Source organism: Eleutherodactylus coqui, chromosome 6, assembly GCF_035609145.1.
Source record: "Eleutherodactylus coqui strain aEleCoq1 chromosome 6, aEleCoq1.hap1, whole genome shotgun sequence".
Taxonomy (NCBI): Eukaryota; Metazoa; Chordata; class Amphibia; order Anura; family Eleutherodactylidae; genus Eleutherodactylus; species Eleutherodactylus coqui.
This window is the reverse complement of record NC_089842.1, coordinates 22,742,042-22,814,130: the sequence shown is the minus strand read 5'-3', so window position 1 is coordinate 22,814,130 and position 72,089 is coordinate 22,742,042. Positions and strand designations below refer to the sequence as shown.

The window sequence follows — 72,089 nt, the reverse complement described above, 5'->3', positions numbered from 1 at the left end:
TGAGTTGCAGGAATGAGCATGGGGGAGTGGGGGGGGGGGGAGAGACAGATCTCCCCCCCTCGTTTCTCCCCGCTCCCCCCAGCGCACCGCCGGCCCCCGAATCTTTTGAGACGAACGGGCATGTACTCGAAAATGGAAATACTCGCTCGAGTAATTTGCCTTAGCGAGTACGCTCGCTCATCTCTATTCTGCACTCAATACCCCAAAATGACGAAAGTGAAAACAGAATGTTAGAAATCTTTGTAACTTTGTAAACTAACATTTTGCATTGACATAAGTATTCACATCCTTTGGTATGACACCTGAAATTTAGCTCTGGGGGCCTCCCTTTTTTTTTTATCATCTCTGCACATTTTAAAAGTCACACCTCTGTTTATATAAGGTCTCACAGCTCACAATGCATATCAGAGCCAAAACCAAGCCATGTGGAGGAAAGAGACAGGATTGTGTGGAGGCGCAGATCTGCAGAAGGCTACAAAAACATTTCTGCTGCACTGCCTTCAGAATTCTTACATGGAAGAAGTTTGGAACAACCAAGACTCTTCCTAGAGCTTCCAACCCATCAAACTAAGTACTAAGGGGAGATGGTCACTCTGGCTGACCCACCAAACTAACCTTTGTGTGCAGATGGGAGAAACTTCCAGAAGGTCAACCATCACTGCAGCCTCCACCAATCTGGACTTTATGGCAGAGCAGCCAGAAAGAAGCCACCCCTCAGTAAGACATATAAAAGCTGCCTGGAGTTTGCCAAAAAGCACCTAAAGGACCCTCAGACTGTGAGAAACAAGATTCTCTGGACTACTGAAACCAAGATGGAACTTTTTGGCCTCAATTCTAAGAGTTATTTCTGAAAGTGTCTGAAGACTTTTTGAAAGCACTGTATATAAAGGATGGAGCATATCACATGAACGTTAACTGGTTGTACATTGTATTAAGTTGCCATTAGCAATTTACACTTCTCATTGGAGCTGTTGATACTCTGAATCTGTCCTCACTGAGCACCACCTAGTGGCAGCAGCAAGACACCAGAATTTTATAATTTTTTTTATTAGATCCTGTATGAAATCAAAGACTTATAAGGGGCAAAGATACACTGGCCTATCATACAGTATTACATCTAAGGCCCAATGTCCACGGGCCAAATAGGACTAGTGAAACCGTGCCAGTCTCCCGCACGCGTGATCCGCGCCAATAGGAAATCATTGGACACCCGCAGGTAATTAAATACCTGCGGATGTCATTTTTTTCCTGGCACCCGGATCGCACATGTGGGAAAGCACACGCAGCATACTCCATTTTGTGCAGTTTTCCCACCCGGACGACTCCCGTGGCTTCTATTGAAGCCTACCGAAGCCGTCCAGTCCTGCGGCACAGACGCATCTCTCACTGCGTTCGTGTCACGGGATGGCGGGAAAGCAGGAGTTAACGGTGCATGCGTGCTGTGCACACGCACCGTGAGTGTTATCTATTTCTTGGCCTCATGTCTGAGAGTCAGGAGGGACCCACTGCACGGGGAATTCATGCGGGCCCGCATGCACATGCTCATCTTAGATACATCCAATCAGCAGACAGTATCAGACATGCTAAGGTTAGATACCCAGCTCAGAATAATCAAGAAAAGAGAAAAACTGGCCCGGGCACATAACCATTCATATATGTCCCATTTATACCAAATAATTTCTATAAAAACAAAATATATATTTCGAAACAAAATAAAGAAAAAAACACATTAGTAGCATAACATACTTAAATGCATATGCATACCCTATACTTGTAGGCATACCCTGTACCCACACCCTGGTCCACTGCCAACATCTACCAAACATAGTTGCAAAACATACAAGGAAAAAAATAAATGCATATTTTTACAAATATTCTGGCCCCCACCTTCCAGAGTCTAATGACAAACTCCCTTTAGTACATACACCCACCATTAACACATAATGACATAATACCAAACACCCACATAAACACGTAATACAGAATAAACATAATACACAATAAGACATAATACATTACCTCCACAGCCTGGTATGGGTCCCGTAAGCCATTGACCAGGGGCGTAACTATAGAGGATGCCATAAGGCCTCTCTTCTCCATATAGGAAGCCCAATACTATGAATAAAGCATTATAGTTGGGGGCCCCGTTCCAGATTTTGCATTGGGGCCCAGGAGCTTCAAGTTACGCCTCTGCCATCGACTCAACTTTTAACCTAAAAACAAAACAAGAAGCTAAGGTGAAAGAACGCAGACCCCCACCAGGAGAGCGTTTTCCAGGCAAAGGAATCCCAAAACAAAAAAACCCTTCGAAAGAAGGCTGCTCTAGGCTCACCCAAACTTTCAAACTCCAGAGAACGCACCTTCATCAGGTCACTGAGAATTGACTTACCTCATACTTCAGAAGGATTTAATGCTGCATCAATGCTAAGGACCGTGCATTTCACATGTAACACCTAACCAATATACTTACTAAAAATATAATGCAGTGCTCTCAACCAACCATGTCTCTCTGAATGTGACAGTATAGGTAAGGTCAGCTAGCCAAGGCCAATCGATGGAAGCCCCTACCCTCTTGTATAACTCTACATTAAAAAGAAAATGAAGGACGAAAAACTCCATGCTCTCCAGAGTATTGCCATATGCCTCCCGGGGACATCCACTTTTCTCGGTGTTCCTGTACTTCAAGTTGTCCCCTACACATAGCTTACATTGGAAGCAGCACCAGATCAAGTCTCAGAACTTCAAGGAAATTCTTACAGAATTTAAAATAAAAGAACTCTATCCTCAAGTCCTGACCTGGGCAGCTTCTGAGGGCCAATAGACTTTGAAAGAGAGTCTTTAAAATCCTCTGGCCAAGCACATGCTTAGCCAGCACCCTGACTTCCCACATAGTCAGCCCTCATTAGCATAAAACCTTCAGAAACGGTGCAACATAACTCGGAAGGTGTCCATGTACAAGAATTCTTCCCATGCCCTCCTGCCTCCCATTCCTGGAAGAAAGGTTGAAACCATCCCTTACAGGAGGATACCCACAGAGGAGCCCTCTCTTCACAAAGAATACCATTGGGTTGACCATACCCAACCCACCTAGTCTCCTCGTATGGTAAGTAACCTCCCTTTTTTCGTTCAAAAGTATTTTATTTGCATAGTTTCAGTTATACAAACATACATTTGTCAATTGCATAATAAGTTGGAATGATACGTACAGTAGTTGTATTGACATATGTAAATAAATTCTTTTCACTTTTGAGAATTCTGCTATGCGTCTTTTTCCTTTTTTGGGGGGCAGATGTATACTGTCTATATCTAACTAAACTTGTACTACAACACAAACATAACTGACAGACAAGGGGATTCGGGGGGGGGGGGGGTAGGAGAGAGGGTAGGGTCGGGGGCCTTATGACCAATGAATCTTTGGCGTCAATTTGAACACTGTTTAAGGCGGCAGGGCCCAGCTCTGAGCCGCCCCATGCCCCACTCCCAAGGGCTTACTGGGGGAGCTCCAGAGCCCTCTATAGGTGCCCCGTGGCCACCCAGGCTTTAAATCTTTCAGAAGCTCTGAAGGTAGACCACGCCTGCCAGGTATGATGGAATGTTACCTGGGAGTCGCTCTCCTCCGCTCCCATCTCGTCGAATCACGTGAGATCATTTACTTCTTCTACCCACATCCCTTGGGTTGTAGTTTTCCAGAGTCTAGGAATGACTCTTCTGGTTGCTAGCAAAAAGAATCTCAAAACATTTTGCTTGATATTTTTGATAGAACCCGGGAGGACTGAGAGGAGGGCCATCTCCTGAGTGAGCCTTAGCTGTGATTTGTAGATGTGGTTATATAAATCGATAATTTCCCCCCACAAGGCAGCCACTCCCGGACAGTTCCACCATATGTGGGACATGCTCCCAATGTCAGTATTGCATCGCCAGCATGTTGGTGGTGTCTGTGGGAAAATTTTGTGTAGGTGATCAGGAGTTCTATACCACCTGGCCAAAATTTTGAAATTTAGGTCCTGAGCCTTACCGGCCGAAGACATTTTGTGACATAGTGTCCAGGCTCTCTCCCAGTCCTCTTTCGGTAGACTGTGACCCAGTTCTTTTTCCCAGGCTTCTATGTATGTGGGGCTTTGGTCCTCTGCCTCCCGATTCAGCATCAATTTGTATATAGTTGAAATCGTGTGTCTCTGTGTGTTTGAGGACATGACCATTTGTTCAAAGGGCGTAAGAGCCCTTGTTAGGTTCACCCGAGGAGCCAGGGACCCCACAAACCCCCTCAACTGAAAATATTGTAGCCAGTATCCGGGACCAAACCCTCCATCACCTATTATTTCAGTGAATGGTTTCAAACTCGTGTTGGACATGACGTCTCTGATTCGTGGTATGGGTGTAGTCTGTAACCCTAATATGGACGTTCCCCAGTAACCTCCCTTTTGACTGACTTAAATCTATTCTTCCATAAGAGCTGGAAGAACAGGCTGTAAACCCGCAACCAAAGAGGTTTCAGCAAAATGCATACACTTTTCAGGTATATTAACAAAGGGAGCAGGTAGGTTTTGATTAAGCAAACCATTTCTCTCAGGGTCTCCCTTTCTATTGGTCAACCTTGAGCGACATTCTTCAATCTGCCTTCCCATTTTTTTTCAAGATAATTCCCTTGATCAAATTTAATGCCTGAAATCTTAACGGAATCTTGGGGTTCTGCGAGAGCATCTAGAAAATTAAAATCAGGATCTGCCTCTCCCAGCTAGAGACTCTCACACTTTTCCCAATTGATGTTTAACCCAGAGACCCCCAAGCAGCAGTCAACTTCCGACACAGCACCCACCTCAGCTCCTCTCCAGTGGAGACAAAGATAGTAACATTATCAGCATATGACACTGTCCTCAAGGCCCAACCAGATTCATACTTCTCCTTGCCAACGTTTTCCTGTCTGCCCTTCTGAGGAAGAGATCAACAGTGAACACGAAAAGCAAGGGGCTCAGAGAGCATCCCTGGTGGACACAAGACCAGACCCCAAAAGGATGGCCAACCCAACTGTTCACAAACTAATTTACAAACCCCACTGGAAGACTGTATCTCAAAAGGATAGAACAAAGATACCAGGGAAAGTAAAAACCCCTTTCAGTAAACCACCCAGCCCTTCTCCACAGCCTCCTGGACACTCAGCATAGTGCTAAACATGCTTCAACTGGGAACTGAGCAGTGTTGAGCCCCAGAAAAGAGATGGGGGGCAAATTTCACCAACCTAGTTAAAAGCACTTTCGTCAGAATCTCTTTGCCCACATTGAGGAGCACTATGGAATGACAATTCTCAATGTTAAATGTGTCTTTATCCTTTGCCAGAATAATTAGGCTGACCTCCTCATTATCTTGGCAGAATGCCTGAGGATAGACATTCATTAAAAATCTCAGTCAAGATGGGAACCAAAACTTCCTTAAGGCTTTATAAAATTCAGATGTTAAGCCATCCAGACCTGGCGACTTTTTGGACTTAAGCCCATTAATCACCAGTCCAGCTTTCTCTTCCTCTTTTGTCAAAACATCAAAAGAGAGATCTACTTCTGGTTCAAGAATAGTTTGCAGCAGGAAAGCGGAGATTCTGTCCCGATTACATTCCCTTCTACACAGAAGATGCGAGTAGAAGAATCTGACGATCTCCAGGATTCCTGATCTGGATGTTTTAGGGATCCTGAATTTAGAACTCACTGACTTCTGGCAGTTCCTGTAGGAGTCTGGCAAGTGGTACTTCCCAAAAACACTATGAAAAACCAAAGATGTGTGTCTATCATACTGACATCCCTTCAGCAAGGATTTTACACTGGAGACCTCCTCACAGCTACCCTCAGTTGAGACCAAGTGCTTGAGTTTCCTCCTCAGGCTCCGATACATACGCTTTCTGTTCAGGCTTCAGAGGTTGGAAAGCTGTCAGAAGAACCTTCTTACCTGATGTTCGAATATCTCCTATCACTCTGACTTACTGCTGTATAGGCCCAGTAGTGGTTCCCGGCTCTGAAACAAATCCTCAAAGGATCATCTTATTCTACGCTTCATCCAAGAGAGACAGATTCAGCTTGCATAAATCTTTTGCCCATCCGAGAGGACTCTGTGACATTCAGAGAAAAAAGAATCAAAGAATCAAACAGTAATCGTAGAACTTCACCTCCACCACCAATAACGGTGAGGAGACAGTTTCCTCCTTTAAATAAAACCTATCTATCCTAAACCTACAATTATTACCTTTGAAGTAAGTGAATCCTGTGTGCCCCGGGGTGTGCCAAGCATGGATATCCACAAAGCATGTCTCCCTAACTGTACTATGCTATCATAATCCAGCCGGTCACTAGAATCTCCTTCATCACAAAGCTTTGTGACATTATTAAAGTCTCCTCCAAAGACCACTTTACAGCTTGTAAAAAGCTAAAGCTCAATTCTCATAAAGAGGTCTTTGTGCCCCCACTTTGACTGGGGTCCATAGATAATGATAATATGCAACTCTTGACCTCCCATGAGAATATCCAAGATCAAGCACCTTCCCATTTCCAGCTGGATAATCCATCTGCATTAAAAAGAACCGCCACCCCGCTGTACAGTTTGGCTGCAAGAGACCAATAGGAGGGTCCACATCTCCACTCATGCTTAGCTTTGTACATGGCCGACAAATCCTAGTATTTTCTAAAATAAAAAGTAAGCTTCAACTCGGCTGAGAAAATTCAGTCCCACTCACTCTGGTATCTTCACCAGAGTGAGTGGGACTGAGTAATATCCATCTAGAGAGTAAGAACCCCTGTTATTCCCTTTTGTTCTTACCTTACACTTTTTCTTCTGTTTTTGCCATTTCTCACCTTCCTCATCCACACTGTCTTCATGGAAGGATTGAGCCAAACTGGCAGTCCCCTCCTCTCTCTCCATCCTTCTGGATTCTCATCCACATCACTGTCCCTGAGGGTCTCAGCAGCAGGTGCATTTCCTTGCCGGTGGCAATCCTGGATTCTCATGATTTACCCCTCTCCCATCAGTTCGACACCCCTCCTGCTTGGGCTGGTCAGGCACTCTACTGAGACCCCATAGCCCTTCCTCCTCTTCATCCCCACCAGCCTCCCATCCCGACAGATGGGCCTGCTGATCCCCTAACTGCACCCGACCAGTTATCACAAGAGAAAGGACAGCGACTGAATGGGTACCCTAAAGCAGGGGTCCCCAACTCCAGTCCTCAGGGACCACGAACAGGTCATGTTTTCAGGATATCCTATAGTAAGAACACCTGTGGCAATGTCTGAGGACTGACAATAATTACATCACCTGTGCAATACTGAGGACATCCTGAAAACATGACCAGTTGGTGGTCCCTGAGGACTGGAGTTGGGGAACACTGCCCTAAAGGATCACACAGGTTACACCGAATGTCTTCACAGAAGAAGGGTGGATGATCTCTCCTCCCACACAGCAGTACTTTACATTGTGCATTAAAATGCGTGGGGTCACCACACCTAAGGCAAACCTTTATCTGCCCCTGGTAGAAAATCAGAATCCTGTCCCTTCCTAGGAACGCAGAAAATGAAGTGCGGATAACAGAATTACCTAAACATTTGCCATGAAAGCGCAGACCCCTGACCAGCTACCACGTGTGTCCCTGTTTTTCTGGGGAGGATGGAGAATATCCCCATACCTACTCATCCATGTCATGATGTCAAGGATTCGTTGTTAGTCAAAATGGTCACTCTCTTAGTAGTGGGAAATTGCTTCAACCACAAAGATGCCACTTACCATGAATTCCATGTTGAGGAGAAGCTCCACCACCCTAGCGAAGTTAGGGCACACATCACTAACCCCTATCAGAGACAGATCACATTCCTCCTAAAGCCCCCTTGTCCGGCTGTAGGAAGTGACTATACTTCTTCTCCTCACCTTTGCTCTTGGAAAGCCCTTCTGCCAAACCTAGCTATCCACAAAGATAGGTCACATCCTTCACCTTCTATAGTGACAGACCTCTCACCTCTCTTTAAGGTGGACAGGAGTTCCAGGTGACCTGAGTTCTCTGAAGCCAGGAGGCAAAAGTCCCCCCTCCTCCATCCCCTGGCTGCAACACTCACATAGCTCCTAGGAGCCATCACAGCTGGGTGGAAGGGGGTGGGTGGGGGAGGGCTGGGATGAGCGGGGGGGCAGATGCACCATGACCCTCTCTCCTCCCCAAATCACAGACACTCTAGAATCAGACACAACTCCAATAGACACACCTGTATCAGACATAACTACACCAGATGCTCCCTCTTTATCCCTTTCATTTTTCTCTATGTTATCTGTACCATTTTTACCCTTATTCTCACCTTTCTCTGTGACCAGACCAGTAACAGCAGGTAAGAGGCGCTTGGTGGCCCGTAGGGCCCCTGGTACCTCCTCTCATGCCTGCAGGGGAGCAACCCTGGATTGGTTTCTTAAAAAAAAGTCTCCATGTCACCAGCTTCCCCCTTTAGTAACATGGAAAAACAGAATTCCGGCCATACACATGGAATGTCATTCAGCCCTGCCCCACCACCATACCCAATGTAATCCTGCCAAAAGAATTCCAGCTGGAAATTTGAAAACTTTAATGGAAAAATTGAACTTCCAGCTGCACCCACAGGACAACTTTTAACCCCACTCCCCATCACCATATTAACAACTCCACATAAGTGACCTGGCAGTGGAGCTACCCGGCACCAGATAACCCCCTTCTTTGAGCCGACTCTGGATGACTCCACATCTTTTCCTCCACCTTCCTGGAATGCTTGGTACTATTTGATGTTGAGCAATGATAGTAACTTGCCTTGTTGGAAGGATAAGGACTGCTGAATTTCCACTGCCTGGAGATCTATGACAGAGACCTGCTCCATGTTGGGCACTAGGTCCTTGATATCATTACACACCTTAACCAGATTCCTGCTGAGACCTTTCAAACCAGTCATTGTTCCCCAACTTTTCCATAAAGGGACCTGCACCCTTAAAGATGTCTCTCTACTTGTAATTCTTGGATGGCCTGGTTGTATTGGGCCCTCCTTGAACCACTTGAGTTGTTGGCCAGTAACCTGGCTGTCTGTAACTCCTGGAGCCTTTTGATGGTGCTACTAGCGCCATGATACTTCTGGGTTCTTGCAGCTATCCTGAAGGCAAAGCTACTTACATTTTCCAGTCCTCAATGGTAGGATTGAAGCCTCCTCCAGAAGCACCTGGCCTGGCTCCAGGAGGGCCTTTGCTGGAATTCCTTGCAGTCAAAGTCCTGGAGTGCTGCCATCCTTCATCCTGGTTAACCTGGTGGCCAACTTGGGTGGTCTCCAGGAGGGGTGCAAGAGACACATCGCTACGCCTCTGGTTTGATCTCCTCAATCACTCCTGGGTGGGCGGCTGCTATACATCCCCCTCCTCTGCCAGCCTCCCTCTAGCTTTATCCCAGGACTTCACCCTTCCCTGGGTAAGAGAGAAAGCAAAAGCCCCAGGCCCTGGAAGTAATAAAGGGAGGCTTGGAGCTGCAATCACCTGCACACAAGCTGAACCACACCAGCAGGAAATCAGTTGGTGGATACTGCAGCTCAGCAGACAGAATCACAGATGATAGGGTTAGATATACAGTTCAGCATATAGAATCAGTCATGATAGGCTCAGATGTACAGGCCTAGCAGACACCATCACACAATAGGATTAGATACAGTGGCTCAGCCCACAGTATTACAGATGATAGGATTAGATACTGTGGCTCATCAGACAGCATCACACATGATAAGATTAGATGCAGTTGCAACACCCCAGAGGGATGACCCCAGACACTTGACTACTGTGCAGAGCTGGGAGGGATAAGTGTTGGCTTGTCACGGCGGCACTTACCAGGCTCTGGTCCCAGCGGGATGACACGTAGCCAAGGCCAGAGCAGGACTGCAGGCCACCTTCGACACCCCTAGGATAGGGAATGCCAATTAACGGGATGATGGGGGTAGCAGTACTTATCAATCGTGACAGTACCATTCCCACACACTGGTATGCTATGTGGCGGAGAAAAGAACACAGATTTGTGTATAGTACCTCGGGTCCCCAGGAATGGTTAGGGCCCGGTATAACTTTTACTGAATGAATAAACTTTACAAAACAGGTATTCAAAGTAATGCAGGTACAATTCTCTTAAAGTGTCAGAAGGTTAGAGCTCAGAGGTCAGGGAGGATATACAGGATGAAAACCGGTCCTACAGTCCATGTTATCTGTACGGTACCACTCCTGGACTGGGAGCACTCCAGAGGAGGAAGGAGGAGAAGGGGTCACTCTGCAGACACTCTTGCAGACAATTATTTAAAGGAAGGCTAACACAATAACACCCTGCACAGCGGGCGCGTGGGTGTAACTCAGTAGCGTACCTCTGTGCGGTGATCAGGACTTTGGATGGCCGCCCACGAAAAGCCTGTAGTGTGAACTGATACCTGTGTGATGGGTTCCTCTATTCAGAACTATTGTAAGGTGCTCTCTCTCTCTGATGGTGGGACTCGCTCCATTCACATTCACACTCCAAACGCTACGGGATATCTCTCCTCTTCCTCCATCTTCACCTACATGGAAGCTGAAGGCGCGTCCATGTGGCTCTGTGTTAGCACTATCTCTCCTCCTGAAGATGGACTCAGACCAGCTCCTTTTCTGCTCTCAATCACTCCTAATTATACCTTCACTCATACCACATGACATGACAGACTGCTACATTTACACCCAGGCAATGATTTTATTAAGGTTAACCTCTCAAGCACCGCAGCTGTGCAACACACACTGGATATGACATGACAGTTTTGCACAGTGCATCCACATAAGACAAACATGTATGACATTTATGAAGGGGACCAGGATGGTGTTCTGGGCCACTACACAGTGGCTCAGCGACAATATCACACATAATAGACTTATACATACCCATTCAGTAGAAACATAATAGACTTTTGTATCAAATGTTACTTAATATCTTAGATATTATACTTTTGTTGAATGTGACCCATGAAGACGACCACCCAGTTCAGTCCCCCCTCCCCGCCGTCGCTGAGGTGCGTACAGTCATATTTGCTCATTCTATTCAGCTTTCTCCACATGACACTGAATTTGGTAACAATCCTACAAGAAAGCTTCCAGCGTGTCCCACTTCAGGGGGTCGGGCGGCAGGAATCTTTGGGGTGATTACAGAGAGTGAGTGTTGGAATTCTTCAGCGTTCAGAGAACAAATGGGTCATTTACGAATCGCTGGGAAGCGGCTGAAAAACACATTAAGGCTGCAGAACAACTGCCAGAAATCTATTGTTTTTCTTTTTTGATATTTTTTTTATTCTATGTTTTGCAGCTGAAGATCATTTGGAATTAAAGCTTCGCCTCAGCACAGCAGGGCACAAGAAATAGCTGGGAGAGGAATAATCCACCCAGATCCATGTCCTGATCCTGAGTTACAACCTGTATTTTACTGCTGGTGGAATCACCGTGTACATATATTACTTATCCTCTACTAATCTTGAGTTTATACTTCAGAGCTGCACTCACTATTCTGCTGGTGGAGTTACTGTGTACATATATTACTTATCCTGTACTAATTGTAAGTTTATACTTCAGAGCTGCACTCACTATTCTGCTGGTGGAGTCACTGCATACAATACACTTTACACTACATTACTTATGCTGTACTGATTGTAAGTTTGTACTTCAGAGATGCACTCACTATTTTGCTGGTGGAGTTACTGTGTACATACATTACTTATCCTGTACTGATCCTGAGTTACATCTTGTATTATACTCCAGAGCTGCACTCACTATTCTGCTGGTGGAGTCACTGTGTACATATATTACTTATCCTGTACTGATCCTGAGTTACATCCTGTATTATACTCCAGAGCTGTACTCACTGTTCTGCTGGTGGAGTCACTGTGTACATACATTACTTATCGTGTACTGATCCTGAGTTACATCTTGTATTATACTCCAGAGCTGCACTCACTATTTTGCTGGTGGAGTCACTGTGTACATACATTACTTATCCTGTACTGATCCTGAGTTACATCCTGTATTATACCCCAGAGCTGCACTCACTATTCTGCTGGTGGAATCACTGTGTACATACATTACTTATCCTGTACTGATCCTGAGTTACATCTTGTATTATACTCCAGAGCTGCACTCACTATTCTGCTAGTAGAGTAACTGTATACATGTATTATGTATCCTGTACTGATCCTGAATATAGCAGTATAAACATACTGCTTTATACTTCAGAGCTGCACTCACTATTTTAGAGATTCAGAGCTAAAATGTTTTCAATAGCTGAATCTTGCAATAAAACACTCTTAGATCCCATCTTGCTATCCAGACATCTGGAAATCATCACTTAGTTCTCACACCTTCAAGACCACATCTATGTACTGAACCTTCCCCACTCCTGCTTCACTTCCTAACTATGCTCTACTAATTTTCAAAGAACGAAAAGAGGAACAATCCAGGTGGCACATGTGTTGCACCATGGAGAATTTTTAATCCATGCCTTAGACCCCGCCCAGTCACTTTTCTGCCACCACATATTGTAGTGGTACTGTCCCTTATGTAACACACAGTAGTGCTTACCCCTTAGTGCCCCACATGGCAATACTGTCCCTTTGTGCCCTACAGACTTTGGTAGTGCCGTCTTTGTGTGATAGACTCTAATAGTGTAAATAATGATTAATATGCCCCCTTCACAGTTGTGATCTTCCCATACAGTGAAGATGCCCTCTTAGTGCCCCAAGTGATGCCTCTACACAGTAAATATTCTCCTTTAGTGCCCCCACACATAAATGTCTTAGTACCCCCAAAGATGCTCCCCACAATAAATATTTCCCTTAGTGCCCGTAGTGATGCTTCCATAGTGCCCCACACAGATGACTCCTTAAAAACCACATTGAAGGCACTTTAGTGCCTCCCAGAGATGCCACTCATAATATTCCCCATTAATGCCCCACATAATGATTAATATTCCCCCTTCACAGTTGTGATCTTCCCAATCAGTGAAGATGCCACTCACAATATTCCCCTTTAGTGCCCCCACATACAGATACCCAATCAGTGAAGATGCCCTCTTAGTGCCCCAAGTGATGACTCTGCACAGTAAATATTCTCCTTTAGTGCCCCAACACATAAATGCTGTCTTAGTACCTACAAAGGTGTCCCTCATGATAAACATTTCCCTTAGTGCCCCTAGTGATGCTTCCTTAGTGCCCCCACACTCGGATGCCTCCTTAAAACTCCCATTGATGCTCCCTTAGGGCTCCCAGAGATGCCACTCACAATTTTCCCCATAAGCACCCCCAAATAGATACCTTCGCAGTGCCCCCAGAAACCCACAATAAAGATGCACCTTAGTACCCCTAGAAATGCCCCTCACAACAAATATTTCCACTTAGGACTCCTAAACACAGATGCCTCCATAGGTGTGCTCTGTAATGCCCCCACAGTAAATATTCTCCAATAGTGCCCACAAAGATGCCCCTCACAATAGATATTCTCATTTAGTGCCTACACATTCATACACCTCCTTAATGGCCCAAGTAATGTCTCCAAAGTACATATTTCACCTTAGTGCCCCTCACAATATTCTCCCATTGTCTTAGTACCCACAAACACAGGTGCCTTTATTGTGATGCCCACCACAATAAAGATTCTCCCTTAATGTCACCAGATAGTAATAGTACTGTCCTTTATGTAACACACAGTAGTAGTGCCCCCTTAGTGCCCCACACAGAAATAGTGTTCTTTTGTGCCTCACATTCTTTCATAGTGCCCCCTCCACAGTAGTGATGTTCCCATACAGTAAGCATGCCCTCTTAGTGCCCCCAAGTGATGTTCCCACACAGAAAATATTCTCTTAGGTGCCCGCACACACAGATGACTCATTAGAGCCTCCAGTGATGCTCCCTTGGTGTCCCCACAGATGCCTGCAGAATAAAGATGTTGCCTTAATGCCCCTAGTAATGCCCAAACACTGCAGACTCCCCCTTAGTGGCGAACACAAGAAAAGTGCCCGAGTGCCTGCACCTTAAATAAAAATACACACCTGTCCCCGTTTCCACCGAGGCGATTGCTCTGCGGGTCTCATCCGGTCTCTGCGGTCTAAGGTTTGGCGCAGACAGGTGTGATGATCTCACTGCAGCGCCCTGCCTTCCCCAAATCACCTGTGGGGTGATTGGCTCCCCGCTTCATCATTGTATTCAACTGTATCTGCATCTTACCAATACAGACACAGCTGAAATCAGGAAATGGTGCGTCCGAAATCCCAGACTGTCCTGCGAGATCTGGAGCGGTTGGAAAACACGTAATTAGGAAAAATGGCTCTTCAGTCGTCCATCAGAGCTCGGTTCTCACTCAACATCCCCAGAAAGAGATAGAACTAGGAAACAGCTGAGGGCTGACATTTACCAGGGATTTGGGGGGATTTCTTTCTATTGGCGGGGTGTACGTAATCGCGCACAATCTGCCATTGTTTGGAGCGTTAGGCTGCATGGAGCATGTGATCGCTGAGTGCTTCGTCCCACTGCAGAACCCAACAGAAACACATCCGAGGAATTCAAGAGAGCGGAATATAGAGAGAGATAAACAGAGCGGCACGGGGGCTGCGAGCCGCAGATAACGCCAAAAAGGGCAAAACTGAGACAGACAGACACCAAAGAGACAGACAGACAGCAGTGAGAGGGGCCTGAACCACACATAAGGAAAGAGGGGCAGGGAGAGGATGTAGGGGGGCCGGGGGAGGAGGCAGAGGGGAGGGGGGGAAACTTTGGAAAGTGTAAACAGAACCACTTCTGTGTCTCACAGGGCAGAGTGAGCTCAGGGCAGACAGTCACCCACTGACACCCACCCCGAGCCAGGAGACCCCCGGTGTTAGACGCCTTGGTGAGAAGCTTTCTGTGCAGAAATCCTATATCCACCCACTTGTTTAGTTGGGTTGAAACTTTGTTTTAAAGTCTTTGTTTGTTTTTACTTTTTTTGTGTCAGTTTTCGTTTTTTTGTGTTTGTTTTGAACCTGAAACTTTGTAACGATGAAGAGCAGTAAGTCTACAGCAGCGATGCTGGGAGTTGTAGTTCTGCAGCAGTTGTTGACTGTAGGGTGCAGGATACGGTTCAGCCTTTAAAGGGTTAAATAAGAGATGTTTGCGGGGGTGCTGTCACTATGGAAATGCCATATCATGTTGTGTTATATAAACAGTAGCATTGTGTTGGTCATGTACAGATGTAGCAGAGCTGGATTTGTTTATTTAGCTCTTTCCGAGTCGGGGTGCATTCACACGGCTGATTTTGCAACATGATTTCTGTGTGTTGCGAAATGTACAGAAATCGCACGGGAAAAGAATCCATTGTGTTTAATGGGTGCAATTAAATGTGCAATTTTTTCTCTCGCAATGCTGCGAAAAGAATGGATGCAAGAGAAAAGCGGGAGCATTTCCCCTTTTTGGGTGATTCTGGATAAGAATCGCCCATTCTTCCCGATGGGAGCTAAAGAAAACAAAATGGTAAGGTGGTGCGATTCATTTTTGCTCCCATAAGGCATAATGAGCGGTTATTATACAGTATTATGCAGTAATATAAGTGCAAGATACTCACTAAACGCATCGCAGCTGCATAACAATCGCGAATTGGCGAATGCGATATTGCACTTGTCCATGCAAATGCACCCCCAAGATTGAAGTATTGCCATAATGACATACTCAGCTCTGCTGCATCTGTCATATACTAAATAATAAAGAAGCATTTTGGAGGAAATAAAGTTCAGTTTCGGAAAGTAATTCCCTCATTAAGGGCGAGCACCCACTGGCGTTTGCGTTTTCCGCGGGAAAAAAACGCAGCGTTTTCGCCGCGTTCCCCGCGTTTTTTCCGCCCGTTTTCCGCGGCGTTTTCGCGGCGTTTTCGCGGCTTTTCCATTAATTTCCATGGAGAAAAATAAGGACACATATGCAACTGACAGCTCCTATGTTAAAAACGCAAACGCAATGCAAAAAAAACGCCAGTGGACAGGAACACATGTTATCTCTATGCCTGTGCAGGAAAAACGCAAAACGCAAAACGCAAAACGCAGGTAAAAAAACGCCAGTGGGTGCTCGCCCTAACTTCTGTAATCAGAACTGCCACTTTGGAGGTAATGAAAAATATGAGATTTAATCGTGGATCCGCAGTGATAAGTATATACCGTGTTTTCCCGAAAATAGGACAGTGTCTTATATTAATTTTTGTTCAAAAATGTTAAACTTTTTTACGTGTATAGCTGCCTGGACACTATTTAAATTGACTTTTTTAATTAACTGTTAGCAGGGCTTAATTTTGGAGTAGGGCTTATATTTCAAGCATCCTCAAAAAGCTTGAAAAATCATTTTGCATCCTCAAAAATTCTGGAAATTCATGCTATGTCTTATTCTCAGGGAAATGGGGTAGTATGTGTCCAAGGAGTGCAGATTCTTCTCTTGGTCTGAGGTAGAGAACTTGCAGCATGTTGTATCTTTAGGCGATTCTTCTTGAAGAGTGATTGTTCTCAGTGAGAGAAACCAAGTAATCCTGTAGATATGATACCTTTTAATGGCTAACAAAAATACGTGATGTTATAGTGAGCTTTCGGATCGTCTATGGATTCTTCCTCAGGCCAAAATGGAACTGGTTTGGATGGGGTACATATATAATATACAAATGCAGAGAGGACACCCTCCTTGATTGAAATACAAATGTTCACACACAGAAATTTGAGACAGTTTTGCACTCAAAACTTAAAACAGATAAACTAAGCTGAGACATAAATACTTAATCAGTCCACTGAGCTCAGGAATGTGACAGTTTTAAGAATCTTAAAGAATTCTTTAAGAAACACCCATTATTTCCAATGGGTACCTGCAAACAAATCGCATTGCACTTGTGCAATGCGTCTTTTTTAGACTTACTGAAACTAAATGCGATTTTAACACGTCTGAAAGTGGCGAGTGCAGCACAAAACACTTCGCAATTGCAGGCAAAAATCACAGGTTTACAAGTGCCATATCGCTACAATATCGCACTTGCCCATGCTCATGGGTGAGAATTACACGAGATCATGCATTGTAGTAACCCTTTATTTTCAAGAGGTTAATGCGATTTTTTTTTTTTGCTTGCACGGAAAAGTCGCAGCATGCTTAACTTTCGCTCAAGAATTGGACTTGTAACGTGCAGAGTCCCACACATCGCGCAGACGGTGTATCTGTGTGCTGTGCAATGTTAGCTGCACCCGAGAATCTTGGGCGCAACTTGTGCCACCTGTGTAAATATGGTCTTAGTATGATGCACCAGTCATGTTAATGATTGCTACATATGTAGCCATAGGCGGTGCAGGGGTATCCATTGCACCCCGGCTCTGGTGCCTGAAGGGACCCCAAGGTCCCTCTGCAGAGTAAGAAGACACCAGTACTATAAAAGATGCATGCTGGATGGGGGGTTCTGTTCCGGATTGTACCCAGGTGTTGAGCACTCATATGAAGCGCAGGTATTGGCTCCAGCTTATATTAATAGGTCCGGACTGTTACATGTGGTTGCTGGCGGCTGCTAAGGAATTTTTCCAGTGCCAAGCACTAAACGCTATAACTTCGTCTACTCATAATTTCCATATGTGTGCAGCGGGTGGGGGAAGGGGTGCACGTCATTTCAGGACGTTTTGCCATTGCACTCCAATGCCCAGTACTCTACAGATGTAGCAGAGCTGAGTTTGTCATTCTTTGCTGCAGTCGGTTTATCTGCAGTCCCCCACTGATAACACATAGTGATAGATTGCTGAATCTTGCTGATGCCCTGGATGAATCTGACAGTCAGCAACAAGTGACTGTAACCATTCCAGAAGGGTGGGCCCCATTTGGACCTTGTTGTGGGGCCCCTCATCCCTTTGGATGAATTGGAAGAACGTTTCATGTTATCATACATATATTATTGTTACTGATTGATAGAGAAGGCATCTATTCACATTAGGCCAGAGGAGCTAACTGTGCAGGGTACATATGAAGATGTGCAACCACTGCATCTTTCACGATGCAACACAGCAGAGCATATACTGAAGTATGCAGGTACTGCTCCAACAGAGGGCAGCAGTGAGATGTGAGGCTGTGGCATTGCTGTGCTCATAGCTACGCAGGGGGGGTATTGAATGACTGTTCAAGAAATAATCTACCACATTGGCCAACAGAATATAAAGCAATGCTTATACTCCAGTCACATCCAAAGCTACCTTCAAAATAATGCATACATACAGCTTGTAGGGCGGACGCAGGTGGATGTAGCGATTGCCCCCCTTAGGACTGCCTGGCCAGATGATCCTCTACTTCTGTGCGGCAGCGTTCTGTGGAGCTACTCCTCCTGGTTCTGCCTCCTCCCCTCTGACCTTCTGAGGCACCGCTGTCAGCTCATCTGCGCCCCCACACCATAATCGCTTAGTTCTGCGTCTGAATTTATGTAATGAGCTTTGTTCTGGTATTGTATCTATGCACTCAGGTTGATTCATGTTGTATTTATGCTATGAGTTTGGTTCTAGTACCATGTTATAAGCATGATTCTGGTATTGTAACTACGTACTGAGGCTGCTCATGGTGCTGTATTTATGTTATGATCTTGGTTCTGGTACCATATTTAGGCTATGAACTTGGTTCTGATAGTGTGTTTTTGTACTGAGCTTTGTTCTAGTGCCACATTTAAATTATAAGGTTGGTTCTTGTGCTATGAGCTTGGTTCTGTCACTGTAGTTATATTATGAGCTTGGCTCTGATGCTGTATTTATGTTATGGGCTTGCTTCTGGTTTTGTATTTGCGCTAAGCTTGGTACTGGTACAACATCTATTGACACATATTTTGGTGTGGATATGCCCATCAATGCAATATATATAGTTTATTTCCACACAGGGTGCTATCTAACCTAGGGCTGCCGGTCCACGGCCGGGACAGTATATCCCTAGCGGGGAGGAGGGGGGAGGACTACAAGGTCTCTGCAATGAGCCTATCTAAATGATAGGCTCATTGCGGAGAATTGTGCCAAATCGCGTCATGCCGTGATTTGAATTACGCGAACGGAGAATCGCTATGATTCTCCGTTTGTGGATGTTGGGCGGCGCTTTCCATAGTTAGCCTATGGGAAGCATGTCATGTGGATCTCGCAATGACAACTCGCCCGTGGACAGCCAGCCTAAGGCTGATACTGAATGTTGGTTACAGTTAGCTCTCAAGCTGCAAGATATCATATCCCAAGGAGTCAGAAGACAAGGGGTGAGGGGGAGGGGGGGGGGGGGGGGGGGGGGGCACCACGGAGGCCGCCAGAAGCTTCCTAATGTCTAGTAGGGACTGAGTTAATGAGTTTAATGGGTCACATTAACTAGTGGTTTGCTAGAGAGACATAAAGTGGAGCTCTGTGATGACCTACTGGAGAGCTAGGGGCCACAAGTGGTAAACGCACGGGGCCCTCCGCTGTCAGCATCCATCTCTGCCTCTGTATTCCCTGATTCAGTGTATGCCCTGCAGGGTGGAATTTTGGGAACAGTAGCGTTTACACGGAGTATGTCACAGTGTGGCAGAATTATGAATACAGCTCTGGAGGTGACTGGAGTAGAAAACCTGATATAACTCAAGTCAGTCCAAGAAGTAACAGATTTCTATAGCTTTGGGGTGTCTGGAGATGAAGCAGTCACCACCCTGAGCCTCTCTGCCCAGAATGATTTTTGGGGCGTCTCAATGGACTGGACGATCCCCTCAGATCCCACTTGTCAGATTTTGTGTGGCCGATGTTTCTCAGCAGATGAACTGCAGTGTTTTCTTTGGTGTGAAGGGGAAAGAGAGAGAACTGCAGCTCTGGAGGAGATAGGAAGGGCAAACATTCTGTACAAGGGCTGAGATGATATAAATATACAAGCCGTCCGCTGCCAACATCTATATATAAGCATGACAAGCTGCCCGCTGATGGGGGCGGCACAGAGGGGCACACGGCAGTTAGGCTGTATTTACATGGAGGATTTTCTCATGTGCGAGTTTTGTGCATTGCAAAGCGCACAAAACTCGCACGGTAATAGAAGCCAATAACTGCGATGGGTGTGTTCACATGTGCGATGCTGCAGGGTAGAAGAACTGCATCTTGTCCTACTTTTGGGCGATTTCATCTATTATTTTCTATGGGACCACAAAAAAAATTGCATCACATTCGGTTTCCTGTGATGTGCGATGCCATGATAAGTACTGGGACAACATGCAAACTGTTTCTCTCAAAACGCATCATACTTGCAGAATAAATGCAGGTTTATAAGTGCGATATATAAGTGTGATATCATGTAAGTGTGATATCATGTAAGTGTGATGTCATATAAGTGTGACATCGTATAAGTGTGACATCGTATAAGTGTGATATCATGTAAGTGTGATATCATATAAGTGTGATATCGTATAAGTGTGATATATAAGTCTGATATCATATAAGTGTGATATCGTATAAGTGTGATATCGTATAAGTGTGATATCGTATAAGTGTGATATCATTTAAGTGTGATATCGTATAAGTGTGATATCGTATAAGTGTGATATCGTATAAGTGTGATATCGTATAAGTGTGATATCATTTAAGTGTGATATCATTTAAGTGTGATATCGTATAAGTGTGATATCGTATAAGTGTGATATATAAGTGTGATATCATATAAGTGTGATATCGTATAAGTGTGATATCGTATAAGTGTGATATCGTATAAGTGCGATATATAAGTGTGATATCGTATAAGTGCGATATTGTATAAGTGTGATATTGTATAAGTGCGATATCCTATAAGTGCGATATCGGTCCGAGTTTCTTGCCCGCGTAAATACAGCCTGGTATTTCAAAGTTGTAAAGCGGCAGCGAGGTGCAAACGGTAAAATGAGTACTTACCTCGAGATCTCCAGCGCTCCATATGAAGAACTCGATGTAAGTGCTCATTTTTTTTGTTTGCACCTCTGCTCTACAACTGTGACATCTTGGGACTGTATGTACATGGATCCATCCGTGGAGCGGGCATATACCAGATGTGTGGTGCTGCTGTGACACACTTGGTGATTGCTATACACAGCCTGGCAGTGATGGTGTATCTAATCCTATTGCTGTGTGATACTGTCTGCTGAGACTGTTTACTTAAACTGAACTTGTAATCTGATCTGCTGTATCAACGCCTAGCATGTGTGATACTGTGTGCTACACTGCTGTATCTAATCCCATCATGTGTGATACGCCATCTGTGCAGCTAATCCTGAGGTTGTGTGATACTGTCTGCTACACTGCTGTATCTAATCCCATCATGTGTGATACGTCATCTGTGCAGCTAATCCTGTGGCTGTATGATACTGTGTGCTACACTGCTGTATCTAATCCCATCATGTGTGATACATCATCTGTGCAGCTAATCCTGTGGCTGTATGATACTGTGTGTTACACTGCTGTATCTAATCCCACCATGTGTGATACATCACCTGTGCAGCTAATCCTGTGGCTGTATGATACGGTCTGCTATGCTGCTGTATCTAATCCTATCCTGTGTGATACGTCATCTGTGCAGCTAATTCTGAGGTTGTATGATACTGCCTACTACACTGCTGTATCTAATTCCATCACGTGTGATACGTCATCTGCGCAGCTAATCCTGAGGTTGTGTGATACTGCCTACTACACTGCTGTATCTAATCCCACCATGTGTGATACGTCATCTGTGCAGCTAATCCTGAGGTTGTGTGATACTGCCTGCTATTTCTCTCAGCCTCGTGATCTGATCTGCTGCACCAGAATCTACAATTCACTTATGTGTCATATTGCCTACTAAATTAGAGTATCCAATCCAGTCATGTGCGATACTGTCTGCTAAATTATAGTACCTAGTAATCCTATCCTGTGTGATACTGGCTGCTGAGCTGTGTATCTAATCATGTGTGATAGTGGCTGCTGAGCTGTGTATCTAATCATGTGTGATACTGGCTGCTGAGCTGTGTATCTAATCATGTGTGATACTGTCTGCTGAGCTGTGTATCTAATCATGTGTGGTACTGTCTGCTGAGCTGTGTATCTAATCATGTGTGATACTGGCTGCTGAGCTGTGTATCTAATCATGTGTGATACTGTCTGTTGAGCTGTGTATCTAATCATGTGTGATACTGGCTGCTGAGCTGTGTATCTAATCATGTGTGATACTGGCTGCTGAGCTGTGTATCTAATCATGTGTGATACTGGTTGCTGAGCTGTGTATCTAATCATGTGTGATACTGGCTGCTGAGCTGTGTATCTAATCATGTGTGATAGTGGCTGCTGAGCTGTGTATCTAATCATGTGTGATACTGGCTGCTGAGCTGTGTATCTAATCATGTGTGATACTGGCTGCTGAGCTGTGTATCTAATCATGTGTGATACTGGCTGCTGAGCTGTGTATCTAATCATGTGTGATACTGGCTGCTGAGCTGTGTATCTAATCATGTGTGATACTGGCTGCTGAGCTGTGTATCTAATCATGTGTGATAGTGGCTGCTGAGCTGTGTATCTAATCATGTGTGATACTGGCTGCTGAGCTGTGTATCTAATCATGTGTGATAGTGGCTGCTGAGCTGTGTATCTAATCATGTGTGATAGTGGCTGCTGAGCTGTGTATCTAATCATGTGTGATACTGGCTGCTGAGCTGTGTATCTTTATCCATCATAGGTGATGCTGCGTGATGGGTCACTGTACCTAATGCTATAATTGTTGATACTGTATCTAATCATGGCACGTGTGATACTGTCTTCTAGGTTGCAGTATCTAATCCTATCCAGGGGGACTCTGTGCTGAGCCAGTGTATCTAATCCTATTAGTTTTGGTACTGTCTGCTAAACTACCATCTCTAATCCTATCCTGTATGTTACTGCTGTCTGCTGAGCCAGTGTATCTAAGCCAAACGTGGGATAGGATCTTCTAAACCAGAGTATAAAATTCAAGTGATACCTTTACTAAACTATAGTATCTAATCCAATCATTCATAATACTGTTAGTTGAGCTAGGTATCTAATCCTGTCATGTGTGATACTGAATCCCTAGCTGGGTATCTAATTCTGCCATGTGTGGTACTATCTGATAAGCCACTGTATCTCAGCTGATCATATGTGATACTGTCTCCTGAGCTGTGTATCTAATCCTCTTATGTGTGATACTGTATGCCTAGCTGGGTATCTAATCCTGCCATGTGTGGTACTATCTGATAAGCCACTGTATCTCAGCTGATCACATGTGATACTGTCTCCTGAGCTGTGTATCTAATCCTCTCATGTGTGATACTGCATGCCTAGCTGGGTATCTAATCCTGCCATGTGTGGTACTATCTGATAAGCCACTGTATCTCAGCTGATCATATGTGATACTGTCTCCTGAGCTGTGTATCTAATCCTCTCATGTGTCTGAGGGTCCTCGGTATCTAAGCCCAGTGATACAGTCTCAGAGCCTCATATTCCCTGAAATATGACTATTTCAAACCAAGACGTTGAGTATCAGTTTATGAAAAGTCAAACGTCACCAAACTCTGCTTGCTGTCAGTAAATGGAAACCCTGAGGTCTGTTCACATGCCGGAATGGTAGCGGAATTTTCCGCAGCAAATTCTGCTTCTAAAAACCGTGTCACAATGTTCTGCTTTCTGCCCCGGTCTTTGGCGCTGATCTGGGGGCGGAATTCCAATGCGAAGACGAGAATTTCTGTGTCATTTCTTGATGCAGAAACGCAATTTTCCATGTCGGAGTTCTGCACACGATTTTGCCCATTGCCAAGGCAAATTCCACGTGTGGATCCGCGCCAAGCTGCAGATGTTGCAGAATGCGGAATACGACACGGAAGATTCCACCGCTGTTCCATCGTATGAACATACCTTACATGTGAATCCTGTCTTAGGGCACGCTCCCGCATAGCAGAATAGGTGAGGATTTCGACACGGATGTTAATGCAGATCTGCAGCAGCTTCACACCTTCAGATGAAAAGGCGACATCAGCTGCGAATCCGCTGATACGGAAATTGATGCAGATTTTTGTGTGGATTTCCAGCACAAGTCCCTGAAGGTTTGTTACAATGTGTTACAATTAGTACAAGTAACATTATCAGTCGGCAGCCAAGACTTACTAAGGAATATTATACTGGAAACAATTGTAACAAACCTTCAGCTGTGAGAAACATCAGGTCTTCAGCTTCTGTGTGGAAACAAGAGTCTTCATATTCAATGACTGCAAGCAGAGATCCTGACATGGTGGAGAATGAACATACAGAAGGGACAGATGTGCCAAAGGTTGACCTTACGCATTCTTTAGCAGCAGAGAGACGGGAAGGTGAACATCTCTTAACCCTTTGCAATCCAATTTTGGATTCAGGGTTTCCTAGGAGGCTTTCTCTTTCTGCCATTATACAATGGCACCATCTGCTGGCTAGAGCCAGTACTGCGGTGTGGGACATGCTGAAGAGGCCCCTGACAACAGAGCGGCCAGTAATATACCAAAAGAATTCCCTGCCGGACGTCTTCTGACATTGGAGCTGCACAGCCATCAATCAGAATGTCTTCGGACGTCAGACAGTGGATTGGAAAGGGTTAAATCTGGGGCATCTTTCTATGCCCATGCACCAGAAATGCAAATCTACGTAAGCTATGACTTGGCACAGAATGGCGCTACAATTTACACCAGTTTTTGGCATGCACACCCCTCTGATAGGCCCCACCTATTTTCCTTGCCACTTTATAAAATCAGTAACAAAAGCGCAAAAAAAGTCATAAAGTTATAAATTATTTCGCAATCAGGGCGCTCGGCTTACACTCATTCCCCCCAGTGGATGTAGGAAGGTTGCACAACTCTTCACTGTACAGCGACGAGGCTGTATTGTCAGACAGGACGGTGACTGCGGTGTTTGAGGACAACTTGGTGAACCTTTAACTTTAGACAAAGACAAATAAACGGACGGCCGGGGGTTTTGGCAAATTACAAGAGACATTTCTACAGCACAGAGATCACACAATGTATCCCCAGAGAAGCTTAGAGTAAAACCGCAGGCGGCCGGAGAGTAAACATCAGACACTTCACTACTACAAGAGGCACTGCTATTAGTGGAGGTCAGCGGCCTGCGGGTGTCACAGCATGCTGGGAGATGTAGTATCAGGGTAACTTATTCTTCACATTTATTGTATAATTATGTGCTGCTATCATATCCATCAGGGGAAATTCACTCATGAAGAGGTAAAAAAGCTAAAAACACAAAGGTGGGCTTTCATAGAATGGTAGAGTTGGAAGGGACCTCCTGGATCATCGAGTCCAACCCCCTGCTCAGTGCAGGATCATCCTAGACAGATGTTTGTCCAGCCTTTGTTTGAACACTTCAATTGAAGGAGAACTCACCCCCTTCCGTGGTAACCTGTTCCACTCATTGATCACCCTCACTGTCTAATATCTAATTTGTGTCTCCCATTGCTTCTAGTCTTTCCTTGTGCAGATGAGAATAGGGCTGATCCCTCTGCACTGTGACAGCCCTTCAGATATTTGTAGACAGCTATTAAGTCCCCTCTCAGACATCTTTTTTGCAAGCTCCTTTAACATGATTTGCAGAGCACTCACCATTCTGCTAACTGTTCACTAAACTTGCTCCAGTTTGTCTATGTCTTTTTTAAAGTGGGGTGCCCAGAACTGCACACAGTATTCCAGATGAGGTCTGACTAAGGAAGAGTAGAGGGGGATAATGACCTCACGTGATCTAGACTCTATGCTTCTCTTAATACATCCCAGAATTGTGTTTGCCTTTTTGGCTGCTGCATCACATTGTTGACTCATGTTCAGTCTATGATCTATTAGTATACCCAAGTCTTTTTCACATGTGCTGCTGCTTAGCTCAATTCCTCCCATTCTGTATGTGCTTTCTTCATTTTTCTTGCCCAGATGTAGGACTTTGCATTTCTCCTTGTTAAATACCATTCTGTTAGTCGCCGCTCACTGTTCAAGCTTTTCTAGATCTTTTTGAATACTCTCTCTCTCTTCCCTAGTGTTAGCTAATCTTTCTAGCTTTGTGTCATAAGCAAATTTGATCAGTTTCCTATCAATTCCCTCCTCCAGATCATTTATAAAAATGTTAAACAACACTGGGCCGAGGACAGAGCCTTGTGGTACCCCACTTGATACATTCTTCCACTTGGATGTGCAGCCATTTATGACCACTCTTTGAGTGCGATCACTCAGCCAGTTGTGAATTCATCTAACAGTTGCCTTGTCAATCCCATGTTTGGATTTTCCTGATCAACCCAGTTAGTGATACTATCATAGAAGGAAATTAGATTTGTCTTGCATGACTTGCTTGTTACAAACCCATGCTGGCTCTGGTTAATTACTCCATTTTCATCCAAGTACTTGCATACATGCTGTTTAATAATTTGCTCAAAGATCTTTTATAGAAGTCAGGCTCACAGACCTGTAGTTTCCTGGATCCACCTTCTTCCTTTTTTTGAAGATACGGATAACATTTGCCCTTTTCAAATCTTCTGGGACTTCTCCTGTTCTCCAGGAATTTTCAAAGATTATGGCAGTTGGTTCAGTAATTACCTCCGCTGCTTCCTTTAGTATCCTGGGATGTAATTCATCTGGACCTTGAGACTTGAATTCATTTAAGTTAGCTAAGTGTTCCGTCACCATCTCTCTGCTCATAGATAGCCTGGATTCTTTTATTCGCCCAATAGCACAGGGAAGATTAGATGATGTTCTATCTACTTTCTGAGAGAAAACAGATACAAAATGGGAATTTAGAAGTTCGGCCTTCTCAACATCATTCTGAACCAATTCACCATTTTCATCTTGTAAGCATCCAATAGCATCTTTGACTTTTGCTTTGCTTGAATTCATTCAAAATCTGTGGCATCAAAATACACAGTACACCCCTAGATACATTCGTTAAGGAGTCTAGTTTTTAAAATGGAGTCATTTGTGGGGGTTCTCCATGGTTTTGGCCGCTCAAGAACTCTCCAAGTGGGCAATGGGGCCCAAAAGGACTTCAGGCAAAATCTATGTTCTGAAAGCCACCGATTACTCCTTTCATTTTGGGCCCCGTGGTGTTCAGAGACATAAGATTAGGGCCACAATGGGTATGTCTCTGAAAACGGGACAAACAGGGGTATCTATTTTGGGGTGTAAATCCTCATTGTCATGTAAACTATAGGAAAAAAAATATGTCTTAAAAATGACATATTTGCAAAAATATGAAATTTTACCTTTTCTCCTCTAAATTGAATTAATTCCTAAAAAAAACTGTGGGGTCAAAATACTCATGACACCCCTCAGTCAATACATTAAGGGGTGTAGTTTTTAAAATAGCGTCATTTGTAGGGGTATCTATCATTCTGACACCTATCAGCCTTTGCTATCTTGGCTTGGTGTAGGAAAACAAAGTGTTCTTCAAAATGCTGAAAAGTAATGTTAAATTTGTACGTCTCCTAAATGGTTAAAAAAACACGAAAGTTTTTCAAATGTGCATCCAGAATAAAGTAAACTGGAAATATATATCTTAGCAAAGATTTGTACAGTATGTTTGCACATATTTGTGTAATTACAGTTGAAAATGTGAAAAAATGACAATTTTTTCAAAATTTTCCCAATATTGGCACTTTTAATAAATATTCATAAATACTATCAGTCTATTTTTTCCACCTATATGAAGTACAACATGTGGCGAAAAAACAATGTCAGAAGCACTTGGATATGCAAAGCCTTTACTGAGTTATTCTATGTTAAAGTGACACATGTCAGATTTTCAAAATTTGGCTTCGTCACTAAGGCGCAAACAGGCTTGGTCACTAAGGGGTTAAAGCATAGATATTACAATCCCATTAGTGATTGACCCATTACTGACCACTCTCTTCTTGTCCTTCCACAGCCTGATCATGGAGGTTTCGCTCTTCGTCTTCTGCTGCTCAGTTGTGATCTCCCTGGCGGTTGGTAAGTGTTCCCCATTGTGTATAATGCCATATGTGGCATGTGACTGGCATTAGTACTGTAGGGTGGTTTTATACACAACAGCTTTCATACTTTGTGGCAGTTTTTCATGCAGTGTATTGAGCCAAAACCAAAAGTGGATCCGGCAGGAAGGGGAAGTCATCGTCCTTCCTGTATAGTTCCCCTTCTTGGTGGATCATCTTCTGGCTCTGGTTCAAAAATGTGAATCATAAACTGCATTGGCGTTACTCCAGAGCGCAGCGAGTGTGATACCGCTCTAACTGCACAATATGTGCCCGCTCTCAGGTGAAGAACGTGGAATCATCGCTTAATGAAAAGCTTGGCATCTTTCCATTTGATTTCATTGCAATACCTTAGGCCGCACATAGCAGGGACAGATTCCGCATGGGAACCCCGCAGTGGAATCCGGCCCTGGGAGTAGCGGCGTCCACACATACCTGCACTTTCGTTACGGTCTTTATTGCCATACGAGATACAGTTTTTTTTTTCTAACTCCTGCTCTTCTCGTGTTATCGCCTAGCGATGACACGGAATCTGCGATCTTTCCGCCATGTGATTGCGGAAGGGCCGCGGATTGGACAGTTTCCATTGACTACAATATAAGCAGTCAGTGCAGAATCCGCACAAAAATGCAACATGCTGCTATTTTTCCTCCACTTGCGGACCGCAATTGGTTTCTACAAGTGTGCAGGAAGAATCCATTTTCCCCCGGCATGCCATGGGCGCTGTTTGCTGCGGATCCGCGGTGTGGACGCCCGCCGCAGATTCCACAGTAAATATCCGTCCGTGGGCAGGAGTCCTTATGGTTGGTTTCAGATCTGCGTCGCGGGTTCTGCTTTTCTGATTCGTTCAGGAAAGAGGAGTCCCCGCTGCCAAATGGCTCCTTCTCAGGACTTGGCGACCGAATGGCTCCGTCTCAGGACCTGCTCGGGTATCTCTACAGTCCCACTGATAGTCATTGGAGCGCTAGTGCATTTGTGCGACCAGTGCGTCATGCAATAACCCCACAATGAAGGGAATGGGGAATCAGGACCCCTGTTCTTGAGATTGGCAAGGGTGTCAGTGGTGAGACCCCCACTGATCAGCAAATTATCCCCTATCCTATGGATATCATGTGGGTTTGGGATAACTTGCAGTTGGGGTACAACCCCTTTAATAATTCTGACCTGTAAGGGCTCCCACCCACTAGCGTTTTTTTACTGCGAAATTCACAGCGGTTTTTTTTTTTTCTGCAGGGGTCTTTGGGCTATGGGAGTTGTAAAGCTAAAATCGCGATTGCGCAAAATCGCGATTTCGCGGTAAATCGCGATTTTAGCTTTACAAGTCCCATAGACCCCCTGTAGAAAAAAAAAACGTGCGAATTTCGCAGTGAAAAAAAACGCTAGTGGGTGGGAGCCCTAAGTCAGGAAATTTAATTTATGGGTTAAACTTACCAAAACCACCAATCTGTCTAATTTAGCTGCAGTGCCTTGAGTAGAACGCACCAAATTTATTAAGTAGTGCGTGTCTATGAATAAATTTGGCGCATCTCTGGCCTGCGTGTGCACTAGGAAAGCAGATCATCACCAGCTATGCCGACTGCACACAGCCGGATTTGGATTGTGGAATCCGTGATTGTTACTCGCGCAGATGATCTGTGGTATTCCGTATCCATTAGCAAGTATAGAACATTCGCATATCCACTCACACGAGCGGACAGAAGTTGCGATTTCCATTTGTTGAAAAAAAAATCGCAGCATGTTCCATATTTGCGCGGATTTCATGTGGATGGCTCTTATTAAATGTAAGCCAATATAATGGAAAGGTCATGGATTCCGCGTCATCACCTTGCGATGGCGCAGGAAAAGCTAGAATTTGTTACAAAAAAATTTGTTACGAGGCGTCCGGACCATCCGCAGTACCGAGAAATCTTTTTTCTGCCTTCAGGCCTCGCCCACATTTGGCAACATTTTTGTGAACTTTTGGAACATGCAATGATTTGCTACAATTCTTGATTTATTTTACACCAAAACCTGGCCCAACATTGATACATTACCCCAAAGTATATTTACATTCTGTGGAACTTTTTCTTTAAGCTGCCCATGGGGACAATCATTCTGGTCATCGGCACACATACAGGGAACGTCCCTGCAGGTTCTTACTTGGGAGACCCAATATGTGCATTATATGTGCATTAGAAGGGGCTTCCTCATTAGACAATACTTTTAGGTCGGTTTCTCACAGCCAAGAAAATCGCGCAAGATTTATGCATTGTGCGTCGCGAGTGTTTCTCAGTGAAAACAATGGGAAACTCTTGCCGATCCTCCAACGCAGCTGAAAGCACCGGAGAATCGCAACTTCACAGAAGTGATGGGTGGCAATTTTGCCTGAAAGCCGCCTCGTATCGCCTGGGAAATGTACAATTTTTTCGCCTCATATCGGGCTTGACCGAGTGTAGGTAGCCTTAGGCACTGATACATCGCCTGCTCCCTTATCACTAGCTGGTATTTGCCATTCGGGGCCCCAGAAAGCTGTGTGATAACTGGGAGACATAATGGTAGCCATATTGGTGTCACCCAGCTTTCCCAGAAACATTTTAGTCTAAGAAACATAACTGAATAGATCGGGGACACAGCGGCAGAAGATCTCACATTTATTGGAGATGTTAAGGATAATAAAGGAAAATGCATGCCCCCTCATAGTGCTGTGGTTAGGGGATATAGTGAGTGGGGTCAGATACAGATTGAGCATAATCAGATATATAGCAAGTGGAATTGGGAAAACAGAGAGTGGTATCAGCCACAGCAATCAGGATCTGATATATAATGACTGGCATGTGCTACAGAAGCATCAGATGCACAAAGCCAGTCAGACAAAAAGATTGACCAGGATCAGACACGCAGGGAGGGTGGGAACAGATACAAAGCGGGTGGGATCACATACAAAGTGAGTGTGATCAGACACAGAGCAAGTGGGATCAGATACACAGGGAGGGCGAGATCACATACAAAGCAGGTGGGATCAGACACAGAGCAAGTGGTGGGATCAGACACAGAGCAAGTGGTGGGATCAGACACACAGCATGAGAGGGATCAGACACATAGTGTGGGTGGGATCAGACACAGAGCAAGTGGTGGGATCAGATACACAGCATGAGAGGGATCAGACACATAGTGTGGGTGGGATCAGACACAGAGCAAGTGGTGGGATCTGACACACAGCATGGGAGGGATCAGACTTACAGTGCAGGCGGGATCAGACACACAGCATAGGCAGAATCATACAGGGTGGGTGGGATCAGACACAGAGAAAGTAGTATGAGAAACACAGCTTTGCTGGGATCAGACACAAAGAGCAAGCAAGGTCAGACACAGCATGGGAGGGATCAGACAAACAGCTTGGGTGGAATCAGACACACAGGGCAGGTGGGATCAAACACACAGGGTAGGAGGAATCAGACACACTGGGTGGGTGGAATCAGACACAGGGTGGGTGGGTGGAATCAGACACAGCATGGGAGGGATCAGACAAACAGCTTGGGTGGAATCAGATACACTGGGTGGGTGGGATCAAACACACAGGGTGGGAGGGATCGAACACACAGCATGGGAGGAATCAGACACACAGTGTTGGTGCAATTAGACACACAGCGTGGGTGGGATAAAAAACACAGAGCGGGTGGGATCAGACACACAGTGTGGGTGAGAACAGAAACACAGGGCGGGTGGGATCAGACACACAGTATGGCAGGGATCAGACACACAGTGTGGGTGAGATCAGAAACACAGGGCAGGTGGGATCAGGCACAAAGAGCAAACAGGATCAGACAGTAATATAATTTGTGAGACTGAAAAAAGACATCTCCAGTTCAGCCTGTTACCCTGCATTGTTGAGATATACTGTATAGTAACCAATAATAGACATAAAGTAAATGGGATTGTTGCAACCTATTGGTCGCGACAGCATCGTGACATGGTGGCCTAGACACAGGCCAAGACCTGTCGCCTTGTTGTGCAGGAGAAGGGTTAATGCACCATGTGCAGAGACTGCTGGGTGATGTCTCCCTTTGCTGCATGGATGCATGCTGAATTAGTAATGCCTGGGAGTAGGGTGGAGGTGTGGTTGTCTAATTGCTCTGCAATTAGTCTTCAAGTGTGGAGTAGCTTTATATTGTCACCCCTTCGTGTGCTCAGTGCTGCTTATTCATCTCCATAGAGGAGTAGTGGAGAGCGGTTTTACTGATCAGCATGGCGTGGTGCTCACTGTTCTACAGTGCATAGTAGTATTCAACTGCAGTGGTTGTGAACATCACCCTGTGTCCGTGCTGAGCGTGGTGCTTGTGTGCCGCACGGACGTGACAGGGATCAGGTCTATAGTAATCGGGATGAGATTCAGAATCTGCTGCTCGCTGCCCTATTCTATTTCTCTAATAATAAAATCTCATTTTCTAATTATTTTATCAGGAACCGAGGATACAGATAAACAACATGACCCGTTCTACTACGGTAAGACTCCATTATCTATACCCCCTATATGTGTCTTATTCATTTGCTATATTACATACTGCAGACATACAAGGAAATGGTACAAGTTGTAATTAGAATCTCCACCAACAGGGAGCAGTATAAGAGAAATGATCCGTATTTAATAACAATAATCCAGGTATTCTTCATATATGGATGTTGGGGATATAAGAGGGCGGCTGTGAAATCACCAAGTGTCTGACATTGTGGTAATGTGATGAAGCTTACCTCCACCTGGGCTGATATAACTGAAGTCATAGTCAAGCCTTGAGCTGCCACGTCTGATGACACAGTAGCCTTGGGGAAGATGACAGCAGAGGACCCAGGGATTGTTAGGATGGACGAAGGCGCTCGACCAGTAATGGGCAATACAGTTTAATCCCGAAATACCAGTAGCAGCACCAGCAGAAGTCTCAATACAAACCAAAGGGGCAACTACGTGGTAGAGTCCCGGCCCTTCATTCTAGCTTGTGTAACATAATCCATGTCCTGTCCACCATCATCTTAGAGGCATTTCAGAAAGTTAACACAGGCTTGAAGAAAGACCCCTAAGGGTATTGAATGAACAGTAGAAGGGACGCAGAGTTCAAATGTGTAATTTGTACGTTACACCACGTCCTCCGGCCATTGCGCACGCTGAAGCATAACAAAACGAGTCCTCCCTATTATGCGCGCGTTCCGTGCAGCGAATGGACAGATTTTGGTCGCACACCGAGGAACAGGAGGAAGCGCAAGGATGCAAATTACAGCTTTGAACTCCTGGAGTCCTTTATACTATTTATTCTTTACTTTAGGTGATGGGGGTGATCAGAGGCGACAGATTCCCTTTAAAGGGATTATACCACAATTACGAGCTGTCCGTTGTCCACAGAATAGGGGGTTAGTTGTTGATCCCTGGGGGGGGTCTCATTGCCGATCTCGAGAACGGGCCATCCGTGTCTCACTATGCCTATCACTGCGGAGGTGGCTTCACCACCCACAGGAGACACTTGGTTAGCCATGTGCTGGATCCACTGCTTCCGGTATATTCCTTGTTCGACCTGTACAGCGGAAATTATACTGCTGCCATAATCCGTCTGGGGAATGCTTTAAATAGATATAATTTTTTGTGCCTGTTTAAAGACTGATTATAGCTGGATATTTGTAGGATAAAGACACCAAGTTCATATCATTCTTCTCATGAATCATTCTCTCCCCCATGAGGCCTGGGAGTCTGAGAGAGTTTAATTCACGTCTGTAAAATCAGTGAGAGAAAAGTTCTGCCAGAGGCTTTTATTCCAGAAATGTAAAAATACATCTCGGAAAATACAACACAAGATCTGCAGTCCCCAACCGCCCAACCTCATTCTGTAAGAGCAAATCCACTTAGTACATGACTGCTCACTTTAACCCAAAGCCACCCATTATGTGCAAGAATATATCTGCTACAAGACTTTCCTATGCAGAAGAATATATTTAGTATAACACTGTCCCCTATGAACAAAATATAACTACATAATAATGCCTCCTATGTAGAAGAATATACCTACTATAATACTGCCTCCTATGTAGAAGAATATAACTACTATAATACTGCCTCCTTTGTAGAAGAATATAACTGCTATAATACTGCCCCCTATATACAAGAATATAACTACTATAATACTGCCCCCTATGTACAAGAATATAACTACTATAATACTGCCCCCTATGTACAAGAATATAACTACTATAATACTGCCCCTACGTACATGAATATAACTACTATAATACTGTTCCTATGTACAAGAATATAACTACTATAATACTGCTTACTATGTACAAGAATATAACTACTATAATACTGCCCCCTATGTACAAGAATATAACTACTATAATACTGCCCCCTATGTACAAGAATATAACTACTATAATACTGCTCCCTATGTACAAGAATATAACTACTATAACACTACCTCCTATATACAAGAATATAACAACTATAATACTGCCCCCTATGTACAAGAATATAACTACTATAATACTGCCTGCTATGTACAAGAATATAACTACTATAATACTGCCCTCTATGTACAAGAATATAACTACTATAATACTGCCCTCTATGTACAAGAATATAACTACTATAATACTGCCTCCTATGTACAAGTATATAACTACTATAATACTGCCTGCTATGTACAAGAATATAACTACTATAATACTGCCCTCTATGTACAAGAATATAACTACTATAATACTGCCCTCTATGTACAAGTATATAACTACTATAATACTGCCCCCTATGTACAAGAATATAACAACTATAATACTGCCCCCTATGTACAAGAATATAACTACTATAATACTGCCCCCTATGTACAAGAATATAACTACTATAATACTGCCCCCTATGTACAAGAATATAACTACTATAATACTGCCTGCTATGTACAAGAATATAACTACTATAATACTGCCCTCTATGTACAAGAATATAACTACTATAATACTGCCTGCTATGTACAAGAATATAACTACTATAATACTGCCCTCTATGTACAAGAATATAACTACTATAATACTGCCCTCTATGTACAAGAATATAACTACTATAATACTGCCTCCTATGTACAAGTATATAACTACTATAATACTGCCTGCTATGTACAAGAATATAACTACTATAATACTGCCCTCTATGTACAAGAATATAACTACTATAATACTGCCCTCTATGTACAAGTATATAACTACTATAATACTGCCCCCTATGTACAAGAATATAACAACTATAATACTGCCCCCTATGTACAAGAATATAACTACTATAATACTGCCCCCTATGTACAAGAATATAACTATTATAATACTGCTCCCTATGTACAAGAATATAACTACTATAATACTGCCCCCAATGTACAAGTATATAACTACTATAATACTGCTCCCTATGTACAATAATATAACTACTATAATACTGCTCCGTGTACAAGAATATAACTACTATAATACTGCCCCCTATGTACAAGAATATAACTACTATAATACTGCCCCTATGTACAAGAATATGACTACTATATAACTGCCTCCTATGTACCAGAATATAACTGCTATAATACTGCCCCCTATGTACAGGAATATAACTACTATAATACTGCCCCTATGTACAAGAATATAACTACTATAATACTGCCCCCTATGTACAAGAATATAACTACTATAATACTGCCCCCTATGTACAAGAATATAACTAGTATAATACTGTCATCTGTGTACAAGAATATAACTACTATAATACTTCCTCCTATGTACAAGAATATAACTACTATAATACTGCCCCCTATGTACAAGATTATAACTACTATAATACTGCCTCCTATGTACAAGAATATAACTACTATAATACTGCCTCCTATGTACAGGAATATAACTACTATAATACTGCTCCCTATGTGCAAGAATATAACTACTATAATACTGCCTCCTATGTACCAGAATATACCTACTATAGTACTGCCCCCTATGTACAAGAACATAATCGCTATAATACTGACGCCTATGTATAAGAATATAACTTCAACAATATTGTTCCTATTTACAAGAATATAACTACTATAATACTGCCCCCTATGTACAAGAATATAACTACTATAATACTGCCCCCTATGTACAAGAATATAACTACTATAATACTGCCCCCTATGTACAAGAATATAACTACTATAATACTGCCCCCTATGTACAAGAATATAACTACTATAATACTGCTCCCTATGTACAAGAATATAACTACTATAATACTGACCCCCGTGTACAAGATTATAACTACTATAATACTGCTCCCTATGTACAAGAATATAACTACTATAATACTGCCCCCTATGTACAAGACTATAACTACTATAATACTGCCCCCTATGTACAAGAATATATCTACTATAATACTGCCCCCTATGTACAAGAATATAACTACTATAATACTGTCCCCTATGTACAAGAATATATCTACTATAATACTGCCCCCTATGTACAAGAACATAACCACTATAATACTGTCGCCTATGTACAAGAATATAACTTCAACAATATTGTTCCTATTTACAAGAATATAACTACTATAATACTGCCCCCTATGTACAAGAATATAACTCCTATAATACTGCTCCCTATGTACAAGAATATAACTACTATAATACTGCCCCCAATGTACAAGTATATAACTACTATAATACTGCTCCCTATGTACAATAATATAACTACTATAATACTGCTCCGTGTACAAAAATATAACTACTATAATACTGCCCCCTATGTACAAGAATATAACTACTATAATACTGCCCCTATGTACAAGAATATGACTACTATATAACTGCCTCCTATGTACCAGAATATAACTGCTATAATACTGCCCCCTATGCACAGGAATATAACTACTATAATACTGCCCCTATGTACAAGAATATAACTACTATAATACTGCCCCCTATGTACAAGAATATAACTAGTATAATACTGTTCCTATGTATAAGAATATAAATACTGTAATACTGCCCCCTATGTACAAGAATATAACTACTATAATACTGTCATCTGTGTACAAGAATATAGCTACTATAATACTTCCTCCTATGTACAAGAATATAACTACTATAATACTGCCCCCTATGTACAAGACTATAACTACTATAATACTGCCTCCTATGTACAAGAATATAACTACTATAATACTGCCTCCTATGTACAGGAATATAACTACTATAATACTGCTCCCTATGTGCAAGAATATAACTACTATAATACTGCATCCTATGTACCAGAATATACCTACTATAATACTGCCCCCTATGTACAAGAACATAATCGCTATAATACTGACGCCTATGTATAAGAATATAACTTCAACAATATTGTTCCTATTTACAAGAATATAACTACTATAATACTGCCCCTTATGTACAAGAATATAATTACTATAATACTGCTCCCTATGTACAAGAATATAACTACTATAATACTGACCCCCATGTACAAGATTATAACTACTATAATACTGCTCCCTATGTACAAGAATATAACTACTATAATACTGACCCCCATGTACAAGATTATAACTACTATAATACTGCTCCCTATGTACAAGAATATAACTACTATAATACTGCCCCCTATGTACAAGACTATAACTACTATAATACTGCCCCCTATGTACAAGAATATAACTACTATAATACTGCCCCCTATGTACAAGAATATAACTACTATAATACTGCCTCCTATGTACAAGAACATAACCACTATAATACTACTCCCTATGTACAAGAATATAACTACTATAATACTGCCTCCTATATACAAGAATATAACTACTATAATACTGCCCCTATGTACAAGAATATATCTACTATAATACTGCCCCCTATGTACAAGAATATAACTACTATAATACTGTCCCCTATGTACAAGAATATAACTACTATAATACTGCCCCCTATGTACAAGAATATAACTACTATAATACTGCCCCCTATGTACAAGAATATAACTACTATAATACTGCCCCTATGTACAAGAATATAACTGCTATAATACTGTCCCCTATGTACAAGAATATAACTACTATAATACTGCCCCCTATGTACAAGAATATAACTACTATAATACTGCCCCCTATGTACAGGAATATAACTTCTATAATACTGCCCTCCTATGTACAAGAATATAACTACTATAATACTGCCCCTATGTACAAGAACATAACCACTATAATACTGTCGCCTATGTACAAGAATATAACTTCAACAATATTGTTCCTATTTACAAGAATATAACTACTATAATACTGCCCCCTATGTACAAGAATATAACTCCTATAATACTGCCCTCCTATGTACAAGATTATAACTACTATAATACTGCTCCCTATGTACAGGAATATAACTCCTATAATACTACCCTCCTATGTACAAGAATATAACTACTATAATACTACTCCCTATGTACAAGAATATAACTACTATAATACTGCTCCTATGTACAAGATTATAACTACTATAATACTGCCCTCTTATGTACAGGAATATAACTACTATAATTCTGCTCCTATGTACAAGATTATAACTACTATAATACTGCCCCCTATGTACAAGAATATAACTACTATAATACTGCCCTCTATGTACAAGAATATAACTACTATAATACTGCCCCCTATGTACAAGAATATAACTACTATAATACTGCTCCTATGTACAAGATTATAACTACTATAATACTGCCCTCCTATGTACAAGAATATAACTACTATAATACTACTCCCTATGTACAAGAATATAACTACTATAATACTGCTCCTATGTACAAGATTATAACTACTATAATACTGCCCTCCTATGTACAAGAATATAACTACTATAATACTGCCCCCTATGTACAAGAATATAACTACTATAATACTGCCCCCTATGTACAAGATTATAACTCTATAATACTGCCCTCCTATGTACAAGAATATAACTACTATAATACTACTCCCTATGTACAAGAATATAACTACTATAATACTGCTCCTATGTACAAGATTATAACTACTATAATACTGCCCTCCTATGTACAAGAATATAACTACTATAATACTGCCCCCTATGTACAAGAATATAGCTACTATAATACTGCCCCCTATGTACAAGATTATAACTACTATAATACTGCCCTCCTATGTACAAGAATATAACTACTATAATACTACTCCCTTTGTACAAGAATATAACTACTATAATACTGCCCTCCTATGTACAAGAATATAACTACTATAATACTACTCCCTATGTACAAGAATATAACTAGTATAATACTGCCTGCTATGTACAAGAATATAACTACTATAATACTGCCCCTTATGTACAAGAATATAACTACTATAATACTGCCCTCCTATGTACAAGAATATAACTACTATAATACTGCCCCTTATGTACAAGAATATAACTACTATAATACTGCCCTCCTATGTACAAGAATATAACTACTATAATACTGCTCCTATGTACAAGAATATAACTACTATAATACTGCCTCCTATGTACAAGAATATAACTGCTATAATACTGCCCCCTATGTACAAGATTATAACTACTATAATTCTGCCCTCCTATGTACAAGAATATAACTACTATAATACTGCATTTTTTGTACAAGAATATAATGTACTTTTGTTGTCTTCTCCTTTAGCCAATTTCTAGTTTCGCTGATCTTTCTAGCCAGCATTTCACCCGCAGTTTCGTTGGCTCCCTCCAGTATGGCTGCCGGCCCACTTGACCTTGCAGGCGGTTTTCCCCGTCACCGGCGCGGCCCTCCAGGCGCCCCAGCAGGCTTCCGTGTCAGCTTCAGCGTTAAAACACAATTCTCTTACTAGTATCGTGAGTTGAATACCCTGCCTCCAGGAAGGGAATGCTGTGATTGGCTCAGGACCACCGCGGCACAGCCAATCACAGCCAGCGCTTGATGAGCCAATCACAGCCATTCAATGAGGTCATTCATTGAATGGCTGTAATTGGCTTATCAAGAGTCGGTAGTGATAGGCTCAGCTTGCAGTCCAGAGCCAATCACAACATTCTCTTCCTGGAGGTGGGGTATTCAACTGACGTCAGAAAGAGTACGGTGTTTCAGAGCTGAAGCCGAGACAGAAGCCTGCCGGTGCGCCTGGAGAGCAGTGAGAGGGACGGGACGCTTTCTGCGAGGTGAGTACATTTTTTTTTTCATGTAATGTAGCTAGGGCTTATTTTGGGGGAGGGCTTATATTTAGCCCCTCCCCCCCATTCCCCCGAAAATTGGAATATCTAGAACAAATTCATTGGATTTACATTGATTCCTATGGAAGTAATTGCCTCTAGTTTCATTGGTTTCAAGTTTGGCCGATTGCTTTCAGACGGATTCCCAACTAAGCTAGAGGTTTGACTGCACTATAATACTGCTCTCTAGGGAGACGAACACTGTCTGCACATTCTGTATTTTCTGTACACTTTTGGTTTTGTCTGTTCACCTGCGTACGTCTGCTACGTCTCATTTCCTGGTATCTTTGTCCTCAATGTGTCACGCATTTCTTTTGCTTTAGATTATAAAAGCCTGCGGATCGGTGGCCTTGTCGTTGCCGGTGTTCTCTTTGTCCTGGGAATACTCATCATCCTGAGTGAGTGATGTATCTGATACCCCCAGTGACAGGGTTCATATAAACATCTCAATGTCTGTCAGCTATGGATAAGCACTGACATATTCTGAATTGCCACAGAGCATTTTAAGTTTAGCTGTAAGATCAAGGCCAACATATGCACTGATCCAGTATGAAAGCGCATCTAGTCTAGATGCTAAATCCCCTATATTATACCACTATACATCTATACGTTACCAAACAAGATTTGACATCAACTGACTTCGTACAGGAGGTAACTGATCCCCATCTGAGTAGACCTTACTATTCACTTACATTAATTGCTCTAAGAATTACATTGGCCATATCTTTATACACTCATTCCCCAAAACAATCCCTCCCCTAGAAGAAGTTGTCAGAATGGAAAAAACCTTCTCCCTTCTGACTAGTACTCTGTTGGACTGCCTCTAATTTGGATGTAAGATATGGGCAGGAAGGCTCTAGTTCCCTGCTTGGCCCGCCTCTAGCTTGGATGTAAGATGTGATACAGGCGGGCATGGAGGCTCTAGTACCCTGTTGGGCTGCTTCTAGCTTGGATACAAGATGTGATACGGGTGGCTGTAGAGGTTCTAGTACCATGTTGGGCCACCTACAACTTGTATACGGGATGTAATATGGGCGGACATGGAGGCATATAGGTTCCATATGGTATCCTGTGGCATATCAGTCCACATTTGCTGTAACTATGCCTCTAGATCGTGCAATCTTGTAAGCTGTGGAAGTATGGGACCATCACAGATGGTCCCATACATGTTCTATTGGTGATAGATGGGGTGAACGGGCAGCCATGGAAGTGTGACAATGTTGTGGCCTGTGGCCCCCTTGTGGTGCGGCTGAGCATTACCCTGCTGCCTCTTGGAAGCCGCCATGAGAGGAACACATGTGGCTGCAGGATGTCCTGAGCATATCGCTGAGCAGTCATTGACCCTCAAACTACGGGTGACCAACGGATGTAGGCGATGACCCCCCAGACCATCACTTCAGCAGGGGGCAGTGTGCCGCTCCACAGCAAAGATAGGATTGAGGCGCTCATCCCGAGGTCTCCAGACACGAACACTGCCGTCGTCAGCACCCAAGCTAAACCTGTGTTTATCACTGAAGACAACCAAGTTCCACTCCATAGCAGTTCAGTTTAGTCAGTCATGACACCACTGCAAACGAGTGGCAAAAGTGGGTGCGTGCCTTCACGCATCCACTGGTCCAAACTCCTCCTAACAGTCTGCTCAGATGCTAGTCTCTTCTGGTGGTCTGTAGGGGGCATCCTGAGCCCGGTCACCTTGTGTGCCCTCACATATCCACTGGTCCCAACACCTCCTAACAGTCTGATTAGACGCTCCTCTCTACTGGTGGTCTGTAAGGGGCGTCCTGAGTCCAGTCGCCTTGTATGCCCTCACACATCCACTAGTCCCAACACCCCTAACAGTCTGATTAGACGCTCCTCTCTACTGGTGGTCTGTAGGGGGTGTCCTGAGCCCGGTCATCTTGTGTGCCCCCATCCACTGGTCCCAACACTTTCTAACAGTCTGGTCAGAATGGCCGGTGGGGGACAATTCATGGTTACGACCATCCAGCTTCTCACATCCCAAAAATGTGCCCCTCTCAGAGGGGGTGAAATCTCTTCTCTGTGTCGTAGAGGCATCTAGTGGTCAACAAGCTCTACACAAGCGGAAGAAGAGGTCACTACACACAAGGAGCCTCCGAGAGCCTTTTAAGGCCAAGGGGGAAACACTTTTAGGGCCTCCGGTGACAAGACCGTCCATCTAATCACCACCACTGTCATCACTTACAGATCTGCCTGAGATGGAACTGCAGGACGGGTCTTGCAGTAAAACAACAACTTCTTCCAGGGGCTGGAGTGTTTTTACAAAGACCATATATATAAAAATGTATAATATATAATATATATGCTTGTTCTTCATGCACGGCCAAACAACTGGACGAATTGCCACCAAATTTGTCATAGGTAAATCAAGCACTGCAGAACGTTTTAGACCAGGTTTCACCCCTGTAGGACCTACAGTTCTTGACATATTTGCAAAAAATCGGAATACAAATGCAAATATTAAAGGAGTTTTCCAGTTACTGGACAGACCCATTTCAATAGGACCCTGTATTAAAATAATACAGTCACCTATACCGGGTTATTACTAATCATTTTCCGATGTAACACCCTCCCCCCCCCCCCCCCACTGCACCCCCCATAACTCACATTAATGACACTCAGATGCAGAAAGTTGATATTAATGGAAACAGAAACTCTAAAAGTTTAATTCATCAAAACTTTCTAACAATAAGATGGTCCTTGTTGCCCATAGCAACCAATCACTGCGCAGCTTTCATTTCACCTCAGCAGTATAGGAAATAGCAACCAATCACAGCGCAGCTTTCATGTTACCTCAGCAGTATAATATATAACAACTAGAGATGAGCGAGCACTGCCCTTAGCGAGTATCTGCCCGCTCGGGAGCAAAGATTCGGCTGCCGGCGGGGAGCTGCGGGGGAGAGCGGGGAGAGGAACGGAGGGGAGATCTCTCTCTCCCTCTCCCCCCCCTCCGCCGCTCCCCCCTGCTCACTGCCACAACTCACCTGTCTCCCGCACCGGCAGCCGAACCTTTTCTTCCGAGCGGGGAGATACTCGCTAAGGACAATGCTTGATCGAGTAATTGTCCTTAGCGAGTATGCTCGCTCATCTCTAATAACAACCAATCACAGCACAGCTTTCATGTTACCTCAGCAGTATAAGAAATAAATGCTGTGCTCTGATTCGTTGCTGTCGGCAACAAGGACCATCTTACCGTTGAACAGTTTTGCTAATTTAGGCTAATTTATTCTGCCATAGTCGTTGCTAGGGGGATATGAGACAAAATGGCTGCCAACAAAGACAGAAGAATGGTTTGTGTAGTTGATTTTCATGTCTCCCGGTCTGTCATTAGTGTGTAACGTCATTTGTAAACAAAGTTTGGTGAAGATCCGCCCAGCGGACGCACGATTTGTAAGTGGTCCTCCAATCATAAGGAAAAAAGTTGTATCTGTAAGCGAAAATCATCCGGCCGTCCACTAGTAAGCGAGGAAACAGCGGAGCGGCTGTCCAAGTCTCACCAGAAGTCCTCAGAAATCTCCGTCAGAGAGAACAGAGAATTAGACGTCCCGCCGCCGACTGTGTGGAAGATTCCGCGCAAATGTTTGCGATGTTATCCCAGCCGATTGTAATTGTTACCGGCCCTGAAACCGGATGACAAAACGCGGCGGCATTCTTCCTGAGAGAGTATACAAGCTGTAATGGAAAGCGATGGTGTCATGGAGTCTTTAGTGTTGATGAAGCCGTCTTCCACCTTTTAGGCAACAAACATAATGTCAGAATCTGGGGAGGGGAACCCACTGATCTATGTGGAGCGGGGAGGGGAACCTATCTGTCTATGATGAGCGGGGAGGGGAACCCACTGATCTATGTGGAGCGTACGGGCAACTCCCCCCAGGGGGAATGTGATTTGCGCTATAACCTATAGAATGGGGTACGGCCCCTTCTTCCATGAGGAAACAATCTCAGTGATTTCGTACCCGGACGCTACAGTTATGGCTTCTTCCGCAGGCGGAACAGGAAATCCCAGGTTTCATCTTCCAACAGCATGACCTCCATTGTCACAATGAAGCCAGAAGTGAGCCGCGATTACCAAACATATGGATTGGCCGTGCCGATGGTGCCGATGGTGACCTTCTTCCTTCGCCTCCATGTTCCCCGGACCTTACGCCTTGTAATGTTTCCTCTGGGGGAGTTTTAGAGTCTACCACCCACCATGATCTGCGGCATCTCAGAAGCCATTACATCCATCAGTAGTGATCCGCTACAACATGAATGGCAGGAACCTGACTACATGCTCCATGTGAGGAATAATAAAGGGGGTCACACTGATCACCTCTGAGGGAAAGAACATTTTTGATGTTCTGTTTCCATCGATATCACATTTCTGTATCTGAGGGTCATTAAACAGCAGATAATACTTCAGTAAGATCAGTTGTGATAACCCTACTTACCTCTCCTTGGCTGCCGGGATCCAGCACTGCAGCCTCGTTCTGGTCTGGGGGATCAATAAAACAGATGATGTCACATGAAATCAGGTGACCACTGCAGCCAATGAGAGGATGCTGGGGTCATGTTCCTGACAGGATGTGAGCACTGATGCCAGGAGAACAAACGGTGATGCCGCAGCTTCTCATTGGCTGCAGTGATCCCCTGATTTGCTGTGACGTCATCAGTTACAGCAATCACCGGGACCAGAGTGTGGCTTCAGCACTAGATCCCGCCGGTCACAGACGAGCAAGTATAGCTTACTTCATTTTAATTCAGGGGGTCCTGTTGAAGTGTAGTTGTCCACTGGACAACCCCTTTAATTAAACTCTCTTCGAAATGACACTGGAGGACATTAGATTTGTGCACATAACACCCAGCCATGCTTCTTTACTCGCCGTGAACGGACTGCACTTTATTATGTTGGCTTCATATCAGTAGCAAACAAAGTTTTTAACCACACACAAATAACAAATCGATACAGGAACAGACCCGTGCGAAGCCGGATAATTCTGTTAGTGTCTGCTATATTGTAATATGGGATTTAAAGGAATGATGGGAACATTGTACATTATTTATACTTGGCTTTGGTTATAGCATAGGAGATTCATCTCATCGTTATTAGAGGTGGGGTCAGCTGAGTCATTTCATTATCATCAGAGGGTGAGGACATCAGAGTCATCCCATTATCATTAGGGGGTGGAGTCAGCAGAGCTATGTTATTATGGTTGGGGTCATCAGGGTCGACCTCATTATCATTAGACAGTGAGATAATAATCACCTCGTTATTATTAGAGTATGAATTATGCAGAGTTTTCTCTTTATCAATAGAGGGCAGAGTCATCATTCATCTCAATATCATTAGATCGAGTCACCATCATTAGAAGGTGGGGTCAGCAGAATCATCTCATTATTGTTAGAGGGTGGGGTCAGAAGTCATCTCATTATCGTTAGATCGTGTAATCAGCACAGTCACCATCCTTAGAAGGTGGGGTCAGTGGCATAATATCATTATCGTTAGAGGTTAAGGTCAGAATTCATCTCATTATCGTTAGAGGGTGGGGTCAGAAGTCATCTCACTATCGTTAGAGGGTGGGGTCAGAAGTCATCTCACTATCGTTAGAGGGTGCCATTAGCATCATCATCTCATTATTACAGGGTAAGGTCAGCAGAACCATCTCGTTATAATTATAAGGTCAGTTGAAATCATCCTATTATCATTAAAGGGCAGGTCAGCATAGTCATTTCATCATTAGTGGGTGGGGAGAGAGGGATCTCATTACTATTGGAGGGAGGGGTCACGGTAATCTCATTATTAATTTAAGTAAGAAGCCCCGCCCACAATGCCATTTTTACCACTTTTCTTTCTGTTTTTTTTTTTTCCATTAGGCAGAAAATGTCGTTGTAAATTCAATCAGCACCAAAGGTAAAGTAATCCATGGACGCCGGCACAGAATCGTTATCAGGAGCAGGATTACATGGATGACATGTTTAGATAACATGTATTTGTATGTTGTTGTGCTCCACCGCTGTCAGGTCCCTGATGCTCATCAGCTTGTACATTGACATCTTTGTTAAAGGGGTTTTCTCACTACATCCTTTATCTGAATTACATTTGTGGCACTTCCTTAACCCTTTGCAATCAAATTTTGGATTCAGAGTTTCCTAGGGGGCTTTCTCTTTCTGCCATTATTTGACATGCCGGAGAGGCCCCCCCAACAACAGAGCGGCCAGTAATCTACAGTAAGAATACCCTGCCGGACGTCTACCGATGTCGTAGCTGTACAGCCTTCAATTAGAATGTCTTTAGATGTCAGACAGTGGATTGGAAAGGATTACGTGTGAGGCAATGGAGCATATACATGTGCACCTCCACCGCATTCACTTCAGTGGGACCAACAGAGATAGCCAAGTTCTTGAACTCCTTTCCCCACACTTCAGGATGCGCTTTGACCACATTCTGGATAAAGGCTGTGATGAGACAACCCCTTTAAATGGGAACTCCAAGCAGTGTAACTAGAGTCATGTGGACTGCAGGGTATATTTTGTACCTGGGCTCCCTAATTCCCTGCTTGTTTCTTGGACACGAGGGTCCCAGGGGTCTGGCTTTTCAGTCTCTAAATATATGTGCCCCCCCCCCAAAACAAAAAAATAAATACATAACACACGGTATATGGAGTAACCGTCCTGGGCTAGACGGCTACTATGGCAGTCTGGGTTATATATATACACTACCGTTCAAAAGTTTGGGGTCACATTGAAATGTCCTTATTTTTGAAGGAAAAGCACTGTACTTTTAAATGAAGATAACGTTAAACTAGTCCTAACTTTAAACAAATGCACTCTATACATTGCTAATGTGGTAACTGACTATTCTAGCTGCAAATGTCTGGTTTTTTGTGCAATATCTACAAAGGTGAATAGAGGCCCATTTCCAGCAACTATCACTCCAGTGTTCTAATGGTACAATGTGTTTGCTCATTGGCTCAGAAGGCCAATTGATGATTAGAAAACCCTTGTGCAATCATGTTCACACATCTGAAAACAGTCTAGCTCGTTACAGAAGCTACAAAACTGACCTTCCTGTGAGCAGATTGAGTTTCTGGAGCATCACATTTGTGGGGTCAATTAAACGCTCAAAATGGCCAGAAAAAGAGAACTGTCATCTGAAACTCGACAGTCTATTCTTGTTCTTAGAAATGAAGGCTATTCCATGCGAGAAACTGCTAAGAAATTGAAGATTTCCTACAACGGTGTGTACTACTCCCTTCAGAGGACAGCACAAACAGGCTCTAACCAGAGTAGAAAAAGAAGTGGGAGGCCGCGTTGCACAACTAAGCAAGAAGATAAGCACATTAGAGTCTCTAGTTTGAGAAACAGACGCCTCACAGGTACCCAACTGGCATCTTCATTAAATAGTACCCGCAAAACACCAGTGTCAACATCTACAGTGAAGAGGCGGCTGCGGGATTTTGGGCTTCAGGGCAGAGTGGCAAAGAAAAAGCCATATCTGAGACTGGCCAATAAAAGAAAAAGATGAAGATGGGCAAAAGAACACAGACATTGGACAGAGGAAGACTGGAAAAAAGTGTTGTGGACGGATGAATCCAAGTTTGAGGTGTTTGGATCACAAAGAAGAACGTTTGTGAGACGCAGAACAAATGAAAAGATGCTGGAAGAATGCCTGACGCCATCTGTTAAGCATGGTGGAGGTAATGTGATGGTCTGGGGTTGCTTTGGTGCTGGTAAGGTGGGAGATTTGTACAGGGTAAAAGGGATTCTGAATAAGGAAGGCTATCACTCCATTTTGCAACGCCATGCCATACCCAGTGGACAGCGCTTGATTGGAACCAATTTCATCCTACAACAGGACAATGACCCTAAACACACCTCCAAAGTGTGCAAGAACTATTTACAGCAGAAGCAGGCAGCTGGTATTCTATCGCTAATGGAGTGGCCAGCGCAGTCACCAGATCTGAACCCCATTGAGCTGTTGTGGGAGCAGCTTGACCGTATGGTACGCCAGAAGTGCCCATCCAACCAATCCAACTTGTGGGAGATGCTTCTAGAAGCGTGGGGTGCAATTTCACAAGCTTACCTCAACAAATTAACAGCTAGAATGTCAAAGGTGTGCAATGCTGGAATTGCTGCAAAAGGAGGATTCTTTGACGAAAGCAAAGTTTGGTGTAAAAACAATGTTATTTCAAATACAGATCATTATTTCTAACCTTGTCAATGTCTTGGCTCTATTGTCTATTCATTTCACAACGCATGGTGGTGAATAAGTGTGACTTTTCATGGAAAACACAAAATTGTTTGGGTGACCCCAAACTTTTGAACGGTAGTGTATATATATCCTGAGAGTGACTGCCAATTGTAACATTCCCAAAGGGAGTTATGGGAAGGAAAGATATTGGGGTTCGTCGTCCTCAGGATGAGGGGGGTAGTAGCTGTCAGTTCGTGACGCCACCGTTCCACACACCGGCATTCATACACGGCACATCAATAAACACTGGACAAGTGTATCGCACCTCGGGTCCTCAGGAACAGTTGAGGCCTGGTAAAACCTTACTTGAATAACGTTGCAAAACAGGTAATTACAGGTGCATTCACGGCAGTAGTTACGGTAATATTTACAGGCAGAAGCTCAGAGGTTGGAGGAAAATCACACAGGAACAATACGGCCCTATAGTCCACGTTATCTATATGTCACCGGACCTGGACATTATATATATACTCCGGAGGAGGTAAAAAGACAAGAACCTCTCCACATACTCTCTGATAAAATAAATTACTTAGCAGAAGACTTAGATTAAATGCACCCCGCACATTCTCCGCGTGGGTGTTGAAATCACGTACCTCTGTGTGGTGATCCGATGGCAGACGGCCACACAGGAAAGATTAAAGGGGTTGTCCCGCGCCGAAACGGGTTTTTTTTTTTTTCAACCCCCCCCCCCGTTCGGCGCGAGACAACCCCGATGCAGGGAGGTAAAGAAAGCTCACCGGAGCGCTTACCTTAATCCCCGCGCTCCGGTGACTTCTCTACTCACCGCTGAAGATGGCCTCTTCCTCCGTGGACCGCAGCTCTTCTGTGCGGTCCACTGCCGATTCCAGCCTCCTGATTGGCTGGAATCGGCACGTGACGGGGCGGAGCTACACGGAGCCCCATAGAAGACTGCAGAAGACCCGGACTGCGCAAGCGCGGCTAATTTGGCCATCGGAGGCCAAAAATTAGTCGGCTCCATGGAGACGAGGACGCTAGCAACGGAGCAGGTAAGTATAAAACTTTTTATAACTTCTGTATGGCTCATAATTAATGCACAATGTACATTACAAAGTGCATTATTATGGCCATACAGAAGTGTATACCCCCACTTGCTGCCTCGGGACATCTCCTTTAACTGCCGTGATGTGAATGGCTACCTGGTTTAGTAGCAGTTAGGATTTGGTTTTCCTTATCTCTCTCTCTCTGGACGGCCCTCACTCCTATTACATCCACTCTCCATGCGCCACAGGATGCCGTTCCTCCTCTTCCATCTTCACCAACACGGGAGCTAATGGTGCTCCCATGTTGCTCTGTGTTAGTCCCCGCAGCAGGTAAGATGGAACCCTGCTCCAACACAGAAAGAAGAAGGCCCTTTCCCGCTCTCTGACACTCGCATTGATCACCTCACTTGTACCACATGACACAGTAAGATAGATACATACAACATGCAGCAGAGCTGACAGGCAATGGTTTTAAGAGGGTTAACCCTTCAGATGCTGCAGTCATGCAACACACATACAAAAAATAGACATGAGAGTTTTGCACAGTGCATCCACATAAGATAGACATGTATGACAATTATGGAGGGGACCAGGATGTTATTCTGGGACACTACATATACATAGTCTACAGACTGTATAAGTGCTTACAGTACTGTTATCTCCATTGATCACAGGTGACATCTTCTCCAATTAGATTCAATCACTTTTCTTTTCCATCCGGCCAGACCACTATGATGACTCTGCAGAATTTAGTACAAATATATTTGATTCCTTGCTTTTTATCAGCACATCCCCAGCTTTTCCCTATTCTGCACAAACACTCCATCCATAATGCACCAGACGGTAATAGTGTCCCCTTGATGCCCCACACAGTAATAGTACCCCCTATTGTGTTCTAGAAAGTAATAATGCTTCCAATCAGTAATAATGCCCCCATGTAGTATTAGTACCCCTTTTTGTCCCAGTACTGTATTAGTGCCCTCATATAGTAATAGTGCCCCATAATGCCCCCATTTACTAATACCGCCCTTATAGTACTCCCATATAGTAACAGTACCCCTTTGTGCCAATTAGAAAAAAAACTCACCTAATCCAGTTCTCACATTCAGCAAGATCCTCTGCTTGCAGTGCAACACTGATACCATGATACAGTAACATCATTGCACTTCCTGTACCTCCCGAAAAACAGACTTCGATTGAGAGATAGACACACAATGAATGGCAATATGACAACCATGTGTCACTGCACTGGCCAGTTTGGGAAATCTGTGACTGCCAACTGTAGTGGTGATGCACATGCTGGTATTGTTTGATTCTTAGGTAGCCATGACCAGTAGCTGCTCCATCCGCTGCCTAGTAGGGCACATTAGGAAATCACCTGACTAATGCCATTCAGGGAACTAAAAGTTTTTGGGAAATGTCTGAGTACATTGGTGTGGCCTTTAGTGCCCATCACAATTCCAGCAGGACTCAGGTGCCCAGAAATCAGTCCACCTGTAGTCTGTGATATGTAAAAGCAGATTGTGAACAACTATCATGTTTGCTTTCTTTGGTTCCCGTCACCATTGATGCTCCCCGTCTTTGCATCACTCATCATATACTGGTTCCAGATGAATAAGTAATGTATTAACAAAAGCATTATTCTCTTGGCACAGAACGGGTGAACCTATAGAAGAGGAAGGATCTTTCCGAGCCTCCATCAGACGTACGTACCATGATAACACTGCTAGTACATTGACTATGCTTGCTCATTCTCTACAGATGCAGCCGGGCTGTCATGTGGACATTTCAGAAGTAATAGGACTACAATGTCAGAGAGGGGAAACATTAGATGTTACCGACCAGTTCTGTGATTTATGGATCAGTGGGTTCTTGTGCCATTAAACGCTCACAGCATTCCTCGGGGGCGGGCACTAGAGACATAGCTTACACCCCTGCTTGGGGTGAATTGATCATTTCTGATTATTTTTTCTCACTTTTCCTTTTTAGGTTTATCCAGCAGAAGATTATAGTTTACAAAAAGGTGAGTACAGCACAGAGGGCAGGAATCCTTCCTATGCTTACACAAGTAAATGAGCCCATTGCATAAATATTAACCCCTTGTGCAGCATTGAGCTATGGCAATGACTTTTATGTATGTTTTTTCTTGCCACCTTTCAAGAGCCATCATGTTATAATTTTTGCATTGACATTGCCATAGGGGGTTGTATTTGAAGGACAACTTATATTTGTTAATGTTTAATGACACAATTTAACGGGTTGCAAAACCTTTTTGTGGGGTTGAATGGAAAAAACAGAAACAATTGCACACTTTTTTGTGGATTCTTCTCTAGGTTTTGCTTTTCTAGCATTCACTGTGTGGTCTGTACAGTTACAGCGATCACACATTTATGTACTGTTTATGTCTAACTACTTTTCCAATATAAAATAGCCCTTGGTAGCATTTGGGGCACATAAAGATTTATTGATTACTTTTCAATTTTTTTTTAGAGGTGTGGTGATAAAAAAAAAATAACCATTTTTTTTAATGGTGCTTTCCGTGCTGGATAAATAATGTAATCTGAATAGTTTAGATTGTTGCAGATGCGGCAACACCAATTATAAACAATAAGAAAATAAAAGCATTTTTTTAGCCCAATTGCAGAATTAAGATGGCAGACTTGGGGCCTTCACTAGGCCTCCTATTGAAGAGGCTTTTACTTGCCAATGGGCGGGGGTATCTGCTTCCATATAGGGGATGTCTTTCTTTGCCCATTAAAGAGATTGTGTGTCCTGAAGCGAGGGCAGCAGCAGTTGCGCATGCGCATCACCGGTCCATTCATTTTAATGGGACCATCAGAGATAGCCAAGGTCAAGCACTTGGCTGTTTTCACTGGTCCCAATGAAATATATGGAGAAGCGGTGTACACGTCAGCCCCTTCTTCAGGATGTGTCGGAGCCCTCTTCTCAGGATCAGTGGGGGTCCCAGCGGTCCAACTTCTACTGATCTTTAAGTAATTCCATATTCTGATAATTGGGGATAATGTTTCATCACGGCACAATCCACTTTAAAGAGGAAAACTCTGGGCAAAACTGATCCATTGTGTTATACAATACAGGGCCCGAGGGGGCGGAGCATAGCATAGGGATTTAAAGAGCACCAAAGAGAGCTCCTATGTCATGCTCCGCCCCCTCAAGCTCTGAACTTGGCATAATACAGCAGAAATTTGCCTAGATAGATGCTTTCATTCACACTTTGAGGAGCTATTCAGTGGAAGCAATGGTACCCACTCCCCTAGCTTTACTAGGGCTTATTAATACCCTAATTTAAAGGGATCTTTTTCAGTGGAAGACTCCTTTAAGATGTAACAAGTCTTAAAATGTAACTTTTTTATTTCTTTTTTACAGATTTGCAGTTTTCCACAAATTCGGCCTTCATGCTTCCATAGAAATGTGTGCTCGGTGGCATATGCAGGGTGACCTCAAGCAATGTGGGAGTGGTGATGGTTCGCCCAAGTCATGTGAACACACTTCAGCATAAAGATGGCACCATGCCACTTGGTGTTTCTGTAGGGCTATAGAAGACATGTGGTCATGTGACACAAGCATTGGTCAGCGATCGGGGGGTGGGAGTGTCTGTCCATAATTCCATACGCCACTTTACATGTTATGACAACCCTGCTTTCACACGTGTTTCAGAAGATCAATTGTTTCATTCGCATCAAATGACCTTCTGATTGCGCCAAAACCTCACGACTATCACAGTAATACGAAGATCAACCATAAGGCGCTGCATATACCTTACGGACTACACATGGACAGGATTGCCTTCCTTTCCCTATGGAACGTCTGACCCAACGCATTTCTGACCAACCGATAAGCTTTACAAGTCCCCCGCCGAGTGTTTATAGCGGCTCCTCCCCTCATATTACAGTTCTGTCCATTATAAACCAAATTGTTGTATATTTTATATAATAAGATTTGGATTAATATATAATAATATATCCGTATTACGCAGCTGTATATAGAACGTATAGTAAGAAGAACATATACTCTCCCACGTCGGATTCTTCAGACCAAACATTTTGCAATCTATTATTACCAAATGCAGAGAAGTCAGAGCTTTACTATAAACCCACAACCCTGCAGGAATAAAAGACACTTTTTGGAATATTTTGGTTGTCACTTCTTTGCTGATGGAAGGTTAATGCCGGTTTAAATACCCCACAAGGGCAAATGGCGGTCACAATGGAGGGTTCAGATGTTTAGAAGGTGGGCATTATCTGGGCACTACGCAGCACTATTTAGTAATCACTGTGTTAGGGCGCCCACCCACTGGCGATTTTTTTTCCCTGCGAAATTCGCAGCATTTTTTTCTCTGCAGGGGTCTATGGGACTAGTAATGTTAAAATCGCGATCGCGCAAAATCGTGATTTCGCGGTAAATTGCGATTTTGCGCGATCGCGATTTTAACATTACAAGTCCCATAGACCCCTGCAGAGAAAAAAATGCTGCGAATTTCGCAGGGAAAGAAAATCGCCAGTGGGTGGGCGCCCTAAGTCAGTATTATTTATACATAGTATTGCAGTATAATGTGGACATGATATTATGTAGACATAGTATTGCAGTATAGTGTGGACATGATATTATGTAGATATAGTTATAGTATTGCAGTATAGTGTGGACATGACATTATTTATACATAGTATTGCAGTATAGTGTGGACATGATATTATGTAGACATAGTATTGCAGTATAGTGTGGACATGATATTATGTAGACATAGTATTGCAGTATAGTGTGGACATGATATTATGTAGACATAGTATTACAGTATAGTGTGGACATGATATTATGTAGACATAGTATTGCAGTATAGTGTGGACATGATATTATGTAGACATAGTATTGCAGTATAGTGTGGACATGATATTATGTAGACATAGTATTGCAGTATAGTCTGGACATGATATTATGTAGATATAGTATTGCAGTATAGTGTGGACATGATATTATGTAGACATGGTATTGCAGTATAGTGTGGACACGATATTATGTAGACATGGTATTGCAGTATAGTGTGGACATGATATTATGTAGACATAGTATTGCAGTATAGTGTGGACACGATATTATGTAGACATAGTATTGCAGTATAGTGTGGACACGATATTATGTAGACATAGTATTGCAGTATAGTGTGGACATTGCATTATGTAGGCACAGTATTGCAGTATAGTGTAGACATAGTATTGCAGTATAGTGTGGACATGATATTATGTAGACATGGTATTGCAGTATAGTGTGGACATGATATTATGTAGACATAGTATTGCAGTATAGTGTGGACACGATATTATGTAGACATAGTATTGCAGTATAGTGTGGACACGATATTATGTAGACATAGTATTGCAGTATAGTGTGGACACGATATTATGTAGACATGGTATTGCAGTATAGTGTGGACATTGCATTATGTAGGCACAGTATTGCAGTATAGTGTAGACATAGTATTGCAGTATAGTGTGGACACGATATTATGTAGACATAGTATTGCAGTATAGTGTGGACATTGCATTATGTAGGCACAGTATTGCAGTATAGTGTAGACATAGTATTGCAGTATAGTGTGGACACGATATTATGTAGACATAGTATTGCAGTATAGTGTGGACACTATATTATGTAGACATAGTATTGCAGTATAGTGTGGACACGATATTATGTAGACATAGTATTGCAGTATAGTGTGGACACGATATTATGTAGACATAGTATTGCAGTATAGTGTGGACACGATATTATGTAGACATAGTATTGCAGTATAGTGTGGAGATGATATTATGTGCACATTAACTGTTTTGTTTTTTAATGTCTCTTCAAACTTTGCGCTAGTGTGCGTGAGTTTGAAAAACAAAAAGCGGGAAGATAGGCCCTGCCCTATCTTTATTGCGCATTGTATTAACGCGAGAGAATCCCGATAGTGGAAATGAATCCCTTGAAATCAATTGTTTCATTTCATCCTCTTATGCATAACGAGACTAAAACACACCCATGTGGGTGGTTATAAATGGAACATTCTCCTGATTGGGTGACTGTTACTTTTGGGGCAGCATTGGGCCCTATTCTTTAATATATTTATTAATGACCTGGTAGAAGGATTGTGCAGTAGAATATCAACATTTGCAGATGATAAACAATTATGTAAACTAATTACCACAAGTTTGCATGGACATCAAAGTACTGGAAGAAGCCACAAATAAATGGGTATTAGTGTATCTTGACGCCACCAGGAAGTCCTGGTGGAGTCAAGATTGACAGGGGGTTGACGCCCCCTGTACCTGATTGGCTGCACAGCAGCCTGCCACATAGGTCCTGGAAGGGCACAACAAGTAGCTGGAAAATACATCCAATGGTCCCTGGTGCAAAGGCACAGCCAGAGCTCCCACTCCCTTCCTGCCCACAGAGGCACAAGGCTCAGTGTTTTAGCAAAAGCCTCCTGAACCTGCTCTTCCTGCGCTGGCAGCAGCGCTCCCAAACAGGCACCCCACCCCAACCGATGTCAGTTTCAGATACAGGGAGGCAGTGTTATCCGGCGGGCAGCCAGTGCAGCAGCACACGCCGCTGCCCACCCACCACCACCACCTGATGCAAAGCAGAAGGGCCGAGGGCGGCGGCTGTGAGTGGGGGAGCGCCTGGCACAGATCACACAGTCCCGGCGCCGGAGAAGAAGCGTTGAAGTCGCCATCACTGAGTGGGGGAGCGGCATCCACGGACCTGACATGGTGGCGGAGCACACACGCTGAGCGCGGCAGCTGTGCGCAGGGGAACGGGCAACACGCAGTTGACAATCCACACAGCGGAGCTAAAGCAGTGAGCCCGGCAGCTGTGAGCGGGGTAACTTAGGGTGAGGGTAACATTTCTTACATGTTAATGCTGCCATGTTACAGCGGTAATGTGGCAGCATTTACAGGTATTAATGTAAGCCTAAGAAGAAATGTTACGCTGGCTGCAGAGAACGCACAAATCTGTCCACACTGTGCTACCAGGACCTGTCAACCTTGGCCCTATCGGGAGCTAGGGGTGTGAGTGGGGCGTTCTTCGCGTCAAACCCCTAGCTTCCGGTAGCATCAAGATACAATAATACCTGATAAATGTAAGGTTCTGCACATATACATGAAAATACATGTAACCATTACACACTAAATGGGAAACCACTGGGCAAAACTGACATAGAAAGGGACTTGGGGGTTTTAGTTACCTGTACGCTTAACTGCAGCAACCAGTGTCATACAGCTGCTACCATGGCACAAAAGATCATGGGGTGCATCAGAAGAGCTCTAGGGGCACATGATGAGAACATTGTTCTTCCTCTTTACAAGTCACTGGTCAGACCACACATGGAATATTGTGGATGGTTTGGGCACCGGTACTCAAGAAGGACATATCAGAGCTTGAGCGGGTACAAAGGTGGGCAACTAAAGTAATAAATGGAATGGGCGGACTACAATACCAGAGAGGTCATAAAAATTGGGGTTATTTAGTTTAGAAAGAAGCCGGCTGAGGGGCGACTTAATAACTAAGTATAATATATCAGGGAACAATAGAGAGATATCTTATATCATTTATTATACCGAGGGCTGTAACAAGGGGGCGCTCTAATAACTATGTATAGATATATCAGGAGACAGTACAGAGATCTCTCCCACCATCTATTATACCCAGGACTGTAACAAGGGGGCGTTCTCTACGTCTAGAAGGAAGAATGTTTCTACACTGACATTAAAGGGGGTTCTTTACTGTAAGAGCAGTGAGACTGTCGAATTCTCTGCCTGAGAACGTGGTGATGACGAACTCACTAGAAAGGCTCAGTGTTTTCACCTCCCATTACACATGCGTTGCACGTCCTCGTGATACGCTGTGAATGGAGTCAATGGACTTTCATGGATCCATGCACACCGGCGTGTAGACACGGCATATCAATACGCACGAGAAATGGATCCCAGCATGCTCTATTTCTCCGCATTCCGTGCAGCACGAGCCCTATACATAATACATTGTGTACACGCAGCGTTTTCATAGGCATCCCGGCTGTGAAACAAAGCAGGGAATTTTTAAAAAGAAATAGTCACACTGCGCATGTCCGTGTGTGTGTGATACGCGGTCATGCGCAGTGCACCCACAGCCTAATTTTCAGTCTCGGCCAGCAGAGCCAATGTCTACTGCGGGGAGACTCATAGCGATTTATGCATACGCCCTGAAGACAAGGAACCCAAAGAGTACAAGAGGAGCCCGGACGCCTTTCTTGAGCGATACAATAATGCATGTTATATCACTGATTACTCAGGAGGGTCGGTGATCCGGGGGTTATTCTGATTGCCAGATTGGAGTCAGGAAGGAATTTTTTCCCGTAACCCATTTAGGACCAAGCACTGTAAATATACGGCACTTGGTTCAGGGCTTTAAGCCCAGCCGTATGTAAAATTACTGCAGGGATTAAAGTCTCCTGTTCTGCAAGCAATCAGAAGCAAGACTGGTTGTCAGCTGTTAGTCACAGCTGATAACCCAGAGGAGGAGGGAAAAGTAGGTTTTAACCCTTTCTGCCTCCTCCTTTCTTCAGTACACATCGCTCAATGAGAAATATGTACTAAATTGAAAGTGGAAGTGTTTCTTCCACTACACGAGCCCGGGGGTCACGTGACCAATTCACGTGGAATTTCCTGCTACAGCAGAGCTGCAGGGTCGTAGCAGACACTGACAAGCTCTGCCAGTAACTATTGTCACTAGAGATGATGTTTTCACCTGTAACTAGGGCTCATATGGATGCCCTCAGCTACAGTGGGAAAGTATCAAATAAAAAAAAAACATGTGAATGTCCTACAGAGGTCTTACTAGAGGTCATTAGGGACATAGATAGTAAAAAACATAATTACATACATCAGTAAAAAAAATTCTAGAATAAAATAACAATATATACATAAGAAAGAAAATAACCCAAAGCCGACACTAACCAAAACCGTTGCTGTATGCGCCCTGTAAACCAAAACCATACGTACTATATATCGAAATGTCACCAAACTTTATTTTAGCGTAAATATACTAATTTAATAAAAATAACTAAAAATGTTTTTAAAAATCCTTTTTTTTTACCCCCAATAAATTAAAAAAAACGGGAAAAAAGTCAGTGAAAAAGATATTTTAAAAATCGTCCTACATGTCACGGACAAAAAAACGCAGCAAAAATAATTTTGGTAGCTAAGGAAAAATATAGGGCAGTAAAACTACCACATGGCTAAAATCTCTAAAAAGTGCCTGGTCCCTAAGGTACAAAACAGCCTGGTCCTTAAGGGGTTAAGGGTCAAGCACCGTAAATATACGGCGCTTAGTCCTGAGCTTTAGGCCTCTTTCACACGGGCAACAGCGATATCGTTGCAAGAAAATCGCATCTGTGTTCTGTGCGATATCTCTGCGTTTTCTCACAGCGATATCGTGATTTTGTGATGCTACAAAGTCACGTGACCTTGTTGCACTGTTTTGCTGGGATTTTCAGGGGGAGGGAGGGCTTGAAATATAAGCCCTATTCCAAAAATAATCCCTATCTGCATAAAAAAAGAAAAAAAAATACATCCCCTAACAGGTTGAATGGCTGTGATTGGTTCATCCAGTGCTGGCTCTGATTGGCTGAGCTGCGGCGCTCAAGAACCAATCACAGCCAGCGTTTCCTGGGGTGTTGATTTTGAGCCTCCAAACCAGGAGCAGGAAACCTTCAAGCAAGTCTGCCAGAGCTTCAGGGTAGATGGGTGGGGAGCTGACAGTGCCTGTTAGGTGATGTATTCTTTTTATGCAGCTAGGACTTACTTTACGGCTTTTACAGTAGGATTTGGTGCGTTTCCATGTGATGCGATGCAACAGAAAGGAAGGCTCCATAGGGAAACATGGGCTACAAAACCTCGCAAATCGTGGCAATATTCAGCAACACGCGATTTTTTTTTCTTGCAATCTAGTATGAAACAGACATAGTGAGCACTATTACAGTAAGGGGATAGAACGGGGCGTGGCTTTGCATAAAGTGGTATGGCCTATGTATGCTCCAAGATTACTGTGCTAGCCACTGTCAACATGGGGGAAAGGCATGGGGGACCCCATTATAATTGTCTGCTCCGTACTACGGGCAGCATTAATTTGACCCTACTACTGACAGTTCTCGATGAACCTGATTTGTAAGCAATAGCCTGACAATCATCCTATTGGATTTCAACATCCATGCAGAATAGTGAGTGCAGCTCTGCAGTATATTACAGGATGTAACTCAGGATCAGTACAAGATAATAGTAACGTCTGTACACAGTGACTCCACCATCGACTGAGCCGGACATTGATGGCTCAGGAAAAGGCAATGCAGCGGTGGGACATCAGCCTGCTGGTTTTTGTGGTCCAGGTCACCGTCCAGCAGGACAGGGATAAGGTGTCTTGGCCCAGGGAGCAGCAGCAATTTTGCCAAATGGAAAGGCCCCCACCAAGTGCAAATGATACAACAGAGCTTGAACTATCTGCTGCTATTCCCCCGAGCAGGCCCGTCAGGGACAGAAGTGGAGATAAGCAGTGTCTGGAAAATCCAGAGATGCCATCAGTGTGGATGTGGCTGAACTCGAGCAAGCCCGTCAGGGGGAAAACTGAAACTGTGCCCAAGAATGAGCAGCGCCCATTATCCATGAAAATCAAAATGTGAATGCTCTCAGCAAGAGAAACCAAGTAATCTTGTAGATATGATACATTTTAATGGCTAACAAAAAGACATGATGTTATAGCGAGCTTTCCAACCTACCTAGTGTTCTTCTTCAGGCTCAATGGAATAGATCCAAAGACGCATACATATATATACATATAAAAAGGCACAGACATGGTGTGATTAATTTGCTCTTAAAACAGTACCAGAGCAGGATGAGTAGAGGAGTAAATACATAATTTGTCCACTGATAAAGGATGTGAAAGTTTTATGGTCTATGAATTGGTGTTAGGGGGTCACCAGGCCTGTGTGTTATCTGTACTATAGGCTTCTCATATTCTCCACTGATGCATGAATCCACATCCAATATTTATTACGGGCTTGAGAGTCTTTTAATATAGTTAACTTATACTCCCAAATTCAGTGTATGAAAATCAGTAACGTTAGTGTTAGTGTTATTGTTGATGACTCTATTTCTTTAAATCCTGTCTTTGTCCCCCCAAGCAGGCCTCTTGTAGAGAAATCAGGTTCCAGGGATCAGTGGTGCCCTACTTCAGAGGAAACAAAAAATATGTCGAAGACTGCAGCTTTGGAAATGCCGATTGTTCCTGATAAAATAGTTTCTGACACTGCAGCTGTAATAAATGGTGGTCCCGCCAGTCAATGTGTGATTGGAGTGAATAGTGGGAATACTGATGATAATGTGATTGTCCATGGTGGTGGTGGAAACAGTAATGTGGTGAGTAATAATGATACTGTAGTGCCACATACTGAAGGTTCAAGCCCCCCCCCCCCCCCCCACACACACACACCACTCCTGGCGGTGGCCCCAGCAAGGAGCTGTGCTTGTGTTGCTGTCGAGGAAGGTAGGGGATCCTTGTTTGCTGGTTCTGGGGACAGTGGTTTATGTCAGTGTTTCTTGGACGCCCTTAGGAGAGCTTATGGCTCGACTAAGGTAGAGGATTCAGAGGTGGACTTATCCTTCTGATTAAGAGGCATGGTCTTTCTGCCTTCCAAGAGAACAGAAAGGGAGAGACTGTTTGGTCTCTTCCTACAGCTGGGCCTGGGGGCGCTTGGAGGAATGTGGTCCATCTTCAGTGCATAGGCAATGATACTTGGCCCGGTTTTTGAGCATCGGCTGAAGATGGTTTTCAAGGCTTATGAGATCTTGCCTTAATCCACCCCATGGCACTCCTGAGTTTGATGTTAGTTTTGTACGTCCAGAGTGGCTTGAGACCCCTTTTGGTCTAAGTATGAGCTGGCATGGATGGAGCCTGAGTGGCAGGGTTTTGTAGTACAGGCAGTATCTTGCCAGAACAATGTTAGGAAAGTGACTGTTTTGACCTGTAAAGAATCACTCTCTTATGTAGATATCATGACATGGCTTAGTAAATATAGGGAGATTATGCAACTTCCTAAAATAAATCGCTATAAACATTGTATTTGGTCAGGGGCCTAAACTTTTATGGTAAGGTTAAAGCTTTCAGGCATCGCCCACATCCCTTCCTCAGCCTTTTTGGGAAGGAGTAGTACCCCAGAGTTGGGGTCCCATAGCATTGCTATTGCTACCTCATGTAAAATGTTTATGTGTTTGTGAATGTGTGAAATTATGTGTGTATCACTTTAATCAGTCCATTATGGGTTAATCTTTGGTGTTCTTGCTACCTAACACTGACTTTGTAGAATATTCCCTAACCTGCTCTCACCTCTGCCAGTCACTTCTAGCTAGCCTGGGATTGAATAGTCTGATTTTCCCTAGCGAAGGATTGGTGGACAGGATAAGTATAAAAGGTGGAGAGTGGGTGGAGTTAGCCAGGCTAGTGCAGGACTGGAGAGTCTCTAGTCCAGGGGAGCCTGAGATAGAGACTGGGGAGGAAGTTGCAGAAGATCTTACCCCTCATCAGAAGTAGTCTAGTCCTGGAGCCAGTTAAGTCCTGGAGTGCATGAAGAGAAGACAGCAAGAGATAGAGACCGGGGAGTTACAATGAGAACATTCTTTACCAAAGTCTTCTACAGAGAACATCTACAGAGAACATCTACACTAGCCAGTGCAGAGGGAAGCTAGAATACCCAAAGAGTGAGTGCTGCCCAACTAAGTTATTCTTGGGTGTCAGCAGAGGGGAGAGAAAAAGAGAGCGACAAAGGAGAGGACAGAGAGAGGCAACAAATCAAGTCAGGATTTAATGTGTTAATTCAATAGCCAAAGCCTGGGAGGAAAAGAGGGAAGCTAATGTCAGTCCCTGGGATAAGTGTCAGAAAACATTTCATGGCTGCAAGTGTAGTGCAAGTTTATGATCTTCGTCCAGTGAATATAATGCAAGTGATGTAACTAATGCCACGTCAAGTACTCTCAATACCTGCAATAAAATGTTCAAGTCTTTTCACCATCCGAAAGTCTGCCGCTTGAAGTCTCTTCCCATCACCGACATACTTCACTGAGGTACCACACTTATGCTTCAGAGACAAGAACTACTACCCCTATTTATGTTTAGTTCTTCCATCTTTATATTTTATTATTTTTGTCCCAAATGGATCCCTACCTACTGGCATCACGACAAACTAATATCTTCCGCTACCCGACTCCGCGGGTAGTAGGCCATAGCAGCTGCCTACTGTTTATTTTAGTTCACTATGTTTACCACTAGTCTAGCTTGACCCTAAGACCAGCATTTTTCCATCCTGCCTGGAAGTGCAGCATAGCCACAACTACTATTTCATTGCCCCTCGCCGCTTCATACCTCCTACGTCTGAGTCACTGCAAAGGGACAGAATTATGATCTTCTACCAGGGACAGCCGATGCTCTGCCATAAGTGTGGCAATCTCATGCACTTCAGCGACGAATGCAGAAGTGCGCATTGTGCGGTGGGGATAGTTCATCTGGCTGCTACTTGTGGAGAGATTGGGTGTAACCTGCACGGTGAACTAGGTCATTCATTGTCCTCGCTCCTTTGCCAGTATGGCCTGGACCGTGAAAAAACTGCTTTTACTTAAGAAGGGGCTCATGAAGGTGAGTAAGCTGAGGTGATTGAGCGGCAGCCGGCGCATCACAGAGCCGAGGAGAGGCCGGGAGTGCATGAACCGCAGGGCTGTGCAGGGGCACGGGTCCACATCCTGCTGCCAGAATTGTTGCAGTGGGATCCGACCCGGCTGTCTGCAGGCGGCATCAGGAGCAGTACAGGATAAGTAATGTATGTACACTGTGACTCCACCAGCAGAATAGTGAGTGCATCTCTGGAGAAGGGTGTGTGCTGGTGAGCTCTGCTGAGATCCAGAGGGTGTGGTCGCCTAAGGCACAGCTCCAGAGTTTTGGCCCAGCAAGGCGTGCAGTTTCTGGGGCTTCCAGGAGCAATGGAGCCCCTGACCTCCTCTCTCCGGCTTCGGTCGAGGGGAGGGAGGGCTGAATCCCAGGAGGGGAAGAAAGCCAGTCGGGGCAGCAGCAATGTCACCCCGACACCCCGGGTGGATACGGAGTCCAGGAGGACCAGAAGCCAGGCTAAAGAAAAGCAGGTCAGTGCCAAAAGGGAGCCTGTGAGTTGGGGCGAATGCCAAAAGGGAGAGTCTGTGGAGGAGCTGGCATCCCGCATTGCCACCCACATGCGGGACTATGAAGAGGCCGGGAGGGAGCTTGTAAAACAGCGTAGAGAGCTCCAGGCTGCCCGCTGTGACATGGAGCGAGCCCCCCGTGGCAAGAAAGTGCCAATAAGCCAGAAAATTAAAGCTTGTGAAGAAGCAATAGAAATGTACGAGGAGGAAAGGGAGAGAATCCTGAGGACCAGCGGTCCCTTCCGTGAAAAGTTGCTTAATGACAGGCGGTTCTCCCAGATGGCAGCCAGGAGCCCTGGCAGCAGGAAAACTGGGGGGAAATACCAGCACAGCAGCTCAGAGGAATCAGAAGCTTTGGGGGGGCAGGCGGCATGTTCTGCTGAGCAGCAGTCCTCGCTGCAACCGGGAACGGGCACCAGCATCCCGGCGGAGCAGGTTTGCCTGCCCTCATCATCAGATGGCAGTGATCCAGATGGCAGTGACTATGAGAGCAGCAGCAGCGGACAAGGGGCGCTGTTGCTGCAGCAGATCATGCTGCAGGAGTCCCCTGCAAGAATGCAGGCAATGCACTTCGGTGATGAACTACCACCAGAAACAGCAGCGGGGGGAAAAAAGACCAAGAAAAAGAAGAATCAAGCTTACATCCAGGAGAGGTTCGTTTACGTAACCAAGCAGCCTGGCCTGGCTGCAAAGTCAGGACAGGGGGCTAGCCCTGGGCTCCTAGACCCGGCCTCTGTTGTGAGTCCAGTGCAGGGGACCAGGGAAGAGAGGGTTAATGCGACCCAAAACTCCAAGCCCGCTTGTGCCAGTAGTGGGACTGGAGGAGTTAAGGAGGCAGAAAAGGTTAAAATGAAGGGTCGTGGCCAGACCGGAGGCGCTGGCGCTGTTGGTCGCAACCCAGTGGGAGGGGGAGGCGATTCGGCGCCAGGTACCATCAAAAAAGATGACGGCTTGGCTGTCCCCCCTGTGTCCCTGAAGTGTCTGTCGGGCGCTGAGGAGAAGCAGTGGGTGGTGGTCGGGTCGGTCAATCCTCCCACCCATCCCGGATGTCCCGCTGCAGATCCCAGTGTCGCTGGTGTGGGCGGAGCTTCAGCAACAAAAAATCCATCTAAATTACGCACAGCGGACACGGGTTTGCAGCCTCAGTCGGCTGGTGAGGTCGGGGACTTGCCCTCTGGCAAAAAGCTAAGTAAGCAGAAGACAGGTCCTGGTCAGGAGAAGGGTGTAAAGAGTGTGAATGTGAGTACCCCTGTTGCTGCTGTTGTTTCTATACCCCCAAATGTCCCCAAACCCCCAGGTTTACCGCCTGCTGAACAAGCAGGTACAGTTTCAGTAGATGGTCGGGGGGTGGGACAGGATCCAGTTGGCCCTCCAGCGGCGACAACATCTGGCAGAAGTTATGCCAGTGTCGCCGCTGGGGGGAGGGGAGAGGCGTCCTCCTTGTCTTTGGGCTCCGGGGACGGTGTCTTACAGCGGCGTCTCCTGGAGGCTTTGAGGAGAGGGGAGAGCTCAATGACTGTAGGAGGTAGAGTTGTGGACTTGTCTCTTTGGGTAGAGAGACATGGACTTGGAGCCTTCCGAGAGCAAAGGGGGGAGACCGTATGGTCCCTGCCGACAATCGGGCAGGACGTTGGCCGTAGGAACGTGGCTCGTCTTCAGTGGAGAGGCAGTGATGCATGCCCATCGAGGGGCAAAGTGGTTGAGCTTCTGCTGAGGATGGGTTTTAGGGCGCAGGACATCTATGCCCTTATCCACCCCTACGGCTCGTCTGAGTTCGACATCAGCTTTGCTCGCCCAGAGGGCCTCGAGCTCTTCTGGGGGAACTATGAGCTGATGAAGGACGAGCCCGGCTGGCGTGGTTTTACTGCGCAAGTGGTAACCCGCCAGACTGGAGTGAAGAGAGTGACCGTTTTGACCCGTAATGAGTCACTCTCTTGTTATGACATCATGACTTGGCTCAGTCGCTACGGTGAGGTAGTGGATATGCCGCAAAAAAACAGAGATGAGCACGGCATCTGGTCCGGAGCCTGGACATTCATGGTAAAACTAAAGCGTTCAGGGAACTCGGTGGCCCACATACCATCTGCGGCTTTCCTCGGTAGGGATCGCATTCTGGCCTTCTACCAGGGGCAACCGAAGCTCTGTCACAAGTGCGGCGACCCCACACATTTGAGTGCCGCCTGTAATGTCATCAAGTGCGCTCTGTGTGGCGAGGTAGGTCATCTTGCGGCATCTTGTGCGGAGATTAGGTGTCACCTGTGTGGTGACCTCGGTCACCCATTCAGCCGCTGTCCACGCTCTTTCGCCAATGCGGTCATGGCCCCAACGGAGGAGAGCCATGAGGTTGCCTCTGCAGGGGAAGGGACCAGCAGAGGCGGAGGAGTCCAGGAGCCTGTGAAGAACAAACATGTTGGGGCTGCTGCACTAAGGCGCCAAGAGAAACGCAGAAAGAGCAGAGAACTGGTGGAGACCCAGGTGGCAGGTGGGTCAATGCTGGCACCTGTTCTGGATGCGACTCGTGTGGCTGAGGCTCCAGGGGAGGGCGAGTTGGATGAGGAGGTCAGAAGGATCCAGAGGGAGGAGGCTGCCAATTCTTCAGATTCCTCCCACTATGAAAGTGTGGATGAGGATGGCAAGGAGTGGCGACAGAAAAAGCGAAAGCAGGGCACCAGGGAAAAAAAGAAAACCATGCGGGAAAAAAGAACTTCCCCTATACTGGCCCAGGTGCAGGAAGGTAAACCAAACTCGCCTCTTGTTGAGCTCTCCAACAGGTTCCAAGCTCTCTCCTCTTCAGAGGAGGAGGTGGAGGGTGAGGATCCTGGGGCAAGTGTGCGGCCTACAGGGGGCGCCGAGTCTTCTTCTTGTGAGCGTACAGTAACCTCCAAGGGGAGGGCTGGCCCGGGGCCCGGTGACAAGGACGACGAGGTTGAGGAGCCCCTTGCCATGGACCTTTCGGTGTCAAAAAAACGTGGCAAGGGGTCTTCCTCAGACCCTGAAGTGAAAAGGGGTGGGAAGAAGAAAGCCATTTAACTCAATCATCAAAGATGGCGGCACCCACTCCGTTGACTCTGGCATCAATTAACGTTGCCAGCATTAAGTCAGATATGGCGAGATTTGCGGCCTTTGATTTTCTCGGCCGTGTTGAAGCCGACATTTTGTTTTTGCAAGAGACCAGGCTGCCAAATTTAGCAGCCATACATAAAGCAAAGAGGGAGTGGAGGTCAGGCCCTTCCTACTGGTCTCTTGCGGCCGAGCCATATAGCGGAGTGGCGGTACTTTTTACCGCAGCGGTTGAATGCCGACGGGTTATTGAGTTAGAAATAGGGAGGTGCCTGATCCTGGATGTTCTCATGAAGGGACAAGAGCTTCGGCTAATCAACATCTACGGTCCCCAAACCAAGCGGGACCGCAAAGATCTCTTTATGAGGATCAAGCCGTACCTTTTTACCAGTCGGCAGGTGATCTTTGGGGGTGACTTGAACGCAGTCACGAGGACCCGTGACAGGGGAGGCTCCCTAGGCAAGCTGACTTATGATAGCGTCGCGCTTAATAGCATAGCTAGCGAAGCTCGCCTGGTGGATGTCCACATCCGGCACACCCCAGGCCACGCGGGTTTCACCTATTATAGAGGCGAGTGCAGGTCTAGAATAGATAGGTTTTATTTGAAGGAGGAAGCCATCTCTTCACCAGTGTCCGTTGTTGAGGTGGAATTCTCCGACCACTGTCTGATTTTGTTTTCCCTGAATGTTGCAGAGACCCCCCGGATGGGTAGAGGCTTATGGAGGCTGAAATCATCACTCCTGGAGGAAGCGGAGATAAGACAGTCCTTTGAGGATTTTCTGCAGAGCCAGGTACCATTACTGGATCTTTGTAGCAGTAAGTCAGAGTGGTGGGAGATGTTCAAGATCAGGGCTGCGAGGTTCTTCCGCCAGCTCTCTAGCCTCAGGAGCCTGAGTAAGTACCGTCTTTATCAGGGCCTGAGGAGGAAACTCGAGCATCTCGTCTCGACTGGAGGTAGCCGCGAGGAGATCTCCAGAGTGAAGTCTTTGCTCAAAGGGTGTCAGTATAATAGGCACGCATCTTTGGTTTTTGAGAGGGACTTCGGGAAGTACCACTCGCCCGACCCTTACAGAAACTGCAAGATGTCAGTGAATCGTAAAGTTGTCACTGGACTGATCGACGGTACGGGATCTCTGAACAGGTCCAGATCAGGGATTCTGGAAGTCATCAGATCCTTCTACTCGCACCTTTTGAGAAAGAGGGATCTAGATCGAGATGTGATGTCGGCTTTCCTGGCTGAAGCTGTTCCTGAGCCAGGGGATGACATCTCCCTTAATGTTTTGACAGAGGAGATCAACATAGAGGAAGTTAAACTGGCGATTGATGGGCTTGCGCTCAAAAAATCGCCAGGACCGGATGGCTTAACATCCGAGTATTATAAAACCTTTAAGGACCTCTTGAGTCCCCTCTTGACTGAGGTTTTTAATGAGTGTCTTTCCTCGGACACTCTCCCAAAGTCAATGAGGAGGTCGGCTTTGATCCCTCTGTCAAAGGGTAAAGACTCGAGCCGTATTGAGAACTGGCGTCCCATAGCGCTTCTCAATACGGACAGGAAGGTTCTGGCAAAAGTGCTGTTTAATCGGCTGGTCAAGTTTGCACCCCGGCTCCTCTCGGGCGCCCAGCATTGCTCTGTTCCAGGCCGTAGCACCTTTAGTGCTGTTCTAGGTGTCCGGGAGGCAGTGGAGCAGGGTAGGGCTGGTCACTGGGAGGGGTACCTGCTGTCCTTGGATCAGGCCAAAGCGTTTGATCGGGTTAATCACGAGTACCTCTGGTCTGTTCTTCTGAGATATGGCCTGCCAGTGGGGTTTGTCAATTGGCTCAGGACATTGTACGCGGGGGCTGAGACTTTCCCGCTAGTGAACGGTTGGGTCGGTCACCCATTTGAGGTTGGGTCTGGCGTCCGTCAGGGTTGTCCTCTGAGCCCCTTGCTGTACGTGTTTGCCATTGATCCCTTCCTTAGGAGGATTGATGGTGGGCCTATGGCGGGGGTCGGGATGGATCGGACGGTGCCGGAAGCCACCTTCAGGGTGGCAGCGTACGCTGATGACGTCACCGTCTTTGTGTCCTCGAGGGGGGAGGCAGAGTACGTGATGTCAGAGGTGGATCGCTACTCGGAAGCATCCGGGTCCGGCATCAATTGGGATAAGTGCGAAAGTCTCTGGTTAGGAAGGGGAGATCCTACATTTGGTCTCCCGGACACCCTTCCAGTGCCCCAGGACTCGGCTAAAGTTCTCGGCATCAAATTTGGCCGGGGAGATTACCCCATGCAAAATTGGGTGGTCAGGCTCGATGGTGCCACTCAGAAGGTGGCCCAGTGGAAGGGTTGGTCTTTGACCCTTCGGGAAAGGGTTAACCTGATCAAAACATACCTGCTCCCTTTATTCATCTACCTGGGCAGCGTATGCATTTTGCCAGAACCTCTCTGGACCCGGGTCTACAACCTGTTCTTCCTAATGTTGTGGGGGAACAGGTTGAACCTAATTAGGAGAGATGTCACGTACCGCACGAGGAGATTAGGGGGGTTATCTATGGTCAACCCCGTGGTGTTTCTCGTAAACACGTTTGTTAAGATCAATATAGGCAACCTCTGGCAAGAGAGGGCTCCTCCGTGGGTATTCTCCTGTTGGGGATGGCTTCGGCCTTTCTTCCAGGAATGGGAGACTGGAGGGCGAGTGAAGGATCTTCGCACGCCGCACGGGCATCTTCCGGCTTACGCTACCGTGGTTCTGAAGATGATACGTCGGTGGGGTCTGGGGATGTGGGAGATCAGAACTCTGTCGAGGAAACTCCTCGATAAGAGGGTTCTGTTGACCCATTTCCAGAAGCCCCTGGCGCTCAAGGACTGCCCAAGTCGGGACCTGGAGGGAGGGTTACGTTTATTGAATTCTGACAGGATCCCCTTGAAGTTTTGGGACTTGACTTGGCGCTGTTTCCACGGGAGACTGTATGTAAGGGGCAACTTGAAGAGCAGGCCGCTGGTGGATAGGGGTTGTCCCCGCCAGGAGTGCAGCGATGTGCTGGAAAGCATGGAGCATTTCCTGCTTCAGTGTCCCTTTAATACAGAGGTGTACAATCGGGTGGGAGCCTCCATTGGTTGGCCCAGGTTGGCACGCCTCTCGTATGCGGAATGGGTCTATGGGGCATTCGGGGACCTTGGTGGCAGGGACCGGTGCACTTTATTCTTAGTCAGCCTAGTGGTCAGGTTTCACATTTGGAATGCACGGTGTTTAGTCTCGACGGAAGAGAAAATCCTCCCCGTGGATGAGGTGAATAGGAACATCCTGGGTGACCTGGTGAAGGTGCGCTCTTTGGATTATGAGAGGTTGGGCACGACTAAGGCCTCTCTCCTATGGAGAGGGTTTGTATTTCGTTAGGGACAGTCTTCTTATTGTTAGGGTCTTTGTAGGGACAGAATAGGGAGAGGTAGGGACAGTTTCTCTGAGGGTAAGTTTTAGGGAAGGAGTAGGGACATTGTAGGGACAGATTAACTATAGGGATAGTTTTTTCTCTACCTGGTCGGTGCCCGGCTTATCATATCCTGTCCTTGTGGAGGGCTGAGTGTGCCACTAGTAGAGTTTTTGTTTTCGGTCAAAGATGAAGTATGTACGGCTGCAGGTAACTGAACCTTAGGCTTTCGGGTATTAATATGTAGTGTTGGTTTGTAGGTATGTAATATAAGATATGTTTTGTTTTGTATATAGGGTTAGGGGTTATAGATAGGTTGGGTGGGGGCTTATTGGGGGGGATTTATGCCTCAGCCGTAGCTTGACACGTCCCGGACAATGAACATTGGGCACGGACTGTTGGTGCGGGTGTGGCCCTCAGGCTGCGGCGGGCAAGGCGTGTAATGCGGTGCAGCTTGGCCCGTCCTGGACAGAAACATTGGGCACGCACTTGGGATGCAGGCGTGGCCCCCAGGCTGCACTGTATGGGTGGAGTGCTGGGTGTGTGGTGGCGGGGAATTAGCTAAGGATAGTTGGGATAATTGAATTAATTTTAGTTTTGTGTGCATTTATATATTTAAAAAAAAAAAAAAATTAAAAAAAAAATTATAAAAAAAAAAAAAAATTATACAGAATGATGGTTTAAGTTAAAAAAAAAAAAAAAAAAGAAAAAAAAGCAGTTATATTGATAAGATTTATTATGTGTTTTTTCCCCCTCATTTATGTGCTGTTTATTTTGGTTTGTTCTTAGCTTATTATAATTTGGACCGAAGCAGGTCTGGATTAGGTCAGACTGGATCCCTTGAGTTAGGTTGGTAAATATAGCTTTATTTTGTCTCCTCCCCCAAACCCTTAGTTTAGTATCCCGTTTTTTCATGTTTTCTTCAGTTGCAGATTCTATAGGTTGTGATGGTTTGGATGGTGTGCAGTGTGTGTGTGCGGTATGTTAGCCTGACCAGAAGGACCGTTTAGTTATAATTTAAGGACAAGTTTCGTTGACCGAGAGCCGGACTTTTGTATTTAGTATTAACAATTTGTATTTCGTTATTGTCTCTGTGAGCCGTGAGGCCGGTCTGTTTTGTTGCTGTTATGTTTTTTAATTTTATAATAAAAAAGATCTACAGGATGGCACTCAGGAGCAGTACAGGATAAGTAATGTATGTACACTGTGACTCCACCAGCAGAATAATGAGTACAGCTCTGGAGTATAATATAGGATGTAACTCAGGAGCAGTACAGGATAAGTAATGTATGTACACAGTGACTCCACCAGCAGACTAGTGAGTGCAGCTCTGGAGTATAATACGGGATGTAACTCAGGAGCAGTACAGGATAAGTAATGTAGTAGACAGTGACTCCACCAGCAGAATAGTGAGCGCAGCTTTGGAGTATAATACAGGATGTAACTCAGGATCAGTACAGGATAAGTAATGTATGTACACAGTGACTCCATCAGCAGAATAGTGAGTGCATCTCTGGAGAAGGTTGGGTGTGTGAGAGCTCTGCAGGATCCAGGGTGTGGTCAGCAGTGAGAGGAATCTTACCCAGCCAAGGTTACAGGTGCTGGGCTTGCTCCAGCCATGGAGTCCCGGACCTCCTCCCTCTGGCTTCGGTCGGGGGGAGGGAGGACTGCACCCCAGGAGGGGAGAAGATCAGGTCAGAGTGGCAGCAATGTCACCCTGACTCCCCTGGAGGAGCCCAAGATGACTCGGAGCCAGAGGAAGAGAGTGGAGGACCATGCGGAAAAACAACGTACGCAGGCAAGTTGGGCTGATCGCAGGGAGGGCGAGTCAGTAACGGATGTGGCAACCCGTATCGCCAAATATATGAAGGACTATGGACATGTCGGGA

General features: G+C 44.8%; 1 protein-coding gene across 1 annotated transcript; it reads left to right on the top strand.

Annotated features, from left to right (window-relative positions):
* The first annotated feature begins 14,763 nt into the window (after window positions 1-14,763).
* Window positions 14,764-53,633, top strand: LOC136631936 (phospholemman-like). The gene is made up of 8 exons (XM_066606427.1): window positions 14,764-14,892; window positions 27,902-27,963; window positions 32,424-32,465; window positions 40,558-40,632; window positions 46,106-46,142; window positions 51,139-51,188; window positions 51,473-51,506; window positions 52,871-53,633. The coding sequence occupies exons 2-7, from the start codon at window positions 27,909-27,911 to the stop codon at window positions 51,493-51,495; spliced, it is 282 nt and encodes a 93-aa protein (XP_066462524.1). The 5' UTR covers window positions 14,764-14,892; window positions 27,902-27,908; the 3' UTR covers window positions 51,496-51,506; window positions 52,871-53,633.
* Window positions 53,634-72,089: the final 18,456 nt, after the last annotated feature.

Bases quoted from the DNA above. Each gene is read 5' to 3' on its own strand.
- LOC136631936 (XM_066606427.1), top strand. From the start codon at position 27,909: ATGGAGGTTTCGCTCTTCGTCTTCTGCTGCTCAGTTGTGATCTCCCTG. The intron at 46,143-51,138 runs GTAAAGTAATCC...CTCTTGGCACAG, and splicing joins AAATTCAATCAGCACCAAAG to AACGGGTGAACCTATAGAAG. The intron at 51,189-51,472 runs GTACGTACCATG...TTTCCTTTTTAG, and splicing joins TTTCCGAGCCTCCATCAGAC to GTTTATCCAGCAGAAGATTA.